General features: G+C 44.7%; 4 protein-coding genes and 1 pseudogene across 4 annotated transcripts; 4 read left to right on the forward strand and 1 right to left on the reverse strand.

Annotated features, from left to right (window-relative positions):
* Positions 1 to 3,619: 3,619 nt before the first annotated feature.
* LOC123083020 (peroxidase 2-like) lies at positions 3,620 to 4,995 on the forward strand. Its single transcript, XM_044505181.1, has 2 exons — positions 3,620 to 3,934; positions 4,037 to 4,995. Exons 1-2 carry the CDS (start codon positions 3,713 to 3,715, stop codon positions 4,805 to 4,807), a joined length of 993 nt encoding a protein of 330 aa, XP_044361116.1. The 5' UTR covers positions 3,620 to 3,712; the 3' UTR covers positions 4,808 to 4,995.
* Positions 4,996 to 9,180: 4,185 nt separating this feature from the next.
* LOC123083021 (peroxidase 2) lies at positions 9,181 to 10,667 on the forward strand. The gene is made up of 2 exons (XM_044505182.1): positions 9,181 to 9,476; positions 9,735 to 10,667. Exons 1-2 carry the CDS (start codon positions 9,255 to 9,257, stop codon positions 10,503 to 10,505), a joined length of 993 nt encoding a protein of 330 aa, XP_044361117.1. The 5' UTR covers positions 9,181 to 9,254; the 3' UTR covers positions 10,506 to 10,667.
* A 4,697-nt stretch (positions 10,668 to 15,364) lies between these two features.
* On the forward strand, positions 15,365 to 17,730 carry LOC123088028 (phosphatidylinositol transfer protein 3). Its single transcript, XM_044510174.1, has 5 exons — positions 15,365 to 15,669; positions 16,048 to 16,224; positions 16,509 to 16,610; positions 16,722 to 16,967; positions 17,100 to 17,730. Exons 1-5 carry the CDS (start codon positions 15,583 to 15,585, stop codon positions 17,331 to 17,333), a joined length of 846 nt encoding a protein of 281 aa, XP_044366109.1. The 5' UTR covers positions 15,365 to 15,582; the 3' UTR covers positions 17,334 to 17,730.
* A 9,848-nt stretch (positions 17,731 to 27,578) lies between these two features.
* Positions 27,579 to 29,337, forward strand: LOC123083022 (phenolic glucoside malonyltransferase 1-like; annotated as a pseudogene).
* A 1,993-nt stretch (positions 29,338 to 31,330) lies between these two features.
* On the reverse strand, positions 31,331 to 34,241 carry LOC123088029 (uncharacterized). Its single transcript, XM_044510175.1, has 2 exons — positions 34,043 to 34,241; positions 31,331 to 32,986 (listed from the first exon to the last, which is right to left on the reverse strand). The coding sequence occupies exon 2, from the start codon at positions 32,699 to 32,701 to the stop codon at positions 31,835 to 31,837; it is 867 nt and encodes a 288-aa protein (XP_044366110.1). The 5' UTR covers positions 32,702 to 32,986; positions 34,043 to 34,241; the 3' UTR covers positions 31,331 to 31,834.
* Positions 34,242 to 72,089: the final 37,848 nt, after the last annotated feature.

Raw genomic sequence — 72,089 nt, forward strand, 5'->3', positions numbered from 1 at the left:
ACAGTACAAATATTTGTGCAAGGCAACTTGTTAAACAGGTACTTTTACAGAACCTACCTTCCTTCACGCATAAAAAACACCAACCAAAATACAACCACAACAAAAGAAATATTACAATAGAATGTCCATGGATCTCGGTTCCACGCAACAAAATGTATAATGCTTAAGCTACAGTTGTTCTACATGGCACTTGAGACGGCTCGCTCCATCAACTAAAATGAAACTCGACTCCCAGGAAAGGGACTCATTAGCCAAACAAATAAGCAGCCATGTCAAACCCTTCCTAGCCAGTACGCAACACCTGCATGCCAGCACCTCACTTGGAAAATCAAACGCCCGGCCTCAATGAAATGAAGCTCTGGCGGCAGCCAAGGAATCAGGATTTCTTTGGTTCCAACTGACCATACCACATATAGATCTCCTACATTCTCACCACAGGAAAAATAACTAAGTTACACACACCACTTGATTGGTGTTAGGAACACACCAACAGTCTTGCACTGACTTGAACCGTTGCAGCAACTGTAGCAATCCAAAGCAGCAAAAAGGGGCCGTCGAGCTCGCCCTGCCACCACCAAACCTATGATGAAATGATACAACTGATTAATGGACCAAGAATAGTAGATCAACGTACATCACCAAATGCATAACATGAGTAGATCAAGAAGATTTGGTGGTACACACGGCACAAGGATCAAGTAAATCACCAATCCTTTGCCAATGAGTCAAAGCACAGCGCAAACTATTCTAGAAGACATGTCCAGCCTTACAATTACTGGTAAGTGCATTTTCTTGATTATAAGTAAGTAACACATTAAATCTCTGTCTAAGATCGCCTTGTTGTGGTTTGCATGCCATATAGCAATTCAAAGGATGAGGTTGTTTTTAGCATCCTAGGTAGCTGGCTATAATAACATGCTTCAAAATGCTTCCAGATAGCACAGGATATATTTATGCATACAAACCAAGGGCCATCAAAACATAGCAAGTTCCATGCACACTGAGTGATTTATTAACCGAAAGAGAGATGTATTGTTCTTCTCAGATCAAAAGAGAAGACAATCAAGGAATTGGCAACAACATTAGCATATGCAGTGCAAGTAAATGTACGCCACATGAACTACAATCACCATGTACAACAAGAACTCTAGCATTTCATCGACAAGCAAACCAAGAAAAACCGAAGACCACAACATAGACCAGACCACCAACAAAGACAACATGAATTAGATCATCGGCTCAATGGCCAAAGCAAAGCAAAGCATGACCATAGCTTGAAGGCTAGGTCCCAGAGCAGACAGGAAGGAGACACCAACGACTCTCCTGAGTGGTGGTAGCCGAGAAGGCAGTTCTAGGGCCAACGACGAGGTTACAGGGCAACCGGCCAGCTGTCTCATCGACACCGGAAGCAAGGGGCCGTCGAGCACACATTGCCACCACCAAACCTATGCGAGAAATGATACAGCTATTAATGGAACAAGAATAGTAGATCAACTCAACATACATTGTTCGAATGCATAACATTAGTAGATCAAGGAAATTCAGCGGTACACGTGGCACAAGCATCAACTAAGCACGACGCAAACTATTCTAGAACATGCCCGGCCTTACAATTACTGGCAAGTGAATTTTCTTAATTCTAAGCAAGTCCACAAGAAACTCTGTAACATCGCCTTAAATAAAACCATTGTGGTATAGGGTTGTGATTTACATGCCAAATAGCAATTCAAAGAATGAGGTTGTTTTTAGCATCCTATGCAGCTGGTTATTATAACATGCTTCAGACCGCATCCAGATAGTAGAAGATATGTGTATGCATACAAACCATGGGCCATCAAAGCATAGCAGATTCCAAGCGCACTGAGTGATTTATTAACCGAAATAGAGATGTACTGATTTCTCAGATAAAAAAAAGAAGACATGCAAGAAAGGATTTAGCAGCAGCATTAGCACATGCAGTGCAAGTAAATGTACGCCACATGAACCACAATCATCGTGTACAACAGGAACCCTAGCATTTCATCGACAAGCAAACCAAGAAAAAACAAAGACCGCAACATAGGCCAGACCACCAACAAAGACAACATGCACTAGATCCGGTTCAAATGGCCAGATCAGAGCACAGCATGGCCATAGGTCAAAGACTAGGTCCCAGAGCGGATAGAGGAAGGAGACACAAATGACTCACCTGAGTGGTGGTTCCCTAGAAGGCAGTCCTGGGGGGCAACGCCGAGGTTACAGGGCAACCACCCCACTGTCTCATCGTCACTGCAAGCAAGGCGGTGCACCAGCTTCGCCGGAGATCACGACAACACACCAGATCATGCCGAAGAGAGCTGCTCCCTCGACAGAGAGAAAGAACAAGATAAATTAATGGCCAAGTAATAAGAGTATCACAAAGATGCAACTCATAAAGGATAGTATATCGTACTAAACCAATGTTGATTCTACACAGATTGTAACTATGCACACACACGCGCACACACACACACACACACATGTTTCAACCCATTCCTCGGTCCTTAAAATTATATACAGGAGAAAGACCTGCACAAGAACATGAATACGATACTAACTCGGTAAATGTGGAGGAACCCAGAGACAAGTAGGCATCATGAAAGTGACAGAAGACCACCAAAAAATATAGAGGTAAGTAATATGAACAGGGAAACATGCTGATGGACATGCCAAGCGTGTAAGACACCAGGCTATAATATGATTTGTATCGAATTAATTATGACCACTTACAGGAAAAGCAACTAAGACTAGAGTTATCAGCACGATTTTCACCACACATGTACGTACATATCTACATACCTCATTATCCAGGTAATTGACTAACAGAAGATCTCACAACACGTGATCCACGCCACCAATAGAAAAAGAAACAACCATCAAGTGTTTTACAAGGCAGTGTATTGTGGTTTGTTTCACAATTAATACACAAACAAGCCATCTTTGGCCAACCAAGTTTAGAGCAGATAGAGCAAACCAACAATGTTACAGTTAAATAAACTACAGGAACTACAAGAAAGTGTTGTCATGAACAAGTTTAAATAACCATAATTGCACAATGCAACATTTTTGGATTAACACGATCCAATGGCTACAATTGTTTTTTTATTGATAACCATAGCACAAGGTCCCCGTCAATCAGCTGCTTGATCTAATTAACACGACTTCTCAACGGCCGGGAAACATACGTCCCCGTCAATCAGCTGCTTGATCTAGCTACCATTACTACAAAATACTCAGCTCCGGTCCAGCTTACACATGACTGGTTCATGCATATGTACATCAGCCGATAAAGTCAACCGGCCGCATGACCGGTTAGTGAGCCCATTTTCTAAAAAAATCAGGGTCAGTGAACTACTGTTTGTTACTCCTTATTTGTGTATCATCGTGTCATCACCGACGCCCTGTGAGATTGTTTTTCGGTGCCACTGGGTTGTCAGGAGCTGAGTGAGCCAATTGAACGACGAACGGGGCAACTACCGGCCGGTGTAGTAACCTTCCAACGAAGCAAAAAGATCCAACAAAAAATCATTGCCAATAAGGGCTAGCTAGGAATGCTCGCCTATATAAGTGGCTTCCTGCTGGAACTACAGCAGCAGGCATTCTCCGCGCACTGATCACTCACCTCCCTCCTCTCTCTCTTTTATATTAGTCACGACTCAAGAACTCGAGCTAGCTAGCTAGCTACCTTGAAACAATGGCGGCTGCTGGTGATGAGAAGCTGTACCTTCTGGTGGCGTGTTCTTTGCTGCTGCTCGCCGTGGGGTGCCAGGCTAGCCCTCTGCAGATTGGGTTCTACCACGACAGGTGCCCCCAGGCGGAGGCCATCGTCAAGGGCGTCATGATGGATGCCATCTCCCAGAACCCCGGCAATGGCGCTGCCATGATCCGCATGCTCTTCCACGACTGCTTCGTCGAGGTACACACTAGCCACTCACCGGAAGAAATAAATTGCATTGCAAACATGTATGTTTACTTTTATAATTGATTAATTTTGTTGTCTCGTCGGTGACCACCTTAGGGCTGTGACGCTTCGGTCCTCCTGGACCCGACCCCGTTCAGCCCAACGCCTGAGAAGCTCAGCGCGCCCAACAATCCCTCCCTGCGCGGCTTCGAGCTGATCGACGCCATCAAGGACGCCCTCGAGGCGGCCTGCCCGGGCGTCGTCTCCTGCGCCGACATCATCGCTTTCTCGGCCCGCGACGCGTCCTGCATCCTCAGCGCCGGCAAGGTGGACTTCGAGGTGCCGTCCGGCCGCCGCGACGGCACCTTCTCCAACGCCTCCGAGCCGGTCAAGTTCCTCGTCCCACCCACGTCCAACCTCAGCGACCTCGTGGACAGCTTCGTCGTCAAGGGCCTCGACGCGGAGGACCTGGTCATCCTCTCCGGTGCACACACCATCGGGCGCTCCCACTGCTCCGCCTTCGTCCCTGACCGCCTCAACGTCTCCTCCGACATCGACGGCGGCCTCGCCGCATTCCTGCGTGGCCAGTGCCCCGCCGACGCCACCCCGGGCGGCAACGACCCCACGGTGATGCAGGACGTAGTGACCCCAAACGATCTGGACAGGCAGTACTACAAGAACGTGTTGTCCCACACGGTGCTCTTCACCTCCGACGCAGCGCTCCTGACATCGGAGGAGACGGCGAAGATGGTGGTGGACAACGCCAACATCCCCGGATGGTGGGAGGACAGGTTTGAGAAAGCCATGGTGAAGATGGCCGGCATCGAGGTCAAGACCGGCGACGAGGGACAGATCAGGAAGAATTGCCGGGCCATCAACTACTACTAAGTGCACGAATGTTCGTCTACGTGCATGCATGGCGATTCTTTCACTGCGCGTTATGCAAACACTGTTGTCTTTTCTTTTGTTATTCCTTTGTTCGATTCTCGCCAACATCATGTAAGTGCGCTGTCAGCCAATGTTCTTTGTATTTGGGATAATAAAGTGATGCATGCAACATGCATGTTTTGAACAGAGACCTTGGATGCTTTGAACATGAAATGATTGACATGTGAACCCCTGCCACGATTTCATGAATCAACTAGACAAATCCCCGCGCTTTGCTGCCGAAATTTAAGTATGAAATATAAACAAAATAATAAATTTTTTTATTAATAATCATGAATAGTTCCCCATTAAATAATATTTAAGAGTATGCACAAACAAAGAGCACAGAGATATAATTTCATAGTTTATAGCATGTCCTATTATGAGCACATAAGCTTTATATACTCATATAAGCTTTATATAATTTCATATAGTTTCTTCATGTAGGCATGAGTTAGTGCCTTCTAGTATGCAACGTCAAATTGAGTATTAACATTTAAAATAACCATAAAATAGCATACCATCAAATTTAACAAATGGGAAAGAATACTCCAGAAAGCATAACTTTAAATTGCTTTGGGTTGGATTTTTCTATAATAGAGGATACATAAACCTTGGGAAAATGTGACCGAGTCTTACAACCAAAATAGTGCAAATGACTTGGTTTTCTATCTTATAATCTACAAAAACTGATTTGGACCAAAAAAAAGTAATCTAATCGCACAAATTGATTTTTTTGTAGTCAACAACATACAAAGATGAATGACGCGGGATAAATCATAGTACACACTATTGTCTTATTGCATGTCTGTATGTTGTGGACCAGATGAAGAAAGGTGAGGCTGGTCGCCGACCGGCCGTTCCCTCTGGCGGCTGTCGAGGGCCATGAGCAATAGGACTTGGGCACAGTGAGTGAGCAACACACGGAAGTGCCAAAAGGAGCCAACCACATACCATAGTGAAATCTATAGTTAATGGATGGTAGCATGGCATAAACAACAGAAACGGAGAAGTGAGGAATTATCTGGCTTTGTGTGGGGGGGGGGGGGGGGGGGGGGGGGGGCAAAAGAGACATGACAGGAAGCGCATGACAATGAGAAAAGACAGCCATTCGGGTTTCGGAATCAGACGATCGAAAGTGTAACCAAATGGTTGAACGGCACAGGCATATACGTATAAATGAACCCTAGGATACGTGGCTGCCTGAGGGCGACCAACCCTAAGCCGCGTGTGTATTCTCCCAGATCCAAGACGAAGCACGGCTCTGGGCTGATGTTGGTGCCAAAGGAATATATAAATTACTACTATATCTATTCTCCCCTACTATCTATGTTGGGCTGAACAACCTATTTCTTTCGAGCGATGCTAGACGCACGGACGTTTATAGCGGGATCACGGAGTGGTTAAACATTGATTGGTTGGGATTTGGTTAAGTGAGGCCGACCCACCACTTAAAATCGGGAGGGGGGGGGGCAACTAAAGTAGTGCATGCAGTCCAGTCCGTAAAAGCCCGTTGATTTCGTCCATGCGTGTAGTATTATTGATTTCTTTCTACCTACTAATGAATGATAGACACCCCGCGTGTTTGCGAAAAACATCAGCGATGTGTCAGTTAGATGCCACACAAGCTCTAGTGACAGCACCAACAGCATGGCACATAGACCACGCGGCACTACTTACATATACCTTGTCAGGACACCTAGTCCCACACACTTGTGACGTGTGAAAATACAGACACGTCACCAATAACGTATTCATGGTGGCGTAAATTACTGGTGGTGTGGATTAAAAATGACGCGCCACTAATTAAGATTGAGTGCAATCATTTGTTCGTTAGTGTGTATTTATTCGTCTCTAAGTACAAGCTTGGATGAGTTGGGACAGAATGACGTTGACGTATAATGGGCTGCCTAGTCTCTTCTATGAGATCGGTCTTTTGGTTGCATTGGCTAGAGCATGCACTTCTACATGGTATCGGAGTCAAGAGGCCTTGAGTTCAAGACCCGACTGGCATAATTAAATTGCAGTCCACTTTCGGTCCACGTTTAGGTCTGAGGGAGCCACACATGAGAGGCAGTGTTGATGTATAATGTGCTGCCTAGTCTCTTTCATGAGATCGGTTTTTTGGTTGCATTGGCTAGAGCATGCACTTCTACAAATGAGACTTCCTAAATCCATGGGGGGTATGGGCTTTAGGGATATGAGAGCGTTCAACCAAGCGTTATTGGCCAAGCAAGCTTGGAGACTTCTTGATTCCCCTGACAGCCTATGTGCGAGACTGTTGAAGACAAAGTATTACCCTCATGGTCAGTTGTTAGACACAGTGTTTCAAACACTGGTTCTGCGGTGTGGAAAGGTATATTGCATGGGTTGGAGTTGTTGAAAAGAGGAGTTATATGGCGGGTGGGGGACGGGGAGCACATCCGGACGTGGCGAGACCCCTGGATCCCACGGCCATCCTCCTTCCGTCTGATCACCCCGAAGGGAACCTGCCGTCTAAATCATGTTTTAGATTCTCTGGACGCCAATGGGGCATGGAGGGCTGATTGTCTTCGTGAATATTTTTGGGAGATGGATGTTCTACATATTCTCAAGATACACACCTCTCTAAGGCAGCGTTCCGACTTCCTGTCATGGTTTCCAGAGAAGAGTGGAGTATTTTCAGTTAAGAGTGCATACAAATTAGTCACATGCGATCATGATCCAGTTTTTTCTGAAGGGGCATCAAGTGCGGCGGCAAATGGTTCCCACTCTCTTTGAAATTGTGTGTGGCAATCTTTGGTTCCGCAGAAGATGAAGGTAACTACGTGGAAAGTTGTTTCTAGAGTACTACCGACCCGACATATATCCACAAGCTCAACTTGCCGACTATGTGGTCTGGAGGAGGAAGGCACATATCACGCCCTAATCGCATGCGACCATGCGAGAGAAATTTGGCTACATATGCGTGCAAGATGGCCCCTTCCACCTGATGATCTCCTAGTTGATAATGGAAGGGAATGGCTTATGCACCTTTTATACAGATGTTCCGATGATGTACGTGACATGATTATCATCTTAGTATGGCGCATTTGGCAGCTACGTAATGACCAAACTCATGGCAAGGAGGTACCGCCAGTTTCTTCTACGGTGGAATTCCTCGACAGTTATTATAAATCCATAAAGTTAGCTGGTCGGTTTTTGGTGGATGAAATTCTGAAAGGAAAAATGCCATCTTCGGCGACTCCAAGAATTCTTCCCAAGAAGGATGTTCCATCCTTGCCTTGGCCGGTGCCGAGTCCGGGTTATGTTGCACTGTCAGTTGATGGATCATTCCAGGCATCAGATAGCTCGGCGGCCGCAGGAATGGTGTTGCAAGATCATGAAGGATAGATTATTTTTGCAGCATACTGGGTCCTCTTCCACTGTAACGACGCCCTGGAGGCCGAAATACATGCGCTCATGCAAGGTATGGCCTTAGCTATCCAACACTCGGATCTTCCAGTCGTCGTCCAGTCGGATTCTTCTGAAGCCTTAGCGAGCCTTTAGAGCAATGTTTTAACTCGCTCGGCTTATGGTCACTTGGTCCTAGAGATTAAGGAGTTCATGAGTAATAGGAAGTTTGTACCTCAGAAAATCTATCGCACTCAGAATAGAGTTGCTGATCGGTTCGCCAATTATAGTCGTTCCGAGCGAGCTACAGCTGTGTGGTTGCATTCGGTTCCACCTTGTATTGAGGGTTTGTGGCCTCTCAACTGTAACACTATGACATTTTAATAAAACTCCCTTTACCCCGCAAAAACAAAGTACAAGCCCTAACAGATTTGAGACACGAAGCGGGCACACACGGACAAAGGTCAAAAGGAATAGTTCTTAGCCTTTTTTATTGACATGTAAACGTCCTTATAAGTTAAGTTAAGAAACGTTTTTAACTAACCTGACCTCTCAACAGCCAGGAAAACATGCGTCCCCATCTGCCACTGGTGACCACATCAATCAGCTGCTTGGTCTAGCTACTATATCAGTACAAAATAGCTAGGCCCAGTCCAGCTTATACATGGCCGATTCATACATCAGTCAAGTCAACCCCATGTAACCATCAGGGTTAGTGAGAGCTGTCATCTTCTAAAAACTCAAGGTTAGCTCGCTATTTGTGTATCATATCATTCATTACCGACGCCCTCTGATTAATTCCACTGCGAACTGAACGTCGACGATTGGTGGCAACTACCGGCCGGTGTACGTAGCTAGTAATGTTCCCATGAAGCACAAGGCTAGTCGACAACATATGCTTCGAATGCCCACCTATATAAGCAACATCATGCTCGAAGTATATACAACAGCTAGCAGGCATTCCCGACCCATCCATCGGTCACCTCCCACATCTCATCTTCCAATCTTAGTCAGGCACTCGAGCTAGCTTCAAACAATGGCGGCGGGTGCTCAGAAGCTGCAAGTGTTGGTGGCTTCTGCCCTGCTGCTGCTCCTTGCTGTGGGGTGCCAGGCCAGCCCTCTGCAGATCGGGTTCTACCACGACAGGTGCCCCGAGGCGGAGGCCATCGTCAAGGGCGTCATGATGGAGGCCATCTCCCAGAACCCCGGCAATGGCGCCGCCATGATCCGCATGCTCTTCCACGACTGCTTCGTCGAGGTACGTCCTACTCACGGCAAGAAATAAGTTGCCTTGTTCAAGAATTCGTTCGATTAATCAGTTAACTTCCCTATTCGTAGAGTTATCGAATAGCCGACAAACTAATAAATCAGTTGATTAGCTTATTAATCACCTATTCAACAACCACCCGAACAGCTACCAGTTAACGATTCCCTCAACAATAATAAATTGCAATGCAAACATGCATGTATACTTTTATAGTTGATTGATTTTGTCAAATCTTTGGTGGTCACCTAGGGTTGTGATGCTTCGGTCCTCCTGGACCCGACCCCGTTCAGCCCGACGCCAGAGAAGCTCAGCCCGCCCAACAACCCCTCCCTGCGCGGCTTCGAGCTGATCGACACCATCAAGGATGCCCTCGAGGCGGCCTGCCCAGACGTTGTCTCATGCGCCGACATCATCGCCTTTTCGGCCCGCGACGCGTCCTGCATCCTCAGCGCCGGCAAGGTGGACTTCGAGGTGCCATCCGGCCGCCGCGACGGCACCTTCTCCAACGCCTCCGAGCCGCTCAAGTTCCTCGCCCCGCCCGCATCCAACCTCAGCGACCTCGTGGACAGCTTTGTCGTCAAGGGCCTTGACGTGGAGGACCTGGTCATCCTCTCTGGAGCGCACACCATCGGGCGCTCCCACTGCTCCGCCTTCGTGCCCGACCGCCTCAACATCTCCTCCGACATCGACGGCGGCCTTGCCGCATTCCTGCGTGGCCAGTGCCCCGCAGACGCCGCCTCGGGCGGCAAGGACCCAACGGTGATGCAGGACGTGGTGACCCCAAATGACATGGACAAGCAGTACTACAACAACGTGTTGTCGCACACGGTGCTCTTCACCTCTGACGCGGCACTCCTGACGTCGGAGGAGACGGCCAGGATGGTGGTGGACAACGCCAACATCCCTGGGTGGTGGGAGGACAGGTTCGAGAAGGCCATGGTGAAGATGGCCGGCATTGAGGTCAAGACCGGCGACCAGGGACAGATCAGGAAGAACTGTCGCGCAATCAACTACTACTAAGTGCATGCATCATTGTTGCATCTCCATTGTTTGCTTCCATCCTGCAAGCGAGAGTTACCGCTGTAAAGTGTGGACTTTCTTTTAGCATCCATCATTGTTATCTTTTCTTTTGTTATTTCTTAGTTCAATTCTCGCCAACGGAATTGCTCGACTACATGTGTAACTGTGCTGCAAGCCAATGTTCTTTTATTTTGAAAAATAAAGTTACACTTCTGCTGTAACGTGTTTTGAACAAAGATTTTGCAACTTCGAACATGACATCTCAACCCCCGCTACTGGAAAGTTGGTCGTTGCCGAGAGTCAAATCACGTAAGCTCGACAAAAAACACGTAAGCGAGTACGTTTCTCGGCGACGTGCCCGATTCGGCAGATGCATGCCGTTGTTGAGAGCAAGATAAAATGAACTCGGCAAACAAAATAAACTCGGCTCGTACGGACTGCGCCGAGCTTCTCGCATTGGCAGACCGTACTCAGCAAAGTTTACGCCACGTGGCAACAAGGGTAGTTTGTGTACTCTGTTATGGCAGACTGAGTTTGCGGAGCTCCCGCACTACGAAACTTGGCATAATTTTCGTCATACATTTATCCTTTTTCTTTCCACAATGTAGACGGTTTTGCCGAGTTCCCGGCCCAAGGCACCCGTGAAAGAGTTCCTTATATACAGGTACAAACCGCGGCTTATCTAATTTCAAATGTTTCTTATACATACTGATCTGCCACCGACTCCTCCTCCCCATCGCTGCCGTGCCACCCACACCTTCTCGCACACCCGTCGCTTCTCCTCCGGCCGTCTCCCCTGCTGCTCCTCTCCGTCGGTGCTAGCTCCTCCCCTTCCGGCGGCGCACTCTGGCTGAAACCGCGTGCACATTCTAGACGACTTTCCTCCATATAAGACTCTTCCTATTTGAAAATTTAAAACGTCTTATAGCTCAAACCGTTGGTCTGATTTAAAATTTGTTTTCACCATTAGGTCCGTTGCGACGAGACTTTCAAAACTTCCATTTTTGGTATGTTTCGGAAACTTTTTTCAGGTCCAAAATTATCACGTACGAGTTGTGTAAGTTATATAATGGTTGTGGTGCGTAAGTTACCATGCTACTTACACTGAAATTATTGACTTGAAAAGTCCCAAACTCTTCGACAATTTTTCTGTACGGATATGCTAATGAAAATGTTAAAAAGGTCTTTTTCCATACATTCCGTGGCAACTTTTGACCGACTTGGCTCGTTAATGGGCTAAGTATGATCAGCCCTGGTGTTGGCAATGCGGATTGATTCATTTGTAACACACTTACTTTTTTCGTTCTATTTACTCACCTCGCCCCCTTAAAAAAAATTACTCACCAAATTTACTCACCTCAACGGCATCTTTACAGTAGAAAATTTATCTAACCTATAACTAATCACAACTCAGGCCTCACCCAGATGGTTATTGGGGAGAGGAAAAGCGTAGGTGCCAGAACCTGTAGGTACGTTCGACTCCCCCTGTCGCTAATACGGATATAAAATCAAGCCACCGTGTTTGTCCACATCATCTGAATTATTTGGCCAGTTAGGATTATAATTATCGGCTTGGATTAAGTTGTGTTAGTATGTCATTTACATAGAAACATGTATATGGACACTAGCCATGGTTTTTGTTCCTCAGCGTGTACACATATTTTTTAAAGAAAGATTTATGGCCCAATACGGCTAGTCGGGAGGGCTCCTGTTCAACGCTCGCATCTCCTGGCGCATTGCTCGCTCGTATGCATCTCGTTTGTTGACCGGTTGACCGGTAGACCAGTTGTCCATTGGCTTTTTATAAAGTTGATAAAATATGAAAAACATAAATCCAAAAAGAGTTGACTAATTTTTTAAACAACTGCGAATTTGAGAAACGTTCACGAAAAAAGTTGAAAAAAATTGAAAAATCTCATAGAGCTTAAAAAATGTTCACCAATTTGAAAATGGTTTGCGAAATTAGAAAAAAAATGTTCCTTAAATTTTTAAAAATAAAAAATATCGAAAACTGTTCACAAGCATTTAAATTTCTGAAATTTAACAAATTCGGAAAGAGAAAGAGTTCATGAAATGAAAATTAAGAAAAGGAAAATAAAAAGGAAAAACAAAACCAAACAAAACCCAGCCAAAAAATACACAGAAACGAACACACACAAAACCGGTTCGCCAAAAAAAAACGCCAGAATAAAACACACTACAGGTAGTCCTAATGGGGCCGGCCCGCTCAGTTGGAGGGTTGTGCGCCGGTTAGTGAGTTACACTGGAACTGACGCTCGGAATAGGAAATACGGGCCGGAGAGCTCCTGTTCAGCGATCTTAGCGCAGCTTAGCCGTGCTGGCGCTTGAATGCGAGGGGTAGTGGGCGGCCCAGAAAACAAGAGGCTGCGTTCACTCGCATCTCCTGGCGCATCCTCGCTCGCATGCATCTCATTGGTTGACCGGTTGACGCGTTGACCAGTTGTCCATTAACTCAATAAAAAGTTCATAAAATATGAAAAAATATAAATCAAAAGTTTGCACAATTAGTAAAACAGAGTAGTGAACTTTGAAAAAAAAATCATGAATTTTAAAAAATTTCATGAGCTAAACTTTCATGCATTTGAAAAAGTTGAAGAATTTTAGAAAAGTTCAGGAATTTGAAAAAGGTTCATGAAAATTAAAATTTAAAAAGGAAATGAAAAAGAAAAGACAAAACCAAACAAACGCCAGCCCAAAAAAGGAACAAAAAACACACACACAAAACACGCAAAAAAGACACCAGAAGAAAACAGAGTACAACCACGGTCCTAAATGGGCAGCCCGCTCAGCCCGCTCAGTCGGAGGGTTGTGCGCCGGTTGTACACTGTAACCGGCGCTTAAGGTGCAGAATAGGAAATGGGCAGCCCGCTCAGTCGGCCTACATCGGTTTCAGCGTTCACAATTTTTATTTCTATGGTGAATAATGCACTGGTTGACCTAGATCGGTTCCAAGGTGAACAATGCACGTGCCCGGGCATACAACCCTAGGACAATCAAACTCTCGGCCACACGGCCACAATGGACGTGTGTGGGTCCTCAGGGACCCGTTTAGTCAGAAACAAACTTATCACATCCTGGAAGATATATTGGGTAATACAGACATGTCAAGAAATTTCGCTCCCTATAAAAATTATCCACGTGCCATTTTAAATATGGTGAAAAAAAGATTCTGTATTTTAAACGGATTTGAATATTTTTTATGAGTTGTTGACACATGTCTCGAGTTGATTAGGGGGTCATGAGTATTGTTAATTTAATTCTTGTACCCATATAATCCGTGTAAATGTTGATGGTTAAGATGGGATGCCCATATACAAACCCACTTGCAGATACAATTTGTATGGGTCAGTGTCCGATTCATGAGAATGGAATAATGGCAAGGTGCTATTTTACTCCAAATTTTAACGTAGTTATAAAACACCTCATAAAGAGTAATGCTAGATACACGAGGGGTTTACAGGGGATTTACGGGTGGTTAGGATTTGATTGACTGAAATTTAATTAAGTGAAGCGGGCTCACCAATGAAATTCATGGAGGTGCAATTAGAAGATGGCACACAATGTTCTCCAAGAAAGTCTGTAGTTCATGCGTGTGCGTGTGTCTAGTACTATCGCTTCATAAAAATACATTGATAAAAGGGACATACCCAAAGCTATAAGTTTTCACACCATGTGTATACCCATTCGTCTTTTGCAGTGATTCCACCTGAGATTAGGGTTTTTTGACCTCCCGCCGGTGCCGCTGCCGGTCCGCCTAGTGGTCGGTGGCCTTAGGGCCATGGAGGCGCGGTGGACTACGACCCTTGCCGGTGGGAGGGTTGTTGTTTCGTCTTTAGGCATTTCTTTGAGATCGACTAGGGTTTGTGTCCTAGTCCGGAAGGTGTGGCGACGGTGGTTCCCTGAAGATGGAGCAATCTACTCTCCATCTAGGCCCTGTCTCGGTGATGCATCTAGAGTCATCGGAGGGCGTGTGGAGTTGTATCTTCGACGGATCTTGTGGGATTCGGTCGTTATTACTCTTCGATGGGTATTCATGGACCCAGTTTCCGTTTGTGTTTGTTTCTACGTGTTGGATCCTTTTGATCTACACTTCTCTTTATCGATGACGATTGCTGTTCTGGTGCACTGGTCCCGCTGGGCCTTAGCACAACAACTTTTCGACTCTCCAGTGCTACCTTCATTCCGAAATATAAGATGTTTCAGCAGTTTAATTCAAACTGCCCAAACATTCTGCCCGGCTATGGTGAAGGAAGGGCGATGATGACGATGCACATTCGGCTCGCTACAGTGCTTGTAGTCGTCATTAGGTGGTCTACTGACCTGAATATTTTTTTATTATTATTTCCTGTGCCTTTGCCTTTATTCCGTGCTGCAATAGAGTTAGGTCTTCCTTAAGCCTGAATTTCCAACAGCTAACACTTGGCACTTCTTGTATAAAGATTTTTTCCATTTCTTCGAGTCCAAATTCTACGCTGAAGTGCGGCGACGATCAAGGAAAATTCCAAGCCCGGCCGTTGTCGAGCCGGGTGGATGAACTGTACCCACGCCCTCCTAAATGACTTGTTGCTTGCCAACCATGAACCATCGGTGTCAACCAGGACAAATCTGGAGTAATCATCCGTCCTAAAATTCCATTATCCTGCACATGATATACAGTCGTTGGATTAATTAGAAGACCGCTACTACTAGCTCACCGCGTCTTGCAGTTAAATGCCCAACACCCAACTGCCCCCCTTATTGTCAATCAGGAGAGGAGACAGAAGCCGGCATTGAATGCCATCAACAGACAGACGTGATGCCATTGCATTGCCTTGCCCGATCGATGGCGCGAACAGGACGAGCGTGTCGCCACCCTATTGCAGTGGCAGTACGTGGTTCGGTCGCCCATCATGATGCCATCCATTATGGCAGCTGCAAGCAACCACGCTCACGCCAACTACCCGTGTCTGTGATGTTCTTCCATCTCGCCCAATGATATATAATGCCGGTGGGTCATTGAGGATCATGTTTCAGAGCACTGCAGTGTCAGTGTGGTTGTGGGCAGCTCTGAAGCAAAATGAGTTACCAGCTGAAGAAGACGACCAGGAGCGAAGAAGCCGCGCAGCAGAGAGCGTCGTCTTCGGAAGAACAGCAGCAGGAAAAGGTAATTGACAAGTCTTCTCTCTGTCTGAATTCCTTCCTGCTGGCCATGGCCATGGCTGCGTGTTGTGTTTCCGTTGTATGTTTTCGATCCAATCTGTAAGTCGCAGCTTTTGTGGGTGGAACTGCAGTACAATTCTCATATATATGTACTCTGTTTGTGGAACATATAATGGACACTGCAAATCCATGCATGTGGATCTGATCTTCAAGTGAGCTCGAATTCGTTACCAGAACATGTTCAATCACTTCTGAATAAAACATGGATGCAGATGCACCCATTGATTTTTGAAAGTAATTAACTATAGTAACTTTTCACGGGAAGAGATTAACTACTACTACTAGTAACTTTATATCTTGATTTGCACGAACGTCCATGCAGATAAATGAGGTGCGGGGTCTCCTGGGCAATCTGACGGAGGAGATGGCGAGTTTTCTGTCGGACGCCACCATCCGCCGTTTCCTCCGGGCGAGGAACTGGAGCGCAGAGCAAGCCACCAAGGGTCTCAAGGAGACTGTCAAGTGGAGGCGTGAGTACAGGCCGAATGCAATTTCCTGGGTCAGTCAAATTTCTCATAGTATATAAGCCCCTCTTATAAATTCTACTCCCTCCGTTCCTAAATACTTGTCTTTCTAGAAATTTCAAAAGTGACTACATACGGTGCAAAATGAGTGAATCTACACTTTAAAATATGTCTACATACATCCGTATATTGAGTCCATTTGAAATGCCTAGAAAGATAAGTATTTGGAAACGGAGGGAGTACCTCCAAGTATCTGCTCATATATAGCTGCGTGATTGTGTTGTGTAAGCGACTCTTCTCTGTTTCGTAAAAATGGCAGGACGACATTCCAGAAGTGGAGAACGAGGCCCGGAGGACACATGTGGCCGACTACCTTGACAAGAATGGAAGAAGTGTCCTCGTATCAAACGTACCAATGAAGGTAATTAATTTTGCATGCGTGCATGGTCTATTACAATGATCAATCCATTAGCAGACATTGGTCATTACAGCCTTACAGGAACACCAACACTAACTTGTACAACAAAAACAGTCTAAAGTTTCAGCCAAGGAGCAAATAAAGCACCTGGTGTATCTCCTGGAGCATTTCGCCACCAACTCGGCGGATGAACAAGACGACTTCGTCGTTTGGCTGACCGACTTCCGAGGCTGGTCGATATCGAGCTCGCCGCTGTCGATAACCCGCGAATCCATACACATAATCCAAAACTATTATCCGGGGGTGATAGGCGTGGCGATCCCTTTCGACCCTCCAAGGATTTTTGAGTCTTTCTGGAAGGTATGCAAAGATTCTAATCCAAACTGTAGTGTTTCATCCAATGTTTGCCGTCTTGTGAGAGTGTGCTTCCTGTTTTATCAGTGAAAATCTCAACCCTGATTTTATCTACTCTGCCCTTTGTTTGATTTGCAGATAGCCAAGAACTTCGTGCAGCCAGACATGAAAGAGAAAGTGAAGTTTGTGTATGCAAACAAGCCGGAGAGCATCAAGATAATGGCTGACATCTTTGACTTGGATACGCTGGAATCTTCATTTGGAGGAAGAAGCACCGGTACGGCCTTCGACATCAACAAGTATGCCGAGAGAATGAGAAGAGCCGACAAGATGAGAGGAGCATCAAAAGATTCAAATGGTCACAACCACTGATAGAAGATAGGCTAGGGGTTGCAATGCATCACACATTCGTTCATCCACAGTGGGGTAATATATAATAGAGTACATGAGAGAGAGGGAGAGAGATACACACGCACGTAAACAGACTAACCATCGATCCTAGATGGATGGAAAGATAAGTGCGGCTAACAGCCTTGCATGCGCCATGCAAGGGCGGTGGATGCATGGAGTGTGCGACTAGCTCGGACTAGTAACACAAGTCCAACAGTAGACCAAATCATAGTCTAACAGCCCCCCGCAGTGTCAACGTGGGCTTGCCGGACGTTGAGACTGGATCGAAATTCAGCAAAGAGCGTGGTTGGCAGCCCTTTGGTGAAAATGTCAGCATACTGTGAAGAAGTGGGAACATGCAGAACCCGAACCTCGCCAAGCGAAACCTTGTCACGCACAAAGTGAATGTCAATCTCGATATGCTTCGTACGACGGTGCTGCACAGGGTTAGCAGACATGTAGACAGCAGACACGTTGTCACAGTAGACAACAGTGGATCTGGACACTGGCTGGTGAAGCTCCTGCAGAAGTTGCCGCAGCCATGTAGTTTCGGCAACAGCATGAGCGACGGCGCGATACTCAGCCTCCGCACTGGACCTGGAAACAGTTAGTTGTCGCTTGGATGACCACGAAACCAAATTATCCTCAAAATAAACGCAGTAACCAGACGTGGAACGACGAGTGTCGGGACAGCCAGCCCAGTCGGCATCGGAGTACGCAACAAGAGAGGTGGAGGTAGAAGGTGTAATGTGCATACCGAAATCTAAAGTGCCCTTAACGTACCGAACTATGCATTTGACAAGGCTAAGGTGGGAGGTGCGAGGCGCATGCATGAACAAACACGCCTGCTGAACGGAGTAAGATAGATCGGGGCGAGTGATAGTGAGATACTGCAAAGCACCGGTGAGACTGCGGTAGGTGGTAGCGTCAGCAACGTCAAGAAGGTCACCGGTGTTAACGAAAAGCTTTGCGCCGGAATCGATGGGGGTACGAATAATATGACACTCGGACATGCCGGCACGCTGGATAATGTCGAGCGCGTATTGCCGTTGCGAGAGAAAAAGGGAGGAGGAAGAGCGGGTAACAAAGACTCCGAGAAAGTGCGAGAGAGATCCCAGATCAGTCATGGCAAACTCCTGTCGAAGACGAGAAATGACATACTGAAGGAAACTGAAGGATGACGCAGTTAGTATGATATCATCGACATATAAGAGGAGATAGGCAGTGTGACTCGAGGAACGGTAGATAAACAAGGAGGTGTCGCATCTGGAGGCGGTGAATCCTATAGTCACTAGGAAGGCGGCGAAGCGAGTGAACCAGGCGCGCGGGGCCTGCTTAAGACCGTAGAGAGACTTACGAAGGAGACACACGTGCGAAGGCACAGTAGGATCCTCGAACCCGAGAGGCTGCTGACAGTAGACAGTCTCGGCTAAGTGACCGTGGAGGAAGGCGTTCTTGACATCGAGTTGGTGAACGGGCCAAGAGGCTGAGATGGCGAGAGTGAGAACGACACGGATGGTGCTAGGCTTAACGACTGGTGAGAAGGTCTCATCGTAGTCGATCCCCTCGGTCTGAGAGAAACCACGGACAACCCAACGTGCTTTGTAGCGCGCAAGGGTTCCATCGGAATGATACTTGACACGAAAAACCCACTTCCCGCTGACGACGTGAGAGCCAGCAGGACGGGGAACAAGTGTCCAAGTGTCATTCTGAAGGAGTGCCTGGTACTCATCAGTCATGGCAGCAGCCCAGTTAGGGTCGGCAAGGGCAGCACGATAAGTGCGAGGTAGGGGCGAAATGTTAGGAGCGTCGACAAGAAAGTTAAGTTTGCGAGAGGGGAGGGTAAACCCGGATTTAGCACGCGTACGCATGGGATGTGGGTTAGCGGGGGGTTGAACAGCGACTGCATGGGGCGGCAGTGGTCGTGGAGGCGTGCTAGGTTGGGAAGGATTAGCGCTAGCTGGCGCGGGAGTTGACGAGGCGGCCGGTCCTACAGAACTCGCCGAGGCAGGGCTGGGTGCAGTAGACATTGGGTTGGGTTCGCTAGATGAACTAGGCTGGGAGCAAGGGCTGGGCGTAGTGGCTGGTGTGGCAACGTCCGTAGAGGAGACGGGAGAGGACGGGATGGCCGCTCGCGTGGACGAAGCGGGACTGACTGGTTTTGCTACCGGGCTAGGAAGAAATGGTGGGAGGGGACTAGCTGGGAAACTAGGGCCGGTTGGTAGATCGGGAAAAAGATCAGCAATAGAGGGTTTCGCAGGAGGGCGACTAGCGAACGGGAAAACGGTCTCGTCGAAAACAACGTGCCTAGAGATATGAACCCGGTGTGTAGAGAGATCAAGGCAGCGGTAGCCTTTGTGATCCGTAGGATATCCAAGAAAGAGACACGCCGTCGACCGCGGTGCCAACTTGTGGGCAGCAGTGGCGGACATGTTGGGAAAACAAAGACATCCGAAAACCCTAAGGTGATCATACGTAGGAGGTTGAGAGAAAAGAGCCTCGTGAGGAGTAGATCGGAGTAGGGTTTTGGTTGGCCGAAGATTGAGAAGATGGGTGGCAGTAGAGAGGGCGTCAGCCCAGTACTTAGGCGGCATGTTGGCTTGAATTAGAAGGGTCCGTACAACGTCGTTAGTGGAGCGAATAGCGCGCTCAGCAGTGCCGTTTTGTGAAGACGTGTAAGGACATGAGAAACGCATGGTCGTACCAAAAGGAAGGAAGAAGTCGCGATTACTAGCGTTGTCAAACTCTCGGCCATTGTCGCATTGGAATGTGGCGATAGTGCGATGAAAATGGGTGCGAACAAGAGCATGGAACGAACGAAAAATAGCATGCACGTCGGACTTAAGGACAAGAGGAAACGTCCACCGGTATTTAGTGTAATCGCCAATGATGATAAGGTAGTATTTGTTGCCAGAAACACTGGAGATTGGAGCTGTCCAGAGATCACAATGCATTATTTCGAAAGCAGCACTAGTAGAGCTACGTGATGGATAAAAAGGCAAACGAACGTGCTTGCCCAACTGGCAGGCATGACAAAGTGGTACACAAGCAGAGTTTTTATTACATGAAGGAAACCCTTTATTGGAAAAAGTATGGGCGCCGGGGTGGCCGAGCCGGCGATGCCACAGATCCATGAGCCGGGAGACGGTGGCGCTGAAGGCAACTGCGGCGTCACTCGAAGCGTTGTTGGCGAAGATTGGGTAGAGCTCGCTGCTATTGTTGCATCGGTGCAGCGCCGCCTTGGTGATGTAATCCTTCACAGTCAGACCAAAAGGATCAAACTCTACGGCAAGATTATTGTCAGTAGTAAGGCGACGAATGGAAAGAAGGTTTTTGACGATATTAGGAGTGACCAAAACGTTCTGAAGATAGAGAGGACGGGAGGGATTAGCAAGTGCGGCTGATCCTATGTGTGTGACGTGCATGGGTTGTCCATTTCCAACGTATACAGGGGGATAATTGGTGATCGGGGTAACCGGCGAGAGCATACCTGGGTCCGAGGTAATGTGAGAAGAAGCGCCTGAGTCCGCGATCCACCCGTTGGTGGAGTTCTGCAGCGTCAGGTTGTGGAGAGCCCCCATCAGCGCCGCCTGATCCACTCCATCCGAAGCCTGCGTGGTGTGGTGCTGCTGCGGCTGCGGAGGTGCAGCCAGAAGGGGCGGCGACTGCTGCATCAGAGGGGCGGCCGGGTACGGTACCGAACCATACGACGCCCCCCCATAGCCCGCCGGTCCGTACGGCACACCGCCGTACTGGAGCGGCGCGTAGGCCGTGTAGGCCTGAGCTGGGCGCGGCCCGAGGATCCCCTGCGGACGAGGCGGAGGCGGTAGCGAGACGGGGTATGCGTACACGTGCCCAGTCCAGGGCGGCGGCGAGTTGGCGGCGCCTTGATAGCCGCCGTTGTTGGTGTAGCGGCGCCGCTTGTTGTTCCCCTGGTTTGGCGAAGGAGTACCAGGCTTGGGGCCGCCCTGCCCGGGCACAGGAGGCCTGGCGTGCCCGCCAGAGGAGGAGGCAGGGGTAGGTGGACGCTGCTGGACGGCGAGGGCGGTGTGGGAGACGCCCGAGGGGGAGAAGTCAGCGCCGATCTCGTCCTGGAGGAGCATACCAACTGCAACATCAAAGGGAACGGGAGTTTGAGATTTCTCGATGATTTTTGCAGTCATCTCATGACGGTCCTTGTTGACGCCACGGAGGAGCTGAACAACGAGTTCATCGTCGTCCAGCACCTTGCCGGCGTTCCGCAGCCCGTCCGCGACGGCCTTAAGGCGTGCGCAGAAGGAGGAGACCGGGGCGTCTCCTTGCTTGACGGCGAAGAGCTCCGCCGTGAGCTGGAAGCGCCGAGAGCGCCTGTTGTTGACGAACAAGGACTCGATGGAGAACCACAGCTCGGCCGCCGTGGCTTCTCTGTTGAGGACGAAGCCGGCGAGCTCCGTGACCATGGAGCCGTAGAACCAGCGCTTGACGGCTTTGTTGACGATGTTCCACGCCACGTCGCTGGCACAGTTGGTGAAGTCCGGCGCGATCCAAGCCGCCACATCATACTGGTCGATGACCTCAAGTATGAGGCCACGCCAAGTCGAGTAGTTGGCCCCTTTCATATCGAGGCGGACGCCGAGGTTGATGTGGGCACTCTCGACGCGCATCGCGTGGATATAGGCCGCAGAAGGGAAGCTGGCGACCGGCGGCGCAGTCTGGAGAGGGAGAGGCGTGTGTACTACGGAGGAGGGGGGAGGGGGTGGAGGAGGGGGCTGCGGGATGGAGCCCAGAGGTTGGGAGGAGGGCGCCGGAGGCGTAGCCGTGGCGGCGGCGGCGGCGGCGGCGGCCTCGGCGTCCATGGCGGAAGCAGTGGAAAGATCTAAGCTGATACCATGATAGAAGATAGGCTAGGGGTTACAATGCATCACACATTCATATTCATTCATAATGGGGTAATATATAATAGAGTACATGAGAGAGAGGGAAAGAGATACACACGCACGTAAACAGACTAACCATCGATCCTAGATGGATGGAAAGATAAGTGCGGCTAACAGCCTTGCATGCGCCATGCAAGGGCGGTGGATGCATGGAGCGTGCGACTAGCTCGGACTAGTAACACAAGTCCAACAGTAGACCAAATCATAGTCTAACAACCACAACTGATCTCCCTGACCAATAGTTTAGAAAAATATCTCCCTGGCCAATGGCTCTGACTAAATACAAGTTGCTTGTGAGTCGTACATGAGCTTGGCTAAAGCACACGAACAGGGTAAAGATCTACTTATATATACACTAAATTAAAACGTGAAGGCGCACGTTGTCGCGTTGCGTCCATCCATCTTAATGAAAGAATGATAGAAATATTTGCAAAAGTCTAGAATGTAAAAACACCCGAGAGTTTTAAAATGGATGAAGCTAAAAGGCCTTGATATATGTGCATGTAATTTCCTTTTTAGTTTAAAATTATTGGCTCATCCAACATTTATGTCAGAGTAATGGGCCACGGGTAGCCTCACCCGAGTCCCTGAAGATATCAAAACTTCGGGCCAGCTTCGGCCCACAGTGCCCCATGCTAAAAACTCCGCCCTCCGGGTGCTGGCTAGCCCAACGGCCGGCCCCCAGAGGACGGCCAACCACCCACAGACGGCACCACGAGCAGCCGGCTCCAGTCAGCCAGCCTCTGGAGAGGACGGCGTCGGGAAGGCGGCCACCTGGCAGCCTCAGAGTCCGCGCCCCCGTTAAGAGGATGAGATGGGGCATGGCTACAGTGAAGCCCTTCACCTCCAAATCTTGGGCATGGCGTGGCCACAGTGCCCTGTACAGGCGGGGATCCCCGCACGACGCGGCACTGTTGCCACTTTCCCCTGACGTCATCCCGGACAGAGGAATAATAATTATTTTCTTTGTCTTGCAGTGTTTGGAAACAGTTCACCGCAGTACCTCCGGGACTGCCGAAGGAGCTGCGATATACATACCCGAAAGTAAGTACTACTGGCTAGCTAGTTGCGCGCATCTCCCGTTGATTCTATAGCTATACTTTCATCAATGCCATTTATAATGCTTCATTATCAGTTTGACTGACCTCTATTTCTCCTAAAGTGCTTGTGGCAGGAACAAGGGAATAATTACTGTGGATACTACGTGTGCGAGTTCATCTACAACGCGACTTTGAAAAATAAGCGGGGCTACTCTAAAAGACAATATGAAGTGCGTAAGCAATAATATTCACAATTTCATTTTATTACACCATCATTGCTGTTGAGTTTCATTCATATATATGTATTAATCCCCTTCTTCAAATTAGACGTGGCGGATATGGAATGAACTCCTACCACAAGATCGCATGAAAGCAATTCAAGAGGAATTGGCGGAATTCTTTCTTGACCACGTCATCAATAAAGCCGGAGAATACCATGTGGAAGTTGATTTCAATTGCTAGGGGATTGTAAGAGATCTTACATATTGTATATGTATGTAGCCAGTAGCGTCGGATAGATAATACAAAAACTTGTTGTTCGACCAATCTCTCGGAAAAGGAGAGGTCGATCGATCACTTCTCTCGGTATGCATGACGAACTTCTGTACTTAATGGTTTCCTTCATTTTCTTACTAGCTAGCGTGTCGAGGGCCTCTCTATGTATAATACGTAGCGTCGACCAAGCACGAACATAAGAGAGGACACTTCTCTCTATTAATTAGCTAGCTAACACAATATATGAAACACCTAAATTAACCCCCCAAAACCCCCAACCCCCCCTCCCCTTTCAAAAAAACAAAAACCACAGCCTATTGGTCCCGGTTGGTGCCACCAACCGGGACCAAAGGCCCTCCTGCATGGGCTCAGCGCACCGGCCACGTGGAGGCCCATCTGTCCCGGTTCTGGACTGAACCGGGACTAAAGGGCCAGGGCATTAGTAACGACCCTTTAGTCCCGGTTCAGGAACCGGGACAAAAGGCCCTTACCAACCGGGACTAATGGTGGTTTATCTACTAGTGGTAGTAGCACTTCTTTCGTCTGGCGCGCTACTGCTATAGTCTTAGCTGCAGCGCGTTTATTTTTCGGACGCTAGTGGTAAGTAATAGTAGCGATTCTTTTTGACACGCGCTACTAGTACGTTATTGTGTATAAGGTTTTCCCTAGTAGTGTAGGTTTCTCTATCACAACCGAACAAGCAAGATAGATCAGGCACATTTTGCCTTTTAACCAGATTATCACTAGTAGAAAAAAATTTGTTGGCCAATAACCACAAAAAATGTGAATTTTGGGTGGCACAACCAATTTCTAGATGCAACTCATATGAACTAGGACAATCCCTCTAAAATAACCAAACTATACAAAGAACTGCTAGCATAAACCTCGTTGGACTCACTTTGCTAAACAAGCACACCTTCATTATCAGAGAAACAAGACTTGGCAATGCTAAGTCAAGCCCTTTATCCATGAGCTATTGGTCAAAGCACCTCCTAAAGGTGATTTTAAGGATAGATCCATTCCATACATCAACAATAGTAAGGTTATGCTCATTACAAATGATGTACAAGTGCCAAAATTGGTAGCTAGACTAGCATAACCAAACCAAAGATCATCCAAAAATTTAATCTTCTTAACATCGCCTACGTTCTAGTGATACCCAATTTTTTCAGCTTTAGTATCCCACAAAACCCATTTTCAGAAGGAGAGATCAATGTTATTAGGGTAAACACAGATATTAAGAGATTTAGTCTTATACTCCAAATTAGTAATTTGTTTCGAAAGCTTATTATCTTTCCGTTGATGCTTTTTAATCCAAGAGCCTAAAAGGTAGAGATTAACTTCAGAAAGATTAGGTAAGCCTAAACCCCTAATTCTTTTACAATGCAAACGAGATCACAATGGGAAAGGAGATATTTGTGATGTCCATCATAATTATCCAAAAAGAAATGTGCCATCCGAGAATCAGTCAGAGAGAAATTCCTTTTAGGTCATTTAATCACTTATCATATAGGTAGGGATGCTAGCCAGACAAGGATGGATCAAAGTCACTCTACCACTATGGGCTAGTAGTTTTCCTCTCTAGCCAACAGCTCTTTTGATGATCTCATCAAAAATAGGTTGAAAATCTTCTTTCCGAATTTTAAGGTGGTGCAAGGGAAAGCCAAGATACTTAATAAGAAGAGAGCTACTCTTACAGACAATTTTCTCCACATTTGTAGCCATCATAAGACCCCATCCCCACAAACAAGGGGATTCAGTCAGGTGCACCGCGGATATGGTAGTGCATGGGCAGGGCTACAAGCTACCATTATTCAAGAATAAGAAGTTCAGAACAATGGTTTGCACTTGGTCATTAGCAACAGTTACAATTGTGTATGTGTACACTGCACACACATCATATTGGATCTGTATGATTGTTGATGATGTAATTTGTAGTTATGTAACTGGATCAAATTTGTACACATGTATTCTTTTCTAGAAGTAATGGATATCCGAATTGTATGTTAACTTTTCTTGTTATTTCTTTGGTAAATGGCTATTTGTTATGCACATATATCATGTTCAATTCAACTCGTCGTCTGTTAACCCATAAAACACCAATGCTTTTGCAATTTGTAAGTTGCCTACAAATGATTTAGGCATCAGTCGGTTCTATGCAGTACCAAATCGCTGATGGGGATGCTATAGCTGTTATGATCTATGGTAGTGTGCGTCGACTGCAAATTAAAATTTTCTACGTGCAAAACAACCAAGAACATGCTACGGGAGATGGATCACGGATCGTTACCACTAGACGTGCAATGCCGTGCAACGGAAGTAGAGTTGAGGCAGCACGTTCCCGGAGTCACCTCGGGTTCCCGGAGTCGTCTCCTCCTTGCCGGTCTTCCACACGTAGCCGACCTAATCCCGCGAACAGGTACGCCGGAGCAGTGCAAATGCACCGCCTATAACGGTATCCGCGCGTGCAGGAGGAACTTCGTGCGGCGGACTGCTAGGTCCGATCACACAACCAGCGGCGAGTGGAGGTGGCTAGTTGCAACACGTGCAAAGCCCTAACGACGGCACAGAAGCGATCAACTCAATAAGTGTGCCGCACCTCTACTATTTATAGGCATCCGTCGCGGGCTCAACACTTAGGCCTTGCACGGATCCTAAAGCCCAAAGTCTACTCGGCCGCGTTCCAAGTCCAACTCTGATCACATCCGACCAGTGTCCTTCAAACCGACCTCGTAGGTTCCTTCCCTTAAGCGCGCGACCCCTTAGGTTCAAGTCGGCTTGGTCACAGTTTGGATCACCTCCGACCTGCACGGTTGGTAGCGGCCTCTAGCAAAGCGTGCCGACCACCAAGCAGACTATGAAGCTGGTTAGGCGAACTTGTACAACGTGTCACACTTCTGTTCCCTTTGCCACACGATATATGTTGTAGGGCTGAAGGCAAGACTATCATCCTTGTGCTAGCCCGACCTCTTTCTCGCTCTAGTGATACCGACCACAAGCTGGATTATCTCATAATCCTTGTCGTATGGCCATGCTTATCCTGGTCGGATCACACGATGGTCCCAGAATATATCTCTCCTGATCAGAGGGGACAAATCTCATCTTGCTCGACCATGTCTCGCAGCATCGGTCTGGACAAATCCGAAACCTACCTTTGTAACTACCCAGTCACGGAGTAGCGTTTGGTCGCCCCAAAGCAAGTCTGTCACCATCCCGAATACATGCGTAGGACATAGAACGTATGTTGTATTAGAGACTCACATATGACAGATCGCTGTGTCTCATAGTTGGGTCTGTTCGAAGTCTTTGGGAGGATGCACGGTTGGAACCCATATGGTCACAGATTATGCTTTGTCTCGGAAGAGTAGATGGAGTTTCTTTTGATTTTCGTCGCTAGTCTGTTTCTAGATTGGATGATGTACATTTGTCGAAGTAATGTTACTCTTCCGCTGTAGCTGATGGGTTTTTGCATCCTTTAGATATGGTCATACGTCTAAGATGTAGGCCGATGGTTTCCCTTTCATGTTGCTGGATGTGGTGTTGCATCCATTAGCAGAAGAAAGTACCAGATATAATTCTGTGGTTTGGTGTATCCCTGACTCCAGTTTCTTTAACGAAATTCATCGAAAAAGGAATATATGTCGTACGTACGTGATGTTTTGAGTCGTCATGTGCTAGGGTTACGACTACGACTAGCTGACGGATGTGATTTGTTATTTCAAAAAGATACATCAGATCAGAACACCGCAGCACGTTCTTAGTCAGTGTAGCGGAGGTCACACACCAACCACCATTGGCCGGCAGATTCAGGCCAACAAAACCAATTTTCAAATGGTATAGGAGCAGCGCACTTGCACTCCACCGCTAACCTTCTTGTTGATTGTTATTTCGCCATGAGCTCTCGCGTGCGAGTTATCGACGTCACCCGTGTCCACCCTGCCCGTGCCACCGCCGCCGATGACCTCGAGCTCGCCTTCTTCGACATCGCGCAGATCGCCAAGATACCGATCCAGCGGCTCTTCTTCTTCGACGGTCCCGGCCTCCCGCCGTTCCCGTCCGTCATCAGGGCCCTCAGGTCCTCTCTCGCCGACACCCTCGCGTCTTCTTCCCGCTCGCCGGCGAGCTGGCCTTCCGCCCCTCCTCCGGCGCCGTCGTCGTTGACTGCTCCCAGGCCGCGGTCTCCTCCGGCGTCAGGTTCGTGGAGGCAGAGTACTTGGGCAGCGCCGACGACTTGCGCCGCCTGGCCCGCGAGGAGGACCATGACACCGAGGCGTTCTCGCAGCTTGTCCCTGACCTGGACGTGACGCAGCTGCCGGCTCGCGTTCTCTCCGTGCAGGTCACCAGGCCGGCCGCGGGCCACGGCGCCGTGGCGGTAGGGGTGACCATCCTGCACGCGGTCGCCGACGGCCAGGCCGTGTGGCAGTTCATGCGGGCGTGGTCGACGGCGGCGCGGGAGAGGGAGGGCGCCGCCGCGGCAGGGGGGCTCGTGCCCACGCCGACGTTTGACCGGTCCCCGATCCTGCAGCACCCCATCGCCGCGGAGCTGTACCGAACGTTCTTGCGCTTCTTCGCGCCGGCGCTGCCTCTGGTCGGTAACCCGAAGATCTACGATTCGTTTTGCTTCCTTGGTCCCAATTCATTCAATTCGCATGCCCGAACAATTTGATGGCACAGCTCAGGTCACCATCCAGTTCCAGTACATCTTCCACGGTGGACACGGCGCCGCAGATCCGAAGGACCTTCGTGCTCACCGCCGACCGGATCCGGTCCCTCAAGCAGCAGCGCACTCCGCCAAGCGGAACTGCTGACCAGGGCCAGTCGCCGGCGAGCACCTACGTCGCTATCTTGTCCCTCGCGTGGGCGTCCCTGGTCCGCGCCAAGTCCATGGACCACGCGGACGACACCCACTTCCTTGTCGCCGCGGACTGCCGGCGCCGGCTGCGGCCGCCGCCGGGCGAGGGCTACTTCGGGAACTGCATCCGGCCGTGCTTCGCGAGGGCCAACGTGGGCGAGCTGTGCGGCCAGGGCGGGGTCGCGCGCGCGGCGGCGGCCATCCGGGAGCGCGTCCGCGAGGACCTGGAGCGGGCCTCGGACCCGCTGGAGTGGATGGAGCGCGTGCTGGATGTCGTCCGTGGCATCCCCAAGGAGAGGCTGACCTCGGTGGGGTCGTCGCACCGGTTCATGGCCTACTAGACGGACTTCGGGTGGGGCGCCCCGAGCCGCGTTGAGCTCGTCTCCATGTTCTCGGCGGAGCTGGTGACGCTGCTCGGAGCGAAGGAGGCCGGCGCCGTGCAGGTGTCCGTTGCGCTTCGCCGGCCTTTGATGGAGGCGTTCGCGGCCAACTTCCTTGCGCTGGCCGGGAGCAGCTAGCGACCATAGAATCTCTTTTTTTTTTTGGCTGCCAATTTGGCCAATGCTTCTTCTTTTCCTGCAGGAAATGAACCGATTTCCTTGAAATTCCCACGAAGTGTGTGTCAAATGTTCATCTAGAGCGTGTCAAATGTTTGGCCGTAAAAATAATAATGGGCTGGCTATTCGTAGGGGAAATTGACTATTTGTTTATCAAGTTCGGTGTACTTTGATTATAACCAGTGGCGGAGCTTGGAAGAAATCTTTGGAGAGGCGAAGCTGTAAAAAATAAATCAGTAAAACGAATACAACAAATTAAATTAGGCAAATATTGAGAAACTTTGAGTATGGTTTTCTCCTCCGACGTCTTAGTTGTATGGGATGTCAGATCTGAAGTTCGATGACGTGTCTTGGGTGTTGCTCTAGTCTGATTCGTTCAATGGCAATTGTTTCGTCTTTGGCGAGCCACCTTGGAGGTCTCACAAAGCTGCATATAAGTGATGGAGCCGTGCCGAACTCGGGTGCGGAGGTGATCCGTCATTTTTTTCCTTTGGTGGTTGCTGTGGTGGTGCAAGAGGCAGGTGACGGACGTTGGTGTCAAGCTCAAAGGATTCTTCAACTTGTTTGTAATTTACTTATTGGCTGGTGTTCCTTTGTGCAAAGGCTAGCATTCTGCTCTCTTTTCAGTTTTGACAGGTCGGTATATACGTGACTTGTGCTATGATCCTTATAAATGAGACACATATTACCATGAAAAAAAACATAATCAAAATTTTAAATTAGTATTGATCACATCTCTGTGTTATTAAAGACCCAACTATCTGGGAAATGTCAGGTTTGCAAGGTTCCCACGAATCCTTTTCCCCGGAGGGGAAACGATCGAGTCATTTGACTTTGCCTTCTCAATTGTGGATCCACAATTTTTTTTAGTTTTATGTAGCATAGAAATCAACATATACCTCCTTTGTTTCTAAATATAAGCCTTTTTATAGATTTCATCATCAAAAAGTAACTTTGGTGGACATGAGCATTGGAGCCCTATATTTTGAATAGCGCCAAAATGATATTTTGATGTTTCAAAAAAATTCAAAAACAATTCCTCGGGTTCATATGGATGTACATGTGCAAATTCTGATGATGAAATAAGTAACCATGTGAGCTACACACAAATGACAAAATCATGATTTTGGAAAGGTGAACAGTGTATGTATTACTCACTATTTATATATCATCATTTTGTCTTTTTGCAGAGCTCACAATTTATTTATTTCATCACCAAACTTTACACGTGTGTAATATCCATCCATATAATCATGTATAGTTATTTTCGGGAGTTTTAAAAAATTTAAATGTGATTCTTAAACTATTTAAAATAAAGTCCTCCAATGCATCCATGTTCCAAAAATCCACTCTCTTTTAATATAAAAAATCATGTAGATTCACTCATTTTTTATTGTAGATTCACTCATTTTGCTCCCTGTGTAGTCCCTATTGGAATCTCAAAAGGGTTTATATTTAGAAATGGAGGGAGTATTTTTTGATATAAAAAGTGTAGATATATGAACATGTATGTAAGATAATTGAATTGAGGATCACGCATAGGGAAAATGATTTCCAATCTCAAGGGAAGATGGCATAATAAGGTGGAGAGGTCCAGTGGTGGACAAGTGATCAAGGAGATGAAGTCGTATCTCCAACGTTTTCAGGGGTTCAAGCTACAGTTTGTGAGAAGAGGAGCAAATATGGCTGCACATGTGTGTGCACGGGAGGCTCTTACTATTACCATTAGCTCTATTAGTCTCAAATGTAATCCCTGAGTACCTGATCGAGGTTGTTCAGTCAGAATCTGTTCCGCCAAGCTATGAATAAAGTGCCATGTTGGGCGGTTCTCAAAAAAAAGAAAAAAGAAATCTCAAGGAAAGAGAAGGAACTTGTCTTTGCATAGGAGTGAATCAATCCAAAAACTGATCATAGTTATGAACAAAACTCTGTATGCCCAGCGACAACGATCAGGGTTCTTGGGCTAATGAGGCACCCAGGTTTGTTGACCACTTTGGCCTTCAGGGAAGAAGTTTGCTCAACTACATTGCGTATTTTTCGCAACAACAACAAAAAAAAAACATTGCGTAGGACTAAAAAAATATCTGGTTGCTGTAAGAAAGACTTTCACATTCGCTGATATACATCACATTAAGATCGTCAAACGGCAACATAGCCCTAGGATGTACTTACAGTGGTCAGGATTCAGGCGCTAGTGACCAAGTTTGTTCACCTTCAGAGATAGAAAAGTTTGTTCACCTTCAGAGATGAAAAGTTTGTTCAGGTGGTACATTCTCACCCAGATAAAAGAGCAAGTTGTACATCCGAATACATCCCATTAAGAATTTGAGACCAATCATAAGATCTGAAGCGTACATCATGCTAATTAGAAGTTCACGACTAGATGGTACATACCATAGCACTATGACAAGGATAACCAGAACCAGGCTGGTTGATCAACATACTACTAACTAATAACTTAAGTTGCACAATAACATATCACTAGGATAAAGATGGGCAGAACCCAGGCTGGGTTGGTTGATCGCAAAGCTTCAGCAGAGCAAGACGAGAATCTGCACACCCCTCTGTTGATAAAGCTTCAGTAGAGCAAACCCTGCTGGATTGATCACACAGCTTCAGGAGGTCAAAACCATGTCGGGCGCCACTGGCCAGCATCATGTGCAGGTGCTGCAGTCTGAGACATCAATGGCGTGATCCTCTCATTTCGCATGTTGTACACACCAGAGTCACGAAATGGACTCGAAAAATACTTCGGATGGGGATAGTCACAAATGAAGTAGATGCAATCTTCTTCAGATCCGCTGCATTCTCTAGCAGGCATGGACTTGGAGCCATGCTGGCCAATAAAGAGAGCATGCCCACCCAACTCTTTGATCCTTCTCCATCGGCAAGGGTTGGAGTGGAAGTCTGCCTCAAGGACAACAAACCCACCAGTCTGCATATTTTCAAACACATAATCCCTAGAGAGAGGGCCTATGCGACGAATAAATCGTCTAACCATCAACAGTCTACCACCACATTCAACTAGATATAACCTGTATGTACACACTTCCTCTCTGGGAATGCATTCTGGTCCTCCACGACAGTCACCCAAAGACTCAATTACGCATTCGATCTTCGGCTTACTACCAAGGTTGTTATGAAACTTAAGGCTGAAGAGCTTGCCAAAGACAGACACCGCGTACAACTTTCCATCAAAGAAGGCAACATCAAATAGGTGCTGCAATGGCTTCCTATTGCCCTGTACCATGTAAGTGGCAATCGGTGGCTGGCTAATGCAAAGTGTACCATTGCCACCATCCTTGGTCAATGCCGCAATGAGGGAATCAGGTGATATGTCCAGGGCCGAGGGTGTGACCAACTTGTACAAAAGTTGCTTAGGATCAGATTCATAATGCGCCTCACGCCGCCAAACTGTGACCAGATTAGGAAACTCGAACGTGGTCTTGGAGAAAGGGTTCATCAACGTGCATGTGTCATCACTGCTCATGAGGAATAACTAGTTGTCGACAGAGCCACAGCAACTAGCATCATCTGGTACAGGCATGCGGTGAACCTCGCCTCCTGGGATGCTGAAGAAGGTACCATCAGGGAGGGTGAGCCACGGGAATGGGAGGGGAAGCTGTTGTAGCAGACCATTAGAGCACCATGGGTGACAGACTGCCCTCAGACGAACACGGTCAGCTAGGGAAGGGAGGCGCTTGAGGACAAGGCCCAGGAGTTTCGGCGGAAGATCTGACCAAGGTCTATACTGTGGAGCCACCATCACGCAAGTCTACAAGAGAAGAAATATGAGTCATAGTTAAAACAGAATAAAAACTGCAACTTGCGATGCTTATTGTACAATTCTAACAACAAAGGCCATCAACTCAGTATAATAAAAGAAGCTGAAGAAGTTCAGAGCATAATGAGAATATGAAGATGCGGCAGAAACCATCCATCCACCAGACAGAAAGAAAGTACTAGTAAAACTAAATCCACCATACCACCTAACCTTGCACTACGTATGCCTGCAGTAAGCAGTAAGTAGTAACTGCAACTAAACTTAGACAGTGCGCTTAGGCATTTTTCTTCAGAGAATGAGGAGCATGAACAAAAAAGAGAGTAAGGATCCTTTGACTGGCGTCTTATGACTAGAAATAACAACAGGAGCAGAGTATGACGAGCTATAAAATAATTTTGTTCTTGTGATGGCCCCACATCAGTGATCCTCCTAGTCGAAGTACACATGTCATTTCCATTTTTGTTTTAGACTAAAAAGGCTCACGGCATTCATATGTGATATGTGGTGTGTGTTGAAAAGGAAGTGTTGTGTTATTCAAGTACATGGCGAAGACGAAGCGCATCCCAGAAAAGTATATTACTGGATATCTTTTGTTTGTAGGGCAATTGTCGGATCAAATGAACTCCGTTGTCTCAACTAAAAGAAAACAAGTTTTCTTCGATGAGGTAAAGTGGCAATCTGTGCCACTCTGCTTCATGTAGAGCATGCTGAAACGGTGATAGGCCTGCACCGGACAGCCAAGTATATATTTCCTCACCATTTGTACCAGGCGGAATAGATAGATCTACTGAAAGGAACAAATTTTGGGTAGGTAAAGTAGTAATCTGCAAAACATGTGCCATTTCTTTTCTTTTCTTTCAGGAACAGGGTGAAACAACGGGAGATGCGCGTCAGATAAAAACTGCACTACCACTGCACAGATGATAGATCTACTGAAAGAAAGAAACAATGTTGGTCAGGCGGAGCATCGATCTGCCCAACCAGCTCAAGTGCTAAAATCCTAGGTGTAGGTAGGCACTGTCACATCGCGGAGACGGAGGAGCTCACCGCTTACGAGTCTTGAGCGCCTAGTGGCCTGGCCTGGCCAGCGAGAGAGGAAGAGGAGGAGGAGGACGGAGCCGGGCGCCGGCAGCTGGATCTGGAATTTCCCGCGAGGCTCACATCAGGATTCAGGAGGAGCTAGGGTTCGCAACCTAGCTGTGGGTGGGGAGGAGAAGGGGAACAGGATATGGCATGGAAAGCTAGGTGTTGGTTTTCTCTCACTTGATACGAAAGTGTGTTCATTTCTACACTTTTTTTTTTCTGTTTGAAGAAATAGTTTAAAAAAATCACAAAGATGGCTCTGATATAATATGATAGACATCAAAACATTATAATAATTAATTGAGATTCTTGAACCGCGAGACGACCATTGCGACCACCATATGGAGCCCCTGATGTGTCATTATCGCAGCTCCCACTCCAGGGCCAAGGAGTTATACTCTTCAGTCGCCCAAGTGTTAGCCGCGGCGGTGGCAGTCTCTTCAGCAGCCTAGTTCTCGGCGGCCTCCTTGTCAGCTTCGAATTGCTGCTCATGGTGATGGTGAAGGCTGCGAATACGTAGTGGAAGTAGACGAACGAAGGCGAGCAATCCCATAGGAGACACCCCCAAAAACCTAAATTGCCTCTCTCCCATACAGGATCTCGAGAGGCGGGGTTTCGGAGGTATGCTCTCTGATCATTGGTGCCAGCAATAATAGAGAGTGGAACGACGGTGGCAGTGCACGTGGGGGCAGAGAAAATGTGATATGTTCTTCATTACGGCTAGGGTTAGCCTCCACCTTCAACATATAGCCTTGGCCGGGTGGTGAGATGTGGGCTGAACCCATGTTTGAGTCGATAATAGCCCATGATCTGACGTCTTAGATCATGACTCGTCTGCTAAAGACTTCTCCGTTCCTGCCAACAAAAAGTAAGCGCAAGCGTAGAAGTGACATAGGTCTGAGCTCGGCTTGGCTCATTCTCGAAACATGACGCGCGCGCATGCTGTGGCGAGGTGGGCAGCGAAGGAGGAATGTGCGGGAACCACTTCTCTTTTCAAGCTCCAATAGGATGTGGAAGAATAACCCTTGTAAAATGGTTCAACTCTTTCTTCAAATCTTGGGTGGGACTAAACTTTCCACTACTAGTCGCGTAACCCACATAGGCCCTTAAGAGTTTTTTAGAAATTGTTTAGATGGTTTAACAAAATCTGATGTACGAGGGGGACTACACCTATGTCAGGGTTAGTGCGAAAGGTAGATAAGGGCTTGACCTGTTTTTGTCCCCTTGAAAGTCACTGGTGAAGAAAGGAACACTAGTAGAAAAAGGGCCTAATGTGAAGCACATTAGTCCCGGTTTGTAACTGAACCGACACTAATGTGATCATTGGTGCCGGTTCCAATGGCTAGGCGGGCGACACCCATTAGTACTGGTTCATGGCTAACCTTTAGTATCGCTTCGTGCCACGAACCGGTACTACAGAGGCGGTGGCAGGCTGGTGGCAGGCTGCGGCCCCCACCAGCACCTTTAGTACCGGTTCATACCACGAACCAGTACTATAGATGAACCGTTAGTTAATTTTTTTTGCTATTGAAGAATATTATAGCTATGTTTAAGTGGATCATAACAAAATTAGTCCCACCTCGCCAAGCGAGAGGGATTGGCAGCAGTTTTATAAGCCCTGAGTGCAGAGACGAGGAACGATGAAGGAGAGGCGCAATGCTCACCTGCACGTTGCTTAGCTTCAGGCCTTGAGGCAACGTGTCGCTAAGCATCGCGACTCTCCTTCATTTTTAATAACTAATTTTAACTCTGGACTTTTTTGGTTCATTATGCACCATTTAAAGGCACATCATCAATGTTCAACTCTTTTCTGCCTTCATTTGCTATCATTTACGGAAAAGGTTCAACTCCGGACTTAATTTTCAGCTCATTTACTGATTTTTTTTAACTAAATGACCCTGAAATTGAAATGCACTACAAATGAACTCTGAAAAAGTTGAAAGTTGGCATGGTATCATCATTCCACCCATATAGCATGTGCAAAAAAGTATAGAGGGCTACGGTAAAAACTGGATGCACTTCGTGTACAAAATGGACAATCTCTTACGAAGTATCAGGATTTCGGACGAAAACTCATATGTTACAAAGGCATTTCATTTTTCTAAACATATTACAACTCCAGACTTTTCGTGCGTTCAGTATGCACCATTCAAAGCCATGTCATTGACTTTCAACCCTTTTTGACATCATTTGCTAATTTTCAGCTCATTTACTGATTTTTTAGCTAAATGACCCTGAAATTGAAAAGCACTACAAATGAACTCTGAAAAGGTTGAAAGTTGACATGGTATCATCATTCCACCCACATAGCATGTGCAAAAAAGTAGAGAGGGTTACAGCGAAAACTGGATGCACTTCTTGTACAAAATGGACAATCTCTTTCGAAGTATCAGGGTTTCGGAAGAAAACTCATGTGTTGCAAAGGCATTTCATTCTTTTAACTTATTACAACTCCAAACTTTTTGTGCGTTCAGTATGCACCATTCAAAGCCACGTCATTGACTTTCAATCCTTTATGACATCATTTGCTAATTTTCAGCTTATTTACTGATTTTTTAGCTAAATGACCCTGAAATTGAAAAGCCCTATAAATGAACTCTTAAAAGGTTGAAAGTTGGCATGGTATCCATTCCACACCCACATAGCATGTGCAAAAAACTAGAGAGGGTTACAGCAAAAATTGGATGCACTTCATGTACAAAATGGACAATCTCTTTCGAAGTATCAGGGTTTCGGACGAAAACTCATGTGTTGCAAAGGCATTTCATTTTTTAAAACTTACTACAACTCCAGACTTTTTGTGCGTTCAGTATGCACCATTCAAAGCCACACCATTGACTTTCAACCCTTTTTGACCATTTGCTAATTTTCAGCTAATTTACTGATTTTTTAACTAAATGACTCTGAAATTGAAAAGCACTATAAAAAGAACTCTGAAAAGGTTGAAAGTTGGCATGGTATCATCATTCCACTCACATAGCATGTGCAAAAAAGTAGAGAGGGTTACGGCAAAACTGGATGCACTTCGTGTACAAAATGGACAATCTCTTTCGAAGTATCAAGGTTTCAGACGAAAACTCATGTGTTACAAAGGCATCCATTTTTTTAAACTTATTACAACTCCAGACATTTTGTGTGTTCTACATGCACCATTCAAAGCCACGTCATTGACTTTCAACCCTTTCTGACATCATTTGCTAATTTTCAGCTCATTTACTGTTTTTTAGCTAAATGACCCTGAAATTGAAACTACAAATGAACTCTGAAAAGGTTGAAAGTTGGCATGGTATCATCATTCCACACCCACATAGCATGTGCAAAAAACTAGAGAGGGTTACGGCAAAAACTGGATGCACTTCATGTAGAAAATGGACAATCTCTTTGGAAGTATCAGGGTTTCAGACGAAAACTCATGTGTTACAAAGGCATTTCATTTTTTAAACTTATTACAACTCCAGACTTTTTGTGCGTTCAGTATGCACCATTCAAAGCCACACCATTGACTATCAACCCTTTCTGACATCATTTGCTAATTTTCAGCTCATTTTCTGATTTTTTTAACTAAATGACTCTGAAATTGAAAAGCACTATAAAAAGAACTCTGAAAAGGTTGAAAGTTGGCATGGTATCATCATTCTACTCACATAACATGTGCAAAAAGTAGAGAGGGTTACGGCAAAAACTGGATGCACTTCGTGTACAAAATGGACAATCTCTTTCGAAGTATCAAGGTTTTAGACGAAAACTCATGTGTTACAAAGGCATCCATTTTTTTAAACTTATTACAACTCCAGACTTTTTGTGCGTTCTGTATGCACCATTCAAAGCCACGTCATTGACTTTTAACCCTTTCTGACATCATTTGCTAATTTTCAGCTCATTTATTAATTTTTTTAACTAAATGACCTTGAAATTGAAAAGCACTACAAATGAACTTTGAAAATGTTGAAAGTTGGCATGGTATGATCATTCCACTCCCACATAGCATGTGCAAAAAAGTAGAGAGAGTTACGGCAAAAATTGGATGCACTTCATGTACAAAATGGACAATCTCTTTCGAAGTATCAGGGTTTCGGACGAAAACTCGTGTGTTACAAAGGCATTTCAATTTTTAAATAACCAAAGTATTACCAAATTGAATATAGTGATAAAACACACTAATATTAACATAAGAAAAAAGAATCACTGGAAAATCGTTTTTTAAAGTAAAGTTATTCCCAAACTAGTGATTCACACAAATTTCAAATAATTCAAATTTGAAAACTTCTGGCACTAACGAAAGTTTTTTACCTAAAGCAAAAATATTCACAAAGAAATTATAAATACAGCAAAAAAACAACTCCGAAATAAATAAAAGAAAATAAATAAAGCAGAAAAGAAAAAAAAGAAAAAAATTAAATAAAAAAAGCCCACCTATTGGGCCACAACGGCCTGCATACGACTACAAACCCAACCTGTTGTTGGGCCAGGATGTAGGCGCGCAAGCCTAGTAGGCCCAACAGGGCAGGACAACAGAGGTAGGCCCAAAAGGCCTGCTTTAGAGAGGAGCTCGATAAAGCTGCCGTGGCTGGGTTTATAAATCAGTGCAGCTGCTCTTCGCTCGGCGAGGTGGGACTAGACTTTGTGCACAGCACCAGGGCCAGCGTACCCCCATTAGTACCGGTTCGTGGCTTGTAGGACCTTGAGAAGAGGTGTCTAGAGGGGGGGGGTGATTAGACACAAAGTACCAAAGTTGCAGTTTTTAAAATTTCCTTTGGTTTAAGTGGAGTTTAGGCACAAGTTTAACATTCACAACGTATAGCAAGCAAGCATGCAAAGAGTATATGAGCAGCGGAAAGTAAAGCATGCAACTTGCAAGAATGTAAAGGGAAGGGTTTGGAGGATTCAAACGCAATTGGAGACACGGATGTTTTTGGCGTGGTTCTGATAGGTGGTGCTATCGCACATCCACGTTGATGGAGACTTCAACCCACGAAGGGTAATGGTTGCGCGAGTCCACGAAGGGCTCCACCCACGAAGGGTCCACGAAGAAGCAACCTTGTCTATCCCACCATGGCCGTCGCCCATGAAGGACTTGCCTCACTAGCGGTAGATCTTCACGAAGTAGGCGATCTCCTTGCCCTTACAAACTCCTTGGTTCAACTCCACAATCTTGTCGGAGGCTCCCAAGTGACACCTAGCCAATCTAGGAGACACCACTCTCCAAGAAGTAACAAATGGTGCATTGATGATGAACTCCTTGCTCTTGTGCTTCAAATGATAGTCTCCCCAACACTCAACTCTCTCTCATAGGATTTGGATCTAGTGGAAAGAAGATTTGAGTGGAAAGCAACTTGGGGAAGGCTAGAGATCAAGATTCATATGGTAGGAATGGAATATCTTGGCCTCAAACATGAGTAGGTAGTTCTCTTTCAGAAATGGTAAGTTGGAAGTGTAGGTTTAGTCTGATGGCTCTCTCCACGAATGAAGAGGAGGTGGAGGGGTATATATAGCCTCCACACAAAATCTAATCGTTACACACAATTTACAAACTTGATGGGACCGATTCAACAAACTCGGTCAGACCGATTTAGTAAACCTAGTGACCGTTAGTGATTTTCGGTGGGACCGAAATGCAACTCGGTGAGACCGATTCGGTTAGGGTTAGGGCATAACGTAATCTCGGTAAGACCGATTACACAAACTCGGTGAGACCGATTTTGGTAATTAGCTAACCAGAGAGTTGGTCAGGCAAACTCGGTGGGACCGAATCATCAAACTCGATGGGAACGATTTTGATAATAAGTTAACCACAGAGTTTGCATTGTAATCTCGGTAGTACCGATTGCTCAAACTCGGTGAGACCAATTTTGATAATGGACATACGCCGAGAGATTACAATCCCATCTCGGTGAGACCGAGATCCCTATCGGTGAGACCGGTTTGCCTATGGTTTGTGGCAGTGGCTAAGACATCCAAACTCGGTGGCGCCGGATAGGAAGAATCGGTGGGGCCGAGTTTGACTTTAGATTTTGGGACATATATGTGGAAGTGAGAAAGTAGTTGAGGGTATTTGGAGCATATCACTAAGCACTTGAAGCAAGAGGCTCATTAAGCAACACCTCATCCCTCCTTGATAGTATTGGCTTTTCCTATAGACTCAATGTGATCTTGGATCACTAAAATGTAAAATGAAGAGTCTTGAGCTTGAAGCTTGAGCCAATCCTTTGTCCTTAGCATCTTGAAGGAGTTCCCACATCCTTTAGTCCATGCCACTCCATTGTTGAACTTATCTGAAACATATTAGATAAAAGTGTTAGTCCAACAAGAGATATGTTGACATTAATTACCAAAACCACCTAGGGAGCACTTGTGCTTTCAATCTCCCCCTTTTTGGTAATTGATGACAACATACATCAAAGCTTTAGATAAAGATATAAAGAGTAGCAAGTAAAGCTTTGGAAAGACATGTAACAAGCATAGACTCCCCCTACATGTATGCAATCATGTGAATATGGAATATAGAATCATGTGAGTATGGAATATAGAATCATGTGAGAGTATAACCAAGATAGAGCAGGCAATGTGTTACATGTATCTTGGCCATATGCATCAGAGCAAAGAATATTAAAGAAAATACCTTCATGCCCATGAGTCCTTCTTGCAAACAGTATGTACATCAGCAAGAATTCCTCATTCCCATGATTGTGATGCATATACTTACCTTGTAGTCTTGAGTTGGCTTAGGATGGAATGAACCTGTGAAAATAAGGTTAGATAACACAGATGCACCTACTAGCCAGAGCAAACAAAAGAAACCACAAGAATACCTAGACTGGGATGACATGTAGAGAGCGAGTACTAAGTACTACATTGGATTAGACATGTCCCCAAGAGTAAAGATATGCAATGAATTTGAATGATTTCTTTCCCTTAGATGTCTTGCTCCCCCTGAATCTAGCATGGGATATTGGGAGAAGATATGGAACAGAAAATCAGAGCTGAAAGATATAAATGAACAGAGCTAATGCAAATAAGCACATATGATCATGTCTTTCCCCTTAAGAAGACCTATGGCATCTCTCCTCTTGAACACCAAGCATCTGGGATCCTTGAGAAATACTCTCTACTAGTATTCTCTCCCCCTGGAGATCTCTCTCTCCCCCTGAAGGATCTCTCTCTCCCTCTCTGATGTGATCTCTTTAAGTGATAAGCTTTGATGTGATCTCTCTCCCCCTTTGACATCAATTTCCAAGAAGGGTTTTCTGGAATCTGTTGAATGGGTTTGATCCTTGAGTCACAGTACAAAGCATTGATAAAAATTGTGATGCTTGTAGAGGACAAGATTCATTGGATGGAGTCGGGTTAGAAGAAATACAGAATAAGTGGCAAACTAATTTTCCTGTTGTGAAATCGGAGGCACCGAGTGGTATGCTTCGGTGATACCGAAAGTTTTCTCTTGGACCGAAAATAACAAATCGGTGTAACCGAGTTCATCGTAGAGAAAACACTTGTCACCTCAGCTCACTAGACTAATAAGATCTCACAAAGATTTGCAAGGAATTTACTGAAAGATGTGCAATAAATTTGATGCAGAAAATGTAGAGAAAACAGAAGGAAATTTAGATGAAGTTTTTAAAAAAAAGGGGAAACAAATATGCATGAGATGAATGAAAAAAAACACAGAAAAGAACATAAGAGAACTTCATCTAGAGATGGTCGGTGACAGAGTCACCTATGTTAGAGTATATTGACTTAGGAGTCAAGTGAGATCGCTTGATCATAGGTCATACTCATCGTTTAAGCTCAAAATGGGGTTGCCATTTTTCATTTAAGCATCTTGATGTATTCACATCTTGTCGAGTTGCTTTAACTCATGACTTGGAGTAAAGCTTCTCTAAGATGGAATAACATACCTTGGTTGGTGGTGTTGTCCATGTAGTTGAACTTGCGTGGGTTGCTCAAGGTTGATGTAGCGCATCAAGAGTTGGGAGCACCACTTGTAATTTGAGTCCATCTACCTACATGGGTTAGTTCTTGCAAGGAAGAGCACTTGTGTATCCAAAAATGACAATCATGAAGCTCAACATAGAATTTGTCAAAGGATATGTTTGAATGGTTTTTGTGCTTCCTTGTCTTCAACCACCATAGTGTAGAGACTTGGTGATGTAGAGATTGCTCAAGATATGAGTAGATTACAACCTCATGAAATTTGATTCAACCAAGTACCTACATGGGTTAGATAACATGCAAGATCCAAATATATCCAAGACATAAGATTTTCATCATAAGAGAAATATCAAGGATTAGTCATAAGCTCATGTCTTGCATGTATCCAATGGAGTTTCTACTCCAAGTTTGGAGCATCAATGATGTTCAATTCTCCTCTTAACCTGCAAAACACTTTCTCATCAAGAGGTTTCCTGAATATATCCGCTAGTTGCTTTTCGGTGCGAACATGCTTAAGATCAATGTCACCCTTAGCAACATGATCTCGAATGAAATGATGACAAACTTCAATATGCTTAGTTCGAGAATGTTGCACAGGATTATGACCAATTTTGATAGCACTTTCATTGTCACAAAGCAATGGAACATGTTTCACATATGTCCCATAATCTTTAAGAGTTTGGGTCATCCAAAGTAATTGAGCACAACATGAACTGGCGGCAATGTATTCCGCTTCGGCGGTGGATAAGGATACCGAGTTTTGTTTCTTGGAGGACCAAGACACAAGAGATCTACCAAGAAATTGACAAGTACCCGAAGTGGACTTTCTATCAACCTTGTCTCCGGCATAGTCCGAGTCGGAGTAGCCAACAAGATCGAAAGAGGCCCTCTTAGGATACCAAATGCCAAAATTTGGTGTATGGATTAAGTATCTCACTATCCTTTTCACGACCTTAAGATGACATTCTTTAGGAGCAGCTTGATATCGTGCACACATGCACACACTTAGCATGATATCGGGACGTGAAGCACATAGATATAACAATGAACCAATCATAGAGCGATAAACCTTTTGATCAACTGGTTCACCATCTTTGGTCAAGTCAAGATGTCCACTAGTAGGCATGGGTGTAGACATACCTTTGCATTCTTGCATATTGAACTTCTTGAATAGGTCCTTCGTGTACTTCGTTTGAGAGACAAAGGTACCTTCCTTAGTTTGCTTGATTTGCAAACCAAGAAAGAATTTGAGTTCACTCATCATAGACATCTCAAACTTCTCCGACATTAGCTTCCCAAACTTTTCACTAAAATGAGGGTTAGTTGAACCAAATATAATATCATTAACATAAATTTGGCACACAAAGAGTTCTCCATTAACCCTTTTAGTAAAAAGTGTTGAATCAATTTTCCCAATTTCAAAGCCTTTTTCAATAAGGAACTTGGTCAAGCATTTATACCATGCTCTAGGAGCTTGTTTAAGACCATAAAGAGCTTTGTGAAGTTTGTAAACATGATTGGGTTTCTTAGGATTGATAAAGCCGGGAGGTTGTTTAACATAAACTTCCTCCTCTATTTCACCATTTAGAAAAGCACTTTTAATGTCCATTTGGTACAAGGTGATATCATGGTGATTAGCATAGGCAAGTAAGATGCGAATGGACTCAAGTCTAGCAACGGGGGCGTAAGTCTCACCATAGTCCATACCTTCGACTTGCGTGTAGCCTTGGGCGACGAGACGTGCTTTGTTGCGAACTACTTGTCCATCTTCATCTTGCTTGTTGCGAAACACCCATTTGGTACCGATGATGTTGTGGTTGTTGTCGGGCTTCTCAACCAATGTCCAAACTTGGTTCCTCTCAAAGTTGTGTAGCTCTTCATGCATAGCATTTATCCAATCCGGATCTTCCAATGCTTCTTCAACCTTCATAGGTTCAATGCTAGAGATGAAAGAATAGTTTTCACAAAAGTTAGCTAAACGAGTTTTAGAGCGAGTGATTCTCCCGGTTTGAATATCATTGTAGATTTGCTCGACGGGATGATCTTTAGCAATTCTTGCTCGAACTCGTGAAAGCTTTTGCTTGGGTCTTCATTGAAAATCTTCTTCATCTTGTTCTTCTTCTTGGTCTTCTTCATTGTTGGCGTTGTCGTTCTCTTGTCGTGGTGGAGAAGGAGGTTGTTGACGTTCATCTTGATGCACTTCCTCGTTTTCTTCAACTTGGTGTGTCCCACTTGTGGATGCTTCCGTATCAACTCTTGGTTCACCTTGTCGTGAAGTAGAAGCTTCCACTTGGACGGACGAGGTACTCTCCTTCACCTCCATTGGACGGACCTTGCCAATAGACAAGTCTTGGATTGCTTCCGAAGGATCTTTATCTCCTACATCAATTGGCAATTGCTCTACTTGCGAGCCGTTAGATTCATCAAACTTCACATCTACTGTCTCTTCAACCTTTTGGGTGAAGTTGTTGTAGACACGGTAAGTGTGAGAGTTTGAGCCATAACCTAGTAGGAAACCTTCATGAGACTTAGGAGCAAATTTAGAACGGCGATGCTTATCAAGAATGTAGCACTTTGAGCCGAATACTCGAAAGTATGCAACTTGGGGTTTGTTACCAGTGAGGAGCTCGTATGCTGTCTTGCCGAGTAGCTTGTGAAGATACAAGCGATTTGTTGCATGACAAGCTGTCTCAACCGCTTCTGCCCAAAAGTGCTTCGGCGTCTTGTACTCATCAAGCATCGTTCTCGCCATTTCGATGAGCGCCCTGTTCTTCCTCTCAACAACTCCATTTTCTTGAGGTGTGTACGTAGCCGAGAACTCGTGTGAAATCCCTTCTTCGTCAAGAAAGGTGTCCACATTTGCGTTCTTGAACTCCGTTCCGTTGTCGCTGCGAACCTTCTTGATCTTCACTTCAAATTGATTTTGGGCCTTCCTAGCAAAGTTTTTGAAGATGTTTTGGACCTGCGATTTATCATCGAGAAAGAACGCCCACGTAAATCTGGAAAAATCATCAACTATAACTAGACCAAAAGAATTTCCACCGAGACTCTTGTAAGAGTTGGGACCAAAAAGATCCATCTGAAGTAGCTCAAGTGGCCTCTTTGTGGTCATGATGTTCTTCACGGGATGCCTTCCTCCAACCTGTTTACCTGCCTGACAAGCACCTCAAAGTCTATCCTTATCAAATATGACATCATTAACTCCAAGGATATGATTTCCCTTAATAAGCTTGTCAAGGTTTCGCATACCAACATGAGCTAATCGTCTATGCCATAACCAACCTTTTGAGGATTTAGCAATGAAGCAAGTTTTAAGTTGAGCCTTTTTAGTGAAATCAACAATGTATAGATCACCTCTACGCACACCGGTAAAGACCATTTTATGATTGTCTCGATGAAACACTTGGCAATCTACTTCAGTAAATAGGACATTGAAACCGAAATCAGCAAGTCTATATACTAAAAGTAAGTTGTATCCAAGTGATTCAACGAGCATGACATTTTGTATGGAGCTATCATGTGATATGGCCACCTTACCAAGGCCAACCACCTTACCCTTTGAGTTGTCACTGAAAGTGACATACTTTCGAGGACTATCATTATAAGCAAGCTCATGAAACATGTCTTTATCTCCGGTCATGTGATCGGTACATCCACTATCAAGAACCCATTCCTTTCCTCCTGACATATATCCCCGAAGATTTGCCATAAGACCAAAATGTCTCATTGCATCATCAAGGTCGAAGTCACTATCATCATCCTCATCATAGTATCCATGTTCAACATCGTCATGTGGTGGATCAAATCCTAGAGAGGGTGATTCGTTAGAGTGAGTTTGACAATAATCTTGCTTATGAATTTTTATAGCTTCGGAAATAATATCACTAATAATTCCAACATCTCCTTTGGCACGCATAAGGTTTGTAAGTTCAAATAGACGATCACCAAACATAGGATCACCAGTATTCATTTTACTCAAAGCAATAGAATTATGGAGAATTTCATCAAGATTTTTCAAAGAATAATCTGGAAATCGTTCCTCAAGAAATTTCCATATAGTGTAGGCACACTTAAGAGTAGGCAAACATCCAATCAAGTTTCTAGGCAATCCTCTAATAATAAGTTCGGCAGTTCTAAGATTCCTAACCATGTCAATTGACTCATCATGGGTAGGATGCATAGGGTCAACATAAGGTGCACAAGGGCTAGCAATGTACTTGTTCAAATGATATTGATTGAAGATTACAAGCATCTCATTTTTCCATTCATGAAAATACTCTCCATCAAGAATAGGCACTCTATGTCTAAGACTCCCCAAAGTAGACTCATCCATCTTCCTCCAATGGTGATTAAACCAAGGCAATTGAGACCAATGCTCTGATACCACTTGTAGGACCTTGAGAAGAGGTGTCTAGAGGGGGGGGGTGATTAGACACTAAGTACCAAAGTTGCAGTTTTTAAAATTTCCTTTGATTTAAGTGGAGTTTAGGCACAAGTTTAACATTCACAACGTATAGAAAGCAAGCATGCAAAGAGTATATGAGCAGCGGAAAGTAAAGCATGCAACTTGCAAGAATGTAAAGGGAAGGGTTTGGAGGATTCAAATGCAATTGGAGACACAGATGTTTTTGGCATGGTTCCGATAGGTGGTGCTATCGTACATCCACGTTGATGGAGACTTCAACCCACGAAGGGTAACGGTTGCGCGAGTCCACGGAGGGCTCCACCCACGAAGGGTCCACGAAGAAGCAACCTTGTCTATCCCACCATGGCCGTCGCCCACGAAAGACTTGCCTCACTAGCGGTAGATCTTCACGAAGTAGGCGATCTCCTTGCCCTTACAAACTCCTTGGTTCAACTCCACAATCTTTTCGGAGGCTCCCAAGTGACACCTAGCCAATCTAGGAGACACCACTCTCCAAGAAGTAACAAATGGTGCGTTGATGATGAACTCTTTGCTCTTGTGCTTCAAATGATAGTCTCCCCAACACTCAACTCTCTGTCATAGGATTTGGATCTGGTGGAAAGAAGATTTGAGTGGAAAGCAACTTGGGGAAGGCTAGAGATCAAGATTCATATGGTAGGAATGGAATATCTTGGCCTCAACACATGAGTAGGTAGTTCTCTCTCAGAAATGGTAAGTTGGAAGTGTAGGTTTAGTCTGATGGCTCTCTCCACGAATGAAGAGGAGGTGGAGGGGTATATATAGCCTCCACACAAAATCTAACCTTTACACACAATTTACCAAACTCGGTGGGACCGATTCAACAGACTCGGTCGGACCGATTTAGTAAACCTAGTGACCGTTAGTGATTTTCGGTGGGACCGAAATGCAACTCGGTGAGACCGATTCGGTTAGGGTTAGGGCATAACGTAATCTCGGTAAGACCAATTACACAAACTCGGTGAGACCGATTTTGGTAATTAGCTAACCAGAGAGTTGATCAGGCAAGCTCGGTGGGACCAAATCATCAAACTCGGTGGGAACGATTTTGATAATAAGTTAATCACAGAGTTTGCATTGTAATCTCGGTAGTACCGATTGCTCAAACTCGGTGAGACCAATTTTGATAATGGACATACACAGAGAGATTACAATCCCATCTCGGTGAGACTGAGATCCCTATCGGTGAGACCGATTTGCCTAGGGTTTGTGGCAGTGGCTAAGACATCCAAACTCGGTGGCGCCGGATAGGAAGAATCGGTGGGGCCGAGTTTGACTTTAGATTTTGGGACATATATGTGGAAGTGAGAAAGTAGTTGAGGGTATTTGGAGCATATCACTAAGCACTTGAAGCAAGAGGCTCATTAAGCAACACCTCATCCCTCCTTGATAGTATTGGCTTTTCCTATAGACTCAATGTGATCTTGGATCACTAAAATGTAAAATGAAGAGTCTTGAGCTTGAAGCTTGAGCCAATCCTTTGTCCTTAGCATCTTGAAGGAGTTCCCACATCCTTTAGTCCATGCCACTCCATTGTTAAACTTATCTGAAACATACTAGATAAAAGTGTTAGTCCAACAAGAGATATGTTGACATTAATTACCAAAACCACCTAGGGAGCACTTGTGCTTTCATGGCTCCAACCAGTACTAAAGGGGGTTTATTTAGTATCGGTTGCATCCTTGACCCGGTACTAAAGGGGGACGCTTCCCGCCTTTTCGCCTAGCCAAATCTGATCTTTAGTACCGGTTGGTGGCTCCAACCGGTACTAAAGGTCCATCCTATATAAACAACACTTACGAAAAAATCAGTTTCTTCTCCTCTTCCTCTGCTTTAACCTCGTCGCATCGTCGCCTGTCCCCGTCGCCGCCCCCATCGCGCGCGGTCGCCGTCACCGTCCCCATCGCCGCGCCCGTCCCCGTCGCCGTGCGCGCCCGTCCCCGTCGTTGCACGCCGCCCCCGGCCCGTCCCCGTCGCGTGCCACCCCGGCCTACCCTCGTCGCCGCCCCCATCGCCTCGCATCGCCGGCCATCGCCCTGCTGTAAGGCTGCCCCCTGCCGCGCCATGGCCACCCTCACACACACAGTACACACACAGAGAGAGAGAGAGAAATGGTATAAAGATGAATTCGAATTCGATAGAAATGTTAGATATTAATGTCAAATGTTAGATGAATTAGCTAGATATTAATGTTAGATGATTTAGTTTTTTATACTTTTAGTTTATAGATGAATTAGATATATTAATGTTAGATATTAGCATGATTAATTAACTTAGCAATTTGATGAAATTGTTCAAAATGAATGCCCATGGTAAACTCTATTGACAAATTAATCTAGCAACCCACGATGAACACAAAGGCCAAGATAGCAAAAAATATTGACTCCATCACAATATTTTCTTTGACATCAAATGTTAATAATAGATCATAACTCATACGAATAGACAACCTGGTAAAGTTTGTGCTGGCTGGTCATCTTGATTTTCCTATCAGCAGTTTCCTTGAAATTAATAGAACTAGTTGAATTCTATATGAGATTTGAATTAGTAAGTGCTTAGTTGAATTAGTAAGAAAATTAATAAGTGCTTAGTTGAATTAGTAGTTAAAAATTAATAGAACCAATTTATGTTTAGTAAGAAAATTAGGTATATGAGATTTGATGATAAAATTAATTTTTTACGATAGAACTAGTTTATTTTTAGTAAGAAAATTAATAGAACTAGTTTATTTTTAGTAAGTGTTTAGTTGAATTAGTTGAACTAGGGTATTTATTTATGCTTCTTAATCAAATGAAATGTTCGGATTATAAGATTTTCACTTAATGTTTCAACTATGAACATTGGAAATGTCTAATGACAAAAAGGAATTCGATATGTGCGAATACGGCGAAGACGAGCGCAACATGTGCGACAGGCCTCACCTAGTTGGTGGTAGGCGCTTCAGCATCATGCTGGATGAGAACTTCGAAGTGGATACAGTAAGTCACAATGACAACTCTTTTTTCATAATTAAGCATGACTTTTGTTTCTTTTACTTCAACTTATAATTTTAATTTTTACTATTCTACTAGCGTATCCCCTACCATGCAAGAAAGTATGTCTTGGATAAGGTTGGTTTCAATACTATGGAAACTATGGAGGTAAAAAAGTTAACTTGAGGACCGAGCATGGATATAGTTTTGCCGCAAAATTATACAATTCAGACACCTACACCCATTTTGAATGCAAACAATGGAGAGCACTATGCAAGGCTTATGCATTTGAGCCTGATATGCTTATCCCATTTGATATTCGTCCGGAAGATGATATTGAAGATAATATCAACATCTGGGTCGATGTACAGACGCCTCCAGTTCTACCACTATGCAAGTTTCTCAATCATATTTATGTCTTTGATATTGTTTATTCAAAAATAGTTGACAACTAATTTCTATTGACAGCTTATTTCCATTCAAGCAAACATGTCGAGCGCTTGGTAGACAGGACCTACTACTGTCCCGGGGCTGAACTAAACTGCGAGGAGATAAGTCATTATGTTTCATGGATTGAGGATCTTCATACTGTCAAGCCAAATTATTTTCCTCCAACTTGAAAATCTTAGTACTCAAAACGTGCGACCAATAGTGTTCATACTGAACTATGGTCGCATCTATTTAGGAAAGATGGTAGGGTTTTTACTATTTGTACTCGGTGCCTCCTTTGCATACATTATTTTTAAGCTAAACTTCATTGCGAAGTATGTTACTACGATGATAGTTGTGCCTCAGTGGATCGAGGCTAAAGGTTGCATGTCCATAGTTAGCTTACGGTCAAGACATCCTACATTGCACATGAGTGCATTCAGGATTTCTAAAAGCGAGCAAGTCTTAATAGTCAAAGATTGGAGCAAAATTGTGAAGGATCGCAGAGAAGTACTAGGGGGCAGCAATCAGAAGCGCAGCCCACAATTAGGAGACGTGTTCATCTGCATGTTCCAATATGATGAATGAGGAGTGCTACACATGTTCTATGCTAGCAGCAACAGTGATTAGCTAGCTAGAATGACTATGATGATTAAAGAGTGGTAATGACTATGATGATTATTAGCTTGTTGGTGATGATATGATGCAAGAGTTTTTATATATATTAATATGATGATGATGAGATGAAGATGATGATGATGATGAGTTATTATATCATTGGGTGAAAGAACCGCAACTTAGTTTCAAGTGGATGAATCCTAAGTGATCAAGTAATGGATTATCATGATAATCCATGAATTGATCACTTAGGATCCATCCACTTGAAACTAATCCGCGGTTCTTTCACCTAGTGATTTAATAACCCATTATAATGTAAAAACAATCTCTACGGTTCTATGAGAAATTATATTTATATATATGCATAACGTGTACAATATGTAGTAAAATACCAGCAAATCAAAAAAATGGAAAACACAAACTAAAGGAAAAGATAAATAATAAAACCAAAACCCCAAAACCTTTTAGTACTAGTTGGTGTTACCAACTAATAATCCCCAAGTGCAGGGAATCATCGTAGCAATTTCCAAAGGTGGAAGTGATAAGTATAGAGTGTCGAACCCACAAGGAGCTAAAGGTAAGATCAATATTCTCTCAAGCCCTATCTACAACTAATACGACTCTACGTACACCGAATGTTTGCTTCCAACTAGAAACAAGAAATAAAACTACGTTGTGGGTATGAAGAGGATAACTTTGCATGATATCGGAGAGCTAAAATATTAAAGTTGGTGCTGTTATCATAAAGTTAGAATATATTACTAAATATTATAAATAGCGAGTGTGGAATAATGATGGATCGGTGTGCGGAATTATCCTAGGCAATTGTTAACAAGACCGGTAATCACTATTGCAATTTCATGTGAGGGAGAGGCATAAGCTAACATACTTTCTCTTCTTGGATCATATGCACTTATGATTGGAACTCTAGCAAGCATCCGCAACTACTAAAGATCATTAAGGTAAAACCCAACCATAGCATTAACATATCAAGTCCCCTTTATTCCCATACGCCGTGACCCACTTATCCGTGTTTATGCTTATGTCACTCAAGCAACACAGACAGTAAGTAAACCATGGACATATTGCAACACCCTATAGCGGGAATCCCTCACGCTTGCGCGACACGAAGGGAACAATAGGACAACACCAAAATAAATCATACAACTCATACCAATCTAGACATCAATAAACCCAAAGACAAAGGATATCTACTCAAAACATCATAAGATGGCAACACATCATTGGATCATAATATGTGGCATAAAGCACCATGTTCAAGTAGGGATTATAGCGGGGTGCAGGAGAGTGGACCGTGTAAAAGAGATGAGGATGGTGATGATGATGTTGATGTTGATGAAGACGATCACTGCGGCGATGGTTCCCCTCCCGATGGCACTCCGGCGCCACCGAGAGAGAGAAGGAGAAGTTCTCCCCCTTGTGCTTCCTCCTCCATGGCCTCCCCCTGGATGGGGAGAGGTTCCCCCTCTGGTCCTTGGCCTTCATGGCGATGATGGCCCCTCCGAGATCCTTCCCCATGGCCTCCGGTGATGTTGGCCCCCTCTGGCAGGGTGCCAAAGAGGGCCTAGATTGATTTCTCGTGGCTACAGAGGCTTGCGGCGGTGGAACTTCCGATCTAGGTTATTTCCCAAAGGTTTCTGTATTTATAGGAGGAGTTGGCGTTGATTTCACGTCAGGGGGCCCCTCGGGGAGTCCACGAGGCAGGGGGCGCGCCCCCACCCTCGTGGGGCCCACGGGACTCCCCTCCGATACATTTTTATTCCAGTATTTTTCATATTTCCAGAAAAAATCTCCGTTGATTTCAGCGCGTTCTGAGAACTTTTATTTCTACACAAAAACAACACCATGGTAGTTCTGCTAAAAACAGCGTGAGTCCGGGTTAGTTCTAATCAAATCATACCAAAATCATATAAAACTATTGTAAACATGGCATGAATACTTCATAAATAATTGATACGTTGGAGACGTATCAACATCCCCAAGCTTAATTCCTGCTCGTCCTCGAGTAGGTAAATGATAAAAGAAATAATTTATGAAGTGTGAATGCTAGCAAATGCATAAGTTTGATAAATTATAATTTCAACCACCTTTTCTAGCATCATTATATGTCATAACAATAGCTCATCTCATAAAACTTTTCATGATCAAGTAACAAGCTATTCACATGTTAAAGTATATATCATAAACTTTCTTGAAACTAACAAACTATATTCTCATTCATCAAACAATTGCAATTCATCTTATTTTCAGGAAGGGTCTATGTTAGAGCTTTTATTTAGCAAACTCCACATACTCAACTATCATTTAATCTTTCATAATTGCTAATACTCATGTGATATTTATGGGTTCAAAGTTTTAATCGGACACGAAGAAAGATAGGGGCTTATAGTTTCGCCTCCCAACCTTTTACCTCAAGGGTAATGTCAACAATAATAATTTATGAAAACCTACATCCAAGTGGATATATATATCCGGATCGCTCCAACACAAAGTGCTTGCCAAAGGAAAAAGTGTAAAAAAGGAAACGTGATGATCACCATGACTCTTGTATAAGGGTAGAAGATAAAAGTAAAAGATAGGCCCTTCGCAGAGGGAGGCAGAGGTTGTCATGCACTTTTATGGTTGGATGCACAAAATCTTAATGCAAAAGAACGTCACTTCATATTGCCGCTTGTGATAAAGACCATTATTATGCAGTTCGTCGCTTTTATTTCTTCCCTGTCACAAGTTCGTATAAACCTTATTTTCTTCACACTAATTGATCATACATATTTAGAGAGCAATTTTTATTGCATGCACCGATGACAACTTACTTGAAGGATCTTACTCAGTCCTTAGGTAGGTACGGTGGACTCTCATGGAAAAACTGGTTTAAGGGATGTTTGGAAGCACAAGTAGTATTTCTACTTGGTGCAAAGAATTTGGCTATCATGAGAGGGAAAGGCAAGCCCAACATGTTGAATGATCCAAGACAATATAACGTTTCGGATATAGGAAAACATAACCCATTAAGTTGTCTTGCATGTCCAACATCAACTTTTTAGCATGTCATATTTTAATGAGTGCTCACAATTAAAAAAGATGTCCAAGATAGTATATTTATATGTGAAATCTCTCTTCCTTTAATATTCTTTCATGAATTGTTCAAGTGACCAATTCTGCGTTTGCTAACTTTCAATGAGTTTACTACCTATACTTATTATGTGTGAAGTCATTACTCCCCATGTTATAAGCATATGAAATGTATATAAATTAGATTTATGATATTCAATTCATTCAACCATTTACTCATAGGATATACGTGAAGCACGTGAGCAAATAAAAAATTACTCCAAAAGATATAACTGAAGAACACTGAGTAGTCAAATAATTAACTAGCCATGGGAAGATTCTTTTGTATTCAAGATTTCAGATCCAATGATTTTATTCAAACAGCAAGTAAAATTGAAAATATGCTCCAAGCAAAACACATATCATGTGACGAATAAAAATATAGCTCCGAGTAAGGTATACCGATAGTTTCAAAGACGAAAGAGGGGATGCCTTCCGGGGCATCCCCAAGCTTAGGCGCTTGAGTCTTCCTTGAATTTACCTTGGGGTGCCTTGGGAATCCCAAATCTTAAGGTCTTTCCACTCCTTATTCTCCTCATATCGATATCTCACCCAAAGCTTGAAAACTTCAATCACATAAAACTTAATGGAACTTCGTGAGATAGGTTAGTATGATAAGGAGTAAAACATTCACTTTGGTACTGTCAAAGAAAAGTTTCATAATTTTTCTCACACAATGCCTACTGTACCATACCATTTCTACAATTTATATTGAGAAATATAAGCCATAGAAACTAGAAAACAAGCAAACTATGCAATGAAAACAGAATCTGTCAAAAACAGAACTGTCTGTAATGATCTGAACATAAACCATACTTCTGCTACTCCACAAATTATGAGATAAATTGGGTGACGTGAGGAATTTGTCTATTAATCGTCTGCAAAAAGAATCAACTCAAAATCACTCTTCTGTCAAAACTGACAGCTAATCTCGTGAGCGCAAAGTTTCTGTTTTACAGCAAGATCACATTAACTCTCACCCAAGTCTTCCCAAAGGTCTTACTTGGCACTTTATTGAAACAAAAATCTATAAAACACGATTACTACAGTAGATTAATCATGTAACCACACAAAAACGCTAAGGGTAAATATTGGGTTGTCTCCCAACAAGCGTTTTTCTTTAATGCCTTTTAACTAGGCATGATGATTTCAATGATGCTCACATAAAAGAAGAGAATTGAAACATAAAGAGAGCAGCATGAAGAATATGACTAGCACATTTTAATCTACCCCACTTCCTATGCCTAGGGATTTTGTGAACACATAATTTATAGGAACAAGAATCAACTAGCATAGGAAGGCAAAACAAGTATAACTTCAAAACTTAAAGCACATAGAGAGGAAACTTGATATTATTGCAACTCTTAAAAGCATATATTCACGCCTCATAATAATTTTCAGTAACATCATGAATGAATTCAAAAATATAACCATCACACAAAGCATTCTTTTCATGATCTATAAGCATAGAAAATTTACTCTCTCCACATAAGCAAAACTCTTCTCATTCGGAATAGTGGGATCACTAATTCCTAAAGTTGACACTCTTCCAGACCCTCTTTAGATGATAGTATTATTCATACTCCAAAAGATATAAGTGAAGATCATGGAGCATTCTACAATTAATATAGACTAATCAATATCCAAGCCCAAAATATATAAGTGAAGCACATGAAGCATTCTGTAAAACTATACTCAAAAGATATAAGTGAAGCACACGAAGCATTCAATAAATCAATGAATGGCTATCTCATACTAGAATGGTTCCTAAAGAAAAAGAAAAACACAAGGGACACAAATCATGTGAACAAAACAAAAACCGAGGTATACCGATAATTGTTGAAGAAGAAAGATGGGATGCCAACCGGGGCATCCCCAAGCTTAGATGCCTGAGTATCCTTTGAAATATTTACTTGGGGTGCCTTGGGCATCCCCAAGCTTGAACTCTTTCCTCTCTTTATTCTTCTCACATCGGTAACTCCTCGTTCTTCTAACACTTCAAAAACTTAACAAAAACTTTGTGAGGTCCGTTAGTGTAATAAAGCAAACTACCACTTTAAGGTACTGTAATGAATTCATTCTTTATTTATATTGGTGTTAAACCTACTGTATTACAACTTCTCTAGGGTTCATACCCCCCAATACTGGCCATAGATTCATCAAAATAAACAAACAACACGCGAAAAATAGAATCTGTCAAAAACAGGACATTCTGTAGTAATCTGGAAGTTTAGTAAACTTCTATAACTCCAAAAATTATGAAATAAACATGATAATTTGAAAACTTTGTACAGAAGTAATGTGCAAAAAGGTTCAGACCCGTTTGACCTTCCAGTAAAAAAAAATGTAAAATCACGCGCTACAGCCAAAGTTTCTGTTTTTGTTCTGCACATAGTAAACAAGCAATCTAATCATCCTAAAACCAAAGCTTGGCACATTATTTTTATAATAAAATGGATATATACAAGGGGATAATTATTTACAGAGAAACTTCCATTAAAAATTCTACATTGTTTCCGTGAGCATGAACACAAGTGCTCAAGGTCGACCCTCACTTCTTCAATGCATAACTTTCCAATCACTTCTCTTTTTGAAAAACTTTTTTGACATGAAAGGCAAGTAATTTTTTGGTATTTTCATTATTTAAAAGAAATTGTATGTTTCAACCACAACTAAACAGAAACAAAGAGCAAAAAAAATCTACTTAGTGAAGAAAGCAAACAAGCACACACGAGAATATCAACCCCACGCTATTGTTCCCTGGCAATGGCGCCAGAAAAGACCAACCGGTACTAATGGTCTCCCCGCCCCCGGCGCTGGCTTGTGCCACGTGGTGGCCCTTTAGTGGCGGTTCGTGTTGAACCGGTACTAAAAGGGGGAGGCCTTTAATCCCCACCCTTTAGTGACGGTTGCTGAACCGGCACTAAAGGGCCTTACGAACTGGTGCTAAAGTATGGTTCTACACTAGTGGAAGCGGCTGCCTATTAATATAAGCATGAGAAGATGCCATTTTTTTAGCTTGTAGTCTGATGGGGCACTCCCATGAGGAATGTGGCCATGGTGTATGGGAAAACAAGGATAAGCAATATGGATCTTGGATGATAGCCCAGAGAAAATTGGTACCTTACCCTCATCATCAGTCTGAGGGCGTCGATGGGAGGCATAGCACCAATGTGGGGAAGAGGGAGAGGTCGGCAAGGTGGAAGAGCTACTAAGAGCATCTATAGTCGGGCACCCTAAATCTATCTCAAACGTTCGGAGCGGACGGTCCGATTACTAATCAGTCATGAAAATGCAACCCAAACGGGCGCCTAAAACGGGTCTCAAATGCCCGGGCTGACCGGCACCCCTCGTATCCAGTCCAAATATCACGCGGATATGGGGGCTCCCGGGCACGTCTTCCGACCCACTGCAGGTCATAACGGTCCCACCTGCAGACAACGATGCTCTTATTCTCTCATTGGTGCACCAAAATTTTAGTCCCACGTCGCTGCGTGAGGCGGATGCCGACCGGCTTAAATAGCTGCACCGGCGGAAGACGGCAAACTTCTCTGTTGTTGCACAAGTCAATCAATTCTCACTGTGTGAACGAGATAGCTTGACACTAGATTGCATTTCATCAACTGATGATTGTTCATCAAGTGTCAACTTCGTCTCGTTCATATACATTGATAGCCCTAGTAAAATGGCAATAGATTTTTATTTTGTTCATCAAGTTTTATCGACACATTGTGATTCTAAAAAAATAGTATTGACATTAATGTTTCCTCTGTCAATGAGATAGACCCTCACTATGAAACTTTTATGTTTATCATACACATAGAATATTTAACAAAGGATGCAATGAAGTCAGAAGCTTATCGACGACCCGGCTATTTAAGTCGGTCAGATCGTCATGCGATGAGGTGGGACTAATACGGATGTGAAAAATCTTAGGTAGGAGCAATTTTTAGTTTGCTTTGATAGCCCCGCATGTCAAGACGGACGTGATGATCAACATGCATGGCCCTGCATGTAATAGCTGTTTTGTAAATAAGGTATGTGGTTACAAATGGTAGAATTTTAGGCTTGCCCGGTGAGGGAGTCCTGGATTAAGGGGTCCTCGGATAGCCGGACTATATACTTTAGTCAGACTGTTGGACTATGAAGATACAAGATAGAAGACTTCATCCCGTGTCCGGATGGGACTCTTCTTTGCATGGAAGGCAAGCTTGGCGATTCGGATATGTAGATTTCCTTCTCTGTAACCGACTCTGTGTAACCCTAGCCCCCTTTGGTGTCTATATAAATCGGAGGGTTTAGTCGGTAGGATAACAACAATCATAATCATAGGCTAGCTTCTAGGGTTAGCCTCATCGATCTTGTGGTAGATCAACTCTTGTAATACTCATATCATCAAGATCAATCAAGTAGGAAGTAGGGTATTACCTCCATAGAGAGGGCCCGAACCTGGGTAAATATCGTGTCCCCTGCCTCCTGTTACCATTAGCCTTAGGTGCACAGTTCGGGACAGATCCGCCGGTTTTGACACCGACATTGGTGCTTTAATTGAGAGTTCCACTGTGCCATCATCGTAAGGCTTGATGGCTCCCTCAATCATCTACAATGATGCAGTCCAGGGCGAGACTTCTCTCCCCGGACAGATCTTCATATTCGGCGGCTTCGCACTGCGGGCCAACTCGCTTGGCCGTCTGGAGCAGATCGATAGCTACACTCCCGGCCATCAGGTCATGTTTGGAAGTTTGAATTACATCACCGACATCTGCGGAGATTTGATCTTCGACGGATTCGAACCCACGACAGCCGCTCCCTACAGCCACGATGAACACGACTTAAATCTGTCATCGGACTATGCTCAGGAGGCAGCACCCGTGACTGTCCTGGCCTTAGATCCAGAACAGATCGCGCCGTCCGCGGACAGGGGCTGGACCCCACCATGGAAGTTGCATACTCTATGGCGCTTGAGCCGAACACAGAGTCAACCCCTAGCGAGGCCTGTGCCATTGGACCCTCGGACTCGTCTCCGGATATAGGTTCCAAACCGCGTGTGTCCGCGCCCGCCGAATCTAATTGGGCGCCGATCTTGGAGTTCACCTCCATGGACATCTTTCAACACTCGCCCTTGGGCGATGTGTTAAATTCATTAAGATCTCTCTCTTTGTCAGGAGATTCTTGGCCGAACTATGTCCGGCTTGAGTGGGAAACGGACGACAAAGAATTTCGCTGCCCACCCACCACCCACTTGATAGCCACTGTCGACGACTTGACCGACATGCTTGACTTCGACTTCGAAGACATCGATGGTATGGACGACGATGCGGGAGAAGAAGAGGAACCACCGCCCACAGGGCGCTGGACAACCACCTCGTCATACGACATTTACATGGTGGATACCCCAAAAGAAGATAATGGCGAGGACAAAAAGGATATAGGTGAAAACAAACCTCCCGAGAAGCAGCCGAAGCGCCGACGTCAGCGGTGCCGCTCTAAACCACGCCATGGTAAAAACAGCAATACCAGCACAGGAGACAATATCACTCCAGATGATGCCGAAGATAATGAAGACGACCCCGCCAAGCCAGGATTCGAACAGGCCGGACGGGAGGACGGGCAAGCTAGCCCTGATGAACATGCCATGAATGAAAACTCGGAGGAGGACAACTACATGCCCCCTCCAAGGATGAGGTGAGCCTCGGCTACGACGAATTTACCGTGCCTCGGGATCCTGCCGAGCAGGAACGCTTCAAGCGACGACTTATAGCCACTGCAAAGAGACTGAAGAAAAAGCAGCAACAGCTTCAAGCTAATCAAGATCTGCTCACTCGAAGATGGACAGAGGTCCTGGCGGCCGAGGAATACGGACCCGAGCGCCCAACCAAAAGCGACACAAAGCGCAGGTTGTTACCTTAATTTGACAACGAAGAACCGGAGCCTAAACTACCAGCGCGGAATAGAGCTGACTGGCCACCACGTGGCCGAGACAAATCAGCACATCAGCCTGAACACAAGCCCGCCCCGCGTCGCCGAACAAGAACAAACATGAAAGTGCAACTATCCCTCGGTGGTTTAGGTAACTTGTAACAACATATAGCTCATTGAGCTAATGCTATTTCAAGATAAATATTTCAGGAAAGCTCAATGATTGGCATGGCATGGATGAGAAAAGTGGACCCCTCAAAATGCTAAGGACAAAAGGATTGGCTCAAACTCAAAGCACAAGACTCTATATTTTCTATTTTAGTGATCCAAGATCACATTGAGTCTATAGGAAAAGCCAATACTATCAAGGAGGGATGAGGTGTTGCTTAATGAGGATCTTGCTCAAAATGCTTAGTGATATGCTCCAAAGCCCTCAACTACTTTCTCACATCCACCTATGACCCAAACCAAAAGTCAAACTCGCCCCCACCGATTCTTTCTATCTGGCGCCACCGAGTTCAGATGTCATAGTGAAAGTGCAACTATCCCTAGGTGGTTTTGGTAATTCATAACAACATATAGCTCATTGAGCTAATGTTATTCCAAGACCTATATTTCAGGAAAGCTCAATGAATGGCATGGCATGGATGATGAAAGTGGATCCCTCAAAATACTAAGGACAAAGGATTGGCTCAAGCTCAATAGCTCAAGACTCTTCATTTTATATTTTAGTGATCCAAGATCACATTGAGTCTATAGGAAAAGCCAATACTATGAAGGAGGGATGAGGTGTTGCTTAATGAGCCTCTTACTTCATGTGCTTAGTGGTATGCTCCAAAACCCTCAGCTACTTTCTCACATCCACAAATGACCTATAACCAAAGCCAAAATCGGTCACACCGATTCTTCCAACCCGGCGCCACCAATTTCAAATGTCATAGCCACGGCCACAAACCCTAGGCAAGTCGGTCCTACCGATAGGGATATCGGTCTCACCGAGATGGGATTGTAATCTCTCTGTTTCCCTTCGTAACGTTTCGGTCTAACCGAAGTGAGCGATCGGTCCCACCGAGATTGCAATGTAAACTCTCTGTTTCCCTTTTGTAACATTTCGGTCTCACCGAAAAGAGCAAATCGGTCCCACCGAGTTTGCCTAACCAACTCTCTGGACAGCTTATTACCAAAATCGGTCTTACCGAGTTTGTGTATCGGTCTTACCGAGATTACGTTATGCCCTAACCCTAACCGAATCAGTCTCACCGAGTTGCATGTCAGTCCCACCAAAAATCACTAACGGTCACTAAGTTTACTAAATCGGTTCGACCGAGTCTGTTGAATCGGTCCCACCGAGTTTGGTAAATTGTGTGTAACGGTTAGATTTTGTGTGGAGGCTATATATACCCCTCCACCTCCTCTTCATTCGTGAGAGAGCCATCAGACTAAACCTACACTTCCAACTTACCATTTCTGAGAAAGAACCACCTACTCATGTGTTGAGGCCAAGATATTCCATTCCTACCATATGAATCTTGATCTCTAGCCTTCCCCAAGTTGCTTTCCACTCAAACCCTCTTTCCACCAGATCCAAATCCTATGAGAGAGAGTTGAGTGTTGGGGAGACTATCATTTGAAGCACAAGAGCAAGGAGTTCATCATCAACGCACCATTTGTTACTTCTTGGAGAGTGGTGTCTCCTAGATTGGCTAGGTGTCACTTGGGAGCCTCCGAAAAGATTGTGGAGTTAAACCAAGGAGTTTGTAAGGGCAAGGAGATCACCTACTTCGTGAAGATCTACCGCTAGTGAGGCAAGTCCTTCGTGGGCGACGACCATGGTGGGATAGACAAGGTTGCTTCTTCGTGGACCCTTCGTGGGTGGAGCCCTCCGTGGACTCGCGCAACCGTTACCCTTCGTGGGTTGAGGTCTCCATCAACGTGGATGTACGATAGCACCACCTATCGGAACCACGCCAAAAACATCCGTGTCTCCAATTGCATTTGAATCCTCCAAACCCTTCCCTTTACTTTCTTGCAATTTGCATGCTTTAATTTCCTCTGCCTATATACTCTTTGCATGCTTGCTTGATTTGTGTGACGATTGCTTGACTTGTCCTAAGAAAGCTAAAATCTGCCAAACTCTAAAATTGGGAAAAGGTTAAGTTTTTAATTGGTCAAGTAGTCTAATCACCCCCCTCTAGACATACTTCAAGGTCCTACACATAGCCACTACCACAAACCCTAGTCAAATCGATCTCACCGATAGGGATCTCGGTCTCACCGAGATGGGATTGTAATCTCCCTGTTTCCCTTCGTAACGTTTGGGTCCAACCAAGATGAGCGATCGGTCCCACTGAGATTGCAATGTAAACTCTCTGTTTCCTTTTTGTAACATTTTGGTCTGACCGAGATGAGCGAATCGGTCCCACCGAGTTTGCCTAACCAACTCTCTGGTTAGCTTATTACCAAAATCGTTCTCACCGAGTTTGTGTAATCGGTCTCACCGAGATTACGTTATGCCCTAACCCTAATGATATCGGTCCCACCGGAAACCCTAACCGTCACTTGATTTGCTAAATCAGTCTGACCGAGTTTCACAATTCGGTCCTACCGAGATTGGTAAGTTGTGTGTAACGGTTAGATTTTGTGTGGAGGCTATATATACCCCTCCACCCCCTCTTCATTCGTGGAGAGAGCCATCAGAAAATGCCTACACTTCCAACTTACGTTTTCTGAGAGAGAACCACATACACTTGTGTTGAGGTCAAGATATTCCAATCCTACCATATGAATCTTGATCTCTAGCCTTCCCCAAGTTTCTTTCCACTCAAATCTTCTTTCCACCAAATCCAAATCTAGTGAGAGAGAGTTGAGTGTTGGGGAGACTATCATTTGAAGCACAAGAGCAAGGAGTTCATCATCAACACACCATTTGTTACTTCTTGGAGAGTGGTGTCTCCTAGATTGGCTAGGTGTCACTTGGGAGCCTCCGACAAGATTGTGGAGTTGAACCAAGGAGTTTGTACGGGCAAGGAGATCGCCTACTTCATGAAGATCTACCACTAGTGAGGCAAGTCCTTCGTGGGCGACGACCATGGTGCGATAGACAAGGTTGCTTCTTCGTGGACCCTTCGTGGGTGGAGCCCTCCGTGGACTCACGCAACCGTTACCCTTCGTGGGTTGAAGTCTCCATCAAAGTGGATGTACGATAGCACCACCTATCAGAACCACGGCTCAAAAATCTCCGTGTCTCCAATTGCGTTTGCCTCCTCAAACTCCTCCCCTTTACCTTCATATGCAATTGTCTTACATTCCGCTGCTATACTCTAGAATTGCATGTGTAGGTTGATTACTTGACTTGTGCTAAGTTGCTAAAATCTGCCAAGAATTAAAATTGGGAAAAGGCAAGTTTTTTATTTAGTCAAGTAGTCTAATCACCCCCCTCTAGACATACTTTCGATCCTACAAGTGGTATCAGAGCCTTGGTCTCCATTTTCTTTGATCTCCATAGCTTTTGGTAGTCATAGCCTTGGTTTCACAACCTAGGAGAGTATGGCATCTAGCGAGGGAAATTATCATCGTAGAGGTCCTTACTTTGATGGTACTAATTTTGCTAGTTGGAAGCATAAGATGAAAATGCATATTCTTGGACATAACCCCGCCGTATGGGTTATTGTGCGTATTGGCTTGCAAGGTGAATTCTTTGATGTGAGAAAGCCGAACCGTGAAGCTACCGCAGAAGAGTTGAAGATGCTGCAATACAATGCTCAAGCTTGCGATATCCTCTTCAACGGATTGTGCCCCGAAGAATTCAACAAAATCAGCCGTCTTGAGAATGCAAAGGAAATTTGGGACACTTTGATTGACATGCATGAAGGTACGGACTCCGTCAAGGAATCCAAATTGGACGTGCTTCAATGTCAAATTGACAAGTTCAAAATGAAGGATGGTGAAGGTGTCGCTGAAATGTACTCTAGGCTTGCTCTCATAACAAATGAGATTGCCGGCTTAGGAAGTGAAGAGATGACCGACAAATTCATCATCAAGAATATCCTAAGAGCTTGGATGGTAAATATGATACCGTGTGCACATTGATCCAAATTATGCTCAATTACAAGAATCTCAAGCCAACGGAGGTCACTGGAAGAATTGTTGCTCATGAGATGTCACTCAAGGATAAGGAAGTGCTCCACAACAATTCAAGTGGTGCTTACAAAGCCTCATGTGAAGCTCCCACATCATCAAGTGAGAAACAAACCTTCAATGAAGAACTGAGCCTAATGGTGAAGAACTTCAACAAGTTCTACAAGAGTAGAAGCAAGGAAAGAAGTTCCAAGTCAAGGTCCTACAATGACAAAAGATCTTCAAGTCAAGAGCATAATTGCTATAATTGTGGAAGACCCGGACAATATTCCAATGAGTGTACGGCTCCCTACAAAAGAAGAGAAGAATCTCCAAAGAGAATAAGTAGAAGAGAAGAATCACCACCAAGAGAGAGAAGGAGTAGGGATGATCACTATGAACGAAGAACATCCCGGAGAAGCAAGGATTCGGAAAGGAAGGATAAATCATCAAAGAGCTACACAGAACGAAGACATCATGCTCATGTTGGTGAATGGGTATCCGGCTCCGACTCCGACCATCACTCCGAGAGAAGCTATCACTCCGACTCAAAACATACTCAAGATGAAGGTGTTGCCGGTCTAGCACTTGTGTCAACCAACTCCTACGACATATTTGACTTGCCAAATGAAGGACTTGGAAGTTGCTTCATGGCTAAAGGCCCAAAGGTATTACACCCCGAGTATGTTGATTTCAATAATGATGAAGATGACTTGCTAGGTGATGATGATTTACTTGTTGACAACTCTAGTGATGAATACTATGATGAAACATAAAATAATCATGCTAATCAAGATAAAACGAATGACAATGATAAGGAAAAGATTGAGCTCCTAACTAAAGAACTAAATACTCTTAAGTTAGCTCATGAAACTATCTTAGGAGATCATCGAGAACTTTTAAGGACTCATGAGAAGTTACGCTTTGAAAAGCTCAACCTTGAGCAAGAACATGAGTTTTTAAAGGCTATCAATGATGATCTTCGCAAGAAAAGTTCTTCTTACATTGCCAAGTGTTTACTCTTATCAACTTACATGCCTCAAGTCAAGTCTAGTAACAGGAACAAGAAAGATTCTTCCTCTAGTAGTAACAACAATCATCATGCTAAATCAAATGTTGTTGCTTCTAGTAGTTCTCTTGATTCCACTAATGATTCTCTTAGACAAGTTACACTTGAGCAAGAAAATAGCTTATTGAAGGGAATTATAGAGAAAGGTGTTTACAAAAGCCTTGCCGGGAGGAAGCAATTCGAGGAAATTGTACGCAAGCAAGGAAGGCACCGGAAGAACCAAGGTGTTGGTTTTGAACGAAAGTTCAATGCCAATGGAGTTGAGTGGGAAGAAGATCAATACCCCAAGACGAAGTTTGTTCCTCAACAAGAGAAGTATGATCCTACTTCTTTCAAAGGGACACAAGCTCAAGATGATCTTCCACCACAAGACTACAAGTAGAAAGGCAAGGACAAGCTTCAAGAGGAGATTGATGCATTTGAAGAAGCTCCTAAGGCCTTAGTCAAGTGGGTTCCCAAGACTACATCAAGTTCTACTTCATCAAGTACGACTACAACTCCAAGGATTCCCATCATGATGGTGTGGATCCCGAAGAAGAAGAAGAAGTAGAGAGTTCTTGAGGGTGACTCCGCCAACATACTTCACTCTTATCATTTTTGCGAGGACAAGTGCAACCAATTTCCACATTTTGCACTAGTTCATGGAGTCACAAACCCTCTTGTTGGTAAGACAAGGTACAAGGTAACCTAATGCTATCATGGACATCATCTTTGTGCATCACTCTATGTCTATTGATATCCTTGTTTGTTCCTTGTGGGACTAACCCGTGTAGGTATTGAAAGTGCAACTCACTCCAAAGGATTGCTCCAAATGATCTACATCAACAAAGAGCATCCACATCTTCAACACCTACATGAAGTCATCATCGACAAAACCCAAGGTTAGTTTATCCCTCTTAGGGGGGATCTCACATCTAAGGGGAGCTTTACTCTAAGAATTGAGCTAAAGCAACTCTAATGGTGTGAACACAACAATGCATTATGTAAAAGTGGTAACCCCACTTGTGCTTAAACGATGAGTATGACCTATGATCAAATGTTCTCATTTGACTCCTAATTCAATATACTCATATATAGATGACCTAGTCATCTCCAATTGCTTGATAGACTCTAGAATTGGTTGTGCATGCTTTGTCACATATTTCATTTGCCATTTTATTGTGTGAGCATGTCATTTGCATATTTTACTCATTCAAGGACACCCACTTGTTGTTTTGCTTGTTTGGTTCCTTTTCTTCTACCAAGTGGATGAACTAGAATGCCTAAGAACCTTCTCTATCTATCTATGCTCTTCTTGTCTCAAACTCTATTCATGCTACATCACAAAGTTCGATCAAGTCAGTTTTGAATCACTCTATGTGAGGACCACTCGGAGTCCCCGATTCGTCATAGACTTAAACTTCCAAAACTTCTTTGTGCATTTCGGTCTGACCGATTCATCCATTTCGGTCATACCGAGATCACTAAGTTGATCTAGGTTTTCAATCTCGGTGAAACCAACTTGAACTTTTCGATCACACCGAGCTGCAGCAACTGCTTGCAGTTTTGCATCTTAGTGCCACCGAGTTGTTCCACTCGGTCACACCGATAGGGTCTGGCTATATATACTCACGGGTCAAATTTTTGGAAATTCTTCGGAAACCCTTCGCCCGCGCACAGCCAGCTCTGCCTCATCGGGTCTCCGGATCATCCTCCTCGTCGCCAGCGACCTCCCGCCGCTGGTCTCCGCTGCCGTCAACGGGATTCGTCTCCACCGTTGCCGCTGTAGCAAGTCCACTGCCGCATTAGGGTATGGACTTGATCTTTGTGCTATTCTTACTCCGATTCCTAGCACATTGCATTGCCATGAATCTTTCCATGAGTGAAATCTTCTTATCCAGTAAAAATACACTGTAGTTTAGACTTGGATTTAAAATTTAGGGTTAGGTTTCCGCCGAATTCATCTCGGACCGATTGAGTTGTAGAAATCGGTCTCACCGATTTGGCTTTGGCCATTGCACATGTGGTTCTCGGTCTGACCGAGAATTGCAAATCGGTGTGACCGAGATCGATTCTCTGTGAAACCCTAGCAGTCTCGGTGCCACCGAACTGTGACTCGGTCCAACCGAGTTCACTAGTTTAGGTTCCAAAAGCTGCTTCGGTATCACCGAGTTTACAAATCGATAGATCTGAAATGCTTTCTGTGGAAAACTAAAACTAAGTTTTTGACTCAATGTTTTGCAAAATCCTCTGTGCTTTGTGATGCTCATCTACTCTACCTCATCTACATCTATTCACAGGGTCTGCTATCAGAGTTTGCAACATGTCAGATCAGAGTGACAGTCAGAACAGGTCAGAGGAGCAAGCTCAGATGAGTGAGGGAACTAGTCCCTCAAGCAGCTATGATGAGGGTAGCAGGAGCACACCTAGTAACTTGCCCAAGGCAGCTACTAGGACAAGGAAGAAGAGAACCTCAAATTCTGAAGATGAGGACTATGTGGCCGCTGATGATGAGGCCACATCTAAGAAGAAGGTGCTGAAGAAGGAAATTGGCACAAGTGCTGCCATTAAGCCTGGTATGAATACCAAACCACCTGCAAGAAGGATTCCCATGTCTAAAGCCAGAGCCTCAACTGCATATGTTCCTAAGACAACAATAGAGCTCACTCTTGAACCCAAGGAAACTGGAGATGGAAACAAAAGGAAAGAAAGGGTCAGAAAGACCACTGCCAGAGTTGTTGGAAATCCCTCAATAATGGAAGAAGAGGAAGAGGTTGCTGCACCAGCACCTAAAGCTCAGAAGCTAATGGGAGATGCAATCAGATCAGGGGCTGCTCCATCTAAGCCCAAAGATGCTCCCAAAGCTGCTGCTCCTAAGCCAAAGGCTGCACCTAAGAGGAACACTAGGAGCATTCCAGCTAAAGAAAAGGACAAGGCCCTAGTGCCTGAGGCTGCAAATGAAGAAGAAGATGATGATTCTCTTGTCTTGAGAAAGTTGAAGCCTAAGATACCTGATCATAATAATGCTCATCCAGTAGCAGAAGATATGAAGCTCAGGAAGGATGCAGGTCTGAGACTGTGGAGACAGACAGACCCCTATGCTGTCAGAAGAAGAACTGTTGTGGATTACAGTTTCCACACCAAGGAACAACATGATTTCTATGAGACAATCTTGCTTGACAAGAAGCCCATAGTTTATGACATGAGATGGGTAGACTGGAAATACAGCAGGAAGAATGAAGAGCACTATCCAGGAGTGTATGACAGTTTCAATGCTTGTGGAGTAGATGACTTTGTTGGCCAGAAGCTCACCAAGTGGAATGATGAGCTCATCATGCAGTTTTATTCCATAGATCATTTCTACCCAGATGGGAGAATTGTCTGGATGTCTGAGGGTACAAGGTACCAATCCACTGTTGAGGAATGGTCTAAGTTGATAAATGTTCCAAAAGAGAATGAGGACGACTTGGATGTATATGCCACCAAGAATAAAGACCACAATTCTATGGTTAAAATGTACAGAGAGATCCCAGATGCTGCTCTAGAGACACACAAGTTTGGATCAGTACATTACCTGTTGTCAGGTTTGCCTACTATCAACTGGATCCTAAGGCATACTTTGTTGCCCAAGTCAGGAGATCACAAGATGATCAGAGGCCATGCAATTAACTTGCTACACATATTTGATGTGCCTCAGAAATTCAAAGTCATGAGTCTGATTGTGGAAACAATCAAAAGGACTGCAGCTTATCAGAAGAGATCATGTGGATATGCCCCACAGATTCAGGAGCTCATAAACTCCAAGATGGGCACTAGCACATATCTTTTCGACAAAGAGCACTTGCCCATCTACCCTGATTTTGAGGACAACACCATAGTGATGGATGAAAATGAACCATCATCTGTGCAAGCACAAGAGAAGAAGGAGAAAGCAAGGGCTCAGAAAGCTGCCAATATGCCAACTGCTGAAGAGGCATCTCAGTATCTCCTGAAGAGCAAGCAAGATCAGCTTGGCTACTTGATTGCCTCCACCTTGAGGATTGAGAAGGGCTTGGCCACCCTAACTCAAAACCAGGAGAGCTTGGAGAGAATCATAGAGCAGAAGTTCTATGGTCTTGATGTGAAGGTCACTGAGATCCAATCAGTTGTTGAGCAACTTCAGGAGAAAGTGGAGGAGAAGAAGGGCAAATCAACTACAGATGCATTTTCTAGAGTGCCTAGAGGACAGAGATCTGCTGCAGTGCCAGTAACACACACCAGAGCTACATTATCTGCACCAGCAACAGCTTCAGTGCCACTAGCTCCAGCAGCCACTCCACCAGCTCCATCTACATCGAATGATGCTTTCGTCCTTGGAGTCATATCTGCACCACCACCTGAAGACCAAGCCTGAGAGTCGTTTTAGCACTATGCATTTTCTATGAACTTTTTGGTAACTTGTTTCCAAGGGGGAGAAAAATGTATAGATCATAGGCTTCGAGAGAGAGAGTGTTGCTTTTGTCCTCCCTTTTTTTTGGTGGTTGAACTTTGTTTGCTTGTTTGCTTGATACATTATGTCGTTTGTGAGGTACTTGGATGATCATGTGTTTGATCATATGCTATGCTACATTAATGCTTGTTGGATGATATTATCTCTCATATTCTCATATGATCATTCACTTTGCTTGGTGATGAGTGCATGTGTTTAATCATTATCATTTTGAGCGCTCCACCAAGATGTATGTGACATGGAAGAGTAACCCTAACTCATTGTGCATTTGCATCCCAAAGCAAATCTTAAATAATGCACAAATTTAAGGGGAGCTCTTACTTTTCACATACTTCTCAAAGCGACAATGTTTTGCAATCTTATTATCATTTGTGGAAGCTTTGATCTATATGTTGTCATCAATTACCGAAAAGGGGGAGATTGAAAGTGCAACTATCCCTGGGTGGTTTTGGTAATTCCTAACAACGTATAGCTCATTGAGCTAATGCTATTTCAAGATAAATATTTCAGGAAAGCTCAATGATTGGCATGGCATGGATGAGAAAAGTGGACCCCTCAAAATGCTAAGGACAAAAGGATTGGCTCAAACTCAAAGCACAAGACTCTACATTTTCTATTTTAGTGATCCAAGATCACATTGAGTCTATAGGAAAAGCCAATACTATCAAGGAGGGATGAGGTGTTGCTTAATGAGGATCTTGCTCAAAATGCTTAGTGATATGCTCCAAAGCCCTCAACTACTTTCTCACATCCACCTATGACCCAAACCAAAAGTCAAACTCGGCCCCACCGATTCTTTCTATCCGGCGCCACCGAGTTCAGATGTCATAGCCACTACCTCAAACCCTAGTCAAATCGGTCTCACCGATAGGGATCTCGGTCTCACCGAGATGGGATTGTAATCTCTCAGTTTCCCTTTGTAACGTTTCGTTCCAACTGAGATGAGCGACTGGTCCCACCGAGATTGCAATGTAAACTCTCTGTTTCCTTTTCGTAATGTTTCGGTCTCACTGAGATGAGCGAATCGGTCCCACCGAGTTTGCCTGACCAACTCTCTGGTTAGCTTATTACAAAAATCGGTCTCACCGAGCTTGTGTAATCGGTCTCACCAAGATTACATTATGCCCTAACCCTAATGATATCGGTCCCACCGAAAACCCTAACGGTCACTTGATTTGCTAAATCGGTCCGACCGAGTTTCACAATTCGGTCCCATTGAGATTGGTAATTTGTGTGTAACCGTTAGATTTTGTGTGGAGGCTATATATACCCCTCCACCCCCTCTTCATTCATGGAGAGATCCATCAGAACATGCCTACACTTCCAACTTACATTTTCTGAGAGAGAACCACCTACACTTGTGTTCAGGTCAAGATATTCCAATCCTACCATATGAATCTTGATCTCTAGCCTTCCCCAAGTTGCTTTCCACTCAAATCTTCTTTCCACCAAATCAAAATCCAGTGAGAGAGAGTTGAGTGTTGGGGAGACTATCATTTGAAGCACAAGAGCAAGGAGTTCATCATCAACACACCATTTGTTACTTCTTGGAGAGTGGTGTCTCCTAGATTGGCTAGGTGTCACTTGGGAGCCTCCGACAAGATTGTGGAGTTGAACTAAGGAGTTTGTACGGGCAAGGAGATCGCCTACTTCGTGAAGATCTACCCCTAGTGAGGCAAATCCTTCATGGGCGACGACCATGGTGGGATAGACAAGGTTGCTTCTTCGTGGAACCTTCGTGGGTGGAACCCTCCGTGGACTCGCGCAACCATTACCCTTCGTGGGTTGAAGTCTCCATCAACGTGGATGTACGATAGCACCACCTATCGGAACCACGGCTAAAAAATCTCCGTGTCTCCAATTGCATTTGCCTCCTCAAACTCCTCCCCTTTACCTTCATACGCAATTGTCTTACATTCCGCTGCTATGCTCTAGAATTGCATGTGTAGGTTGATTACTTGACTTGTGCTAAGTTTCTAAAATCTGCCAAGAATTAAAATTGGGAAAAGGCAAGTTTTTTATTTAGTCAAGTAGTCTATTCACCCCCCTCTAGACATACTTTCGATCCTACAAAACACAAAAGCTAGAAGATATACAAATGACCTGCGGCACGACTTGGAAAGGAGAACAGGTCAACCTAGATCGATCTACGGATCGCGGGGGCGCACCCTAGTGCACGACGACAACCGCCACACCAGGTACAATAAAAACCAAAGTTTCAGGGCCGAATATCGTAGATCAGCTCTATCCGAACTGCGTCGCGATGCAGCCCGACATAGAGGCAACGCACACCCCCTGTGCTTCCCTGATGAAGTAATGGAACATGAGTTCCCAGAAGGGTTGAAACCCGTAAACATCGAATCATATGATGGGACAACAGACCCTGCGGTGTGGATTGAAGACTTCATTCTCCACATTCACATGGGCCGTGATGATGATCTCCATGCCATCAAGTATCTCCCAATAAAACTCAAGGGACCAGCTTGGCATTGGTTGAGTTGTCTACCCGAAAACTCCATCGGTAGTTGGGAGAACCCAGAAGACGCATTTCTTGACAACTTTCAGGGCACTTATGTACGACCACCGGACGCTGATGACTTAAGTCATATAATCCAACAGCCCAGAGAGTCAGCCAGGAAATTCTGGACTCGGTTCTTAACTAAAAAGAACCAAATCGTCGACTATCCGGATGCCGAAGCCCTAGCGGCCTTCAAGCATAATATCTCTGACTAATGGCTAGCCAGAAACCTTGGACAAGAGAAGCCAAAATCCATGGCAGCCCTTACGACGCTTATGACCCGCTTTTGTGCGGGAAAGGATAGCTGGCTAGCATGTAGCAACAGCACCCCAAGTAAACCTGGACACTCTAAATCCAGAGATGACAACGCAAGCCCCGGCGCATCAAGCACAAACGT

This window comes from Triticum aestivum, chromosome 4A, assembly GCF_018294505.1.
Source record: "Triticum aestivum cultivar Chinese Spring chromosome 4A, IWGSC CS RefSeq v2.1, whole genome shotgun sequence".
NCBI lineage: Eukaryota > Viridiplantae > Streptophyta > Magnoliopsida > Poales > Poaceae > Triticum > Triticum aestivum.

What these genes read in the sequence shown, in the direction of transcription:
- LOC123083020 (XM_044505181.1), top strand. Translation starts at nt 3,713, where the DNA reads ATGGCGGCTGCTGGTGATGAGAAGCTGTACCTTCTGGTGGCGTGTTCT. An exon ending in TCCACGACTGCTTCGTCGAG is followed by an intron (nt 3,935 to 4,036) that starts GTACACACTAGC and finishes TGACCACCTTAG; the next exon opens with GGCTGTGACGCTTCGGTCCT.
- LOC123083021 (XM_044505182.1), top strand. Translation starts at nt 9,255, where the DNA reads ATGGCGGCGGGTGCTCAGAAGCTGCAAGTGTTGGTGGCTTCTGCCCTG. An exon ending in TCCACGACTGCTTCGTCGAG is followed by an intron (nt 9,477 to 9,734) that starts GTACGTCCTACT and finishes GTGGTCACCTAG; the next exon opens with GGTTGTGATGCTTCGGTCCT.
- LOC123088028 (XM_044510174.1), top strand. Translation starts at nt 15,583, where the DNA reads ATGAGTTACCAGCTGAAGAAGACGACCAGGAGCGAAGAAGCCGCGCAG. An exon ending in TATCAAACGTACCAATGAAG is followed by an intron (nt 16,611 to 16,721) that starts GTAATTAATTTT and finishes CAACAAAAACAG; the next exon opens with TCTAAAGTTTCAGCCAAGGA. An exon ending in TTTTTGAGTCTTTCTGGAAG is followed by an intron (nt 16,968 to 17,099) that starts GTATGCAAAGAT and finishes TTTGATTTGCAG; the next exon opens with ATAGCCAAGAACTTCGTGCA.
- LOC123088029 (XM_044510175.1), bottom strand. Translation starts at nt 32,701, where the DNA reads ATGAGCAGTGATGACACATGCACGTTGATGAACCCTTTCTCCAAGACC.